This window comes from Salminus brasiliensis, chromosome 7 (genome assembly GCF_030463535.1).
Source record: "Salminus brasiliensis chromosome 7, fSalBra1.hap2, whole genome shotgun sequence".
NCBI lineage: Eukaryota > Metazoa > Chordata > Actinopteri > Characiformes > Bryconidae > Salminus > Salminus brasiliensis.
This window is the reverse complement of record NC_132884.1, coordinates 40,743,087-40,814,902: the sequence shown is the minus strand read 5'-3', so window position 1 is coordinate 40,814,902 and position 71,816 is coordinate 40,743,087. Positions and strand designations below refer to the sequence as shown.

Below are 71,816 nucleotides of genomic sequence, written 5' to 3'. Positions count from 1 at the left end.
TCAAGGACGCCCTCGCTTCATCGCAGCCTTCACTGCCGAAATGTGAAGCTGTGCCTGTAACAACCCCCCCCCCCCCTCCCTTCACTGGTGTGAACACCAACTCAATCCATGTTCTTAATTAATTACACTTAAGCCCTAATCGCACTCCGTCCTCACTCTGGCTCCTCAGCAACATCATCGCTTGACTGACGGCTCGAGAAACGCGGCACATATGCTCGGGTAACCCCCTCAGTCGGACCCTGAATACTGCCGAACGCCATCTCAACACTTGGCTCGGCGGCTCCGTCCTTGGATAAATCCCTCAGAAAGTGTGTCGGGGGAGATAAGATGCTAATACATGAAGGGAATCCGCCTCGGTCGGCCGCCCCGCACCCTTACGTAATCTCTGATAGGGTTGCAGAGTCCAGAGCACTCTCGAGGGAGAGTGTGGCGACTTTTGAACCCGTGCCGATTGCTTAGTGCTGCTAAACTTTAGATAGGCCTCCAACACGGCTTGTTTACTATTGAGTGGGGCCTCTTCCACTCCTCCCCTCTGTGCTTTGTCCGAGCAGATATGCCGGGGGTTGTGCAAGAAGGGGGTAAAACTGTGTTCAATTACTTTAAGGCTGTTTTTAAACCCCTATGCTACCAGTCAAAAGTTTGAGAACATGCCCAGTTTTTCCAGCAGAGTAAATAACCTGGAGTGGTACAAAGTCCAGTGACCTCAAATGGTACAAGGGTAGGCAGTGAACTGTAAGGGCTTTTGAGGGCCAGAATGGAACATGTATACATCTGTAGCAATTGAAGTAGTAAATTAAAGGTTAAATTGCAAAAAATTGACTATTAAAAACACTTTATCTGTATAAAAATACAGTTTCTACCCAACGCTGCACCTTCAGACTGCTCTCTAAATGACTAGAAAAAGACCCTCAACACAGAACCACAGCTCTTTCCTTTAGATAAACCCCAGATAAAGCCAGAGTGAGGTGAGGACCATCTCCTACAACATCAGGAGACTCCTGGAAACTGGAGAAGGAAGCTGAAGAGGTCTGGTGCAGGAAGAGGCCACAACAGTATCAGATGACCAGTTTCTGAGAGTCAACAGCAGCTTGTGTGATCGGTGGCCCACATGAGTCAGGTCAAGTCAAATTTATTTGTGTAGCTTTTTACAACTGTTTTCGTCACAAAGCAGCTTTACATAAATAGTAATTAGTAAAAGACAGAGACAAAAAAGACATAACATAAGACATGAAGGATCCAAGACCTCCAGTGAGCCCCAACGGCGACAGTGGAAGGGAAAACTCCCTCAGAGCTGGAGGAAGAAACCTTGGGAGGAACCAAGACTCATAAGGGGGACCCGACCCATCCTCCCCTGATCAGAACTATTTATTAATTATTGATAAAAATGACCAAACCAGATACAGCAGATAGTTAATAGTGGTGATATTATTAATAGTCAGATGGTTACGAGTCCATTTAGGTTTGAACATGGTCATTAAACAGGTAGCAGTGGTAGGAGGGTGTGCAGCTGGTCTGGTATGTGTGGTGGTGGGTGGAGGGACTGATGGTCGGACTGGTAGGTGGCAGCTGGTCTGACGCAGGTGGAGGGGACCTCAGCGGGCAGTCTTCCAGCAGGTCGGGCTGGGTGACCATTTACTCGGAGAGAGGGTTAGCAGATAATGCTGAGCAGTAGCAGAGTGTGTCTGACGACTCCGGCAGGTCTGACTATAACAGCCTAATTAAAAGGAGAGAGCCAGAAGGTAACACAGACACGGGAGCACCCTGAAACTCTAGCGTCATGAGAGCACCTTGTAGCAGATCTCAGCTTCAGCTGTGAAGAGAAGAAGACCTGGGGCTGCAGGTTTGATTGCAGGTGGAGCGTCAGTAAGAGAGTCAAGGGCCAAGCAGCACTGCCAGTGGACTACTGAACACACTAGGACTTTTGACCAGTAGTGTAGTTTGATTGCTAAAGTCCACAGAATCACATTTGTAGTAAAATGCTGACCCATTACCTTTGTTAACATAATCATGATCTCCATGACCATAACACCAATGTCCAGTACTAAAGTACAGCCACTCAAGTGTAAGGGTAAAGCCCTCAAACACCTGGACACATGAGATCCCCCGAGTTCATATTACAGTAGCCTCCTCAGGCCATATCTGTAGTCATAATCTGTAGTTCCACTAGGTCCTCAAGCCCAAATGTTCCTAATTTACGACACGTGGTGTGGTTTAAATAGAGCTTGGAGAAGCTTTGTGTTGAGCTTGTGGTCCAGTGTACTGTATATTGCCTTAGGTATCTCCTAAGAAGAGTTTCCACCAGCTGGCAGCTTCACGCTGTGCAATCACTGACCTCAGGTCAGCTGAGCTGGAGGCTGGAGGTCCGGCCTTCTGGCATGGCCACGTTTTACAGCCACAGATCTGAGATCAGTCTGCATAAGCTGGGACCCGAGCCAGATCTGAAGGAGGTGTGTTCCACTGTAATCTATCCCATCCCTGAGTGCAAGCAACCTTAACATGCTCTAATCTGCCTGTGACACAAAATCAATGAGCCGGCCACCCACATGCGATTCGCCTCCTGCACTAGGCCGTCCGCTCGCTCTTGGCTTCTGTGCAGACCTCGCCACCGCACATCTGCGTAGCATTAGCATCGCTGCGAGATTTATTAGCTGGAATACCGAGGAGTCATGTACACCTTCTACTTACTTCAGCAGAAATGCAGCAAAGTTATGTACTGCAGTTCCAGAGCTCGGTCTGGATGGCATGCTGTTCAGGGTGTCCCACATGCGCCATAGAAATCGGGACATCTTAATATCAGCATGCTTTGAGAGGGTAATGCTTGAGTGATTCTGAGGGGACCCTCTGCTCTGGACACTGTTCTGTTCACCAGGATGGAGAACCAATGTTCTACCAAATGGGGAGATGTTTAGATCTACCACATGGGCGACGGTTTAAAACGAAAAAGAATGGCTAGAATGGCAAACTGTATTTACAAGATGTTTTCCAAATGTTTGCGGACGCTAGGAGGGTTAGAGGGTTAGAACTCAACACATGTCTCTTCCAATGCATGCCAAGCATTTACATTTACATTTACATTTACGGCATTTAGCAGACGCTCTTATCCAGAGCGACTTACAAAGTGCTTTGCTATTTACCCAAGAAAACCTCAGCTAGTTAGAATAGACTAATACAAAAGATACCTCCAAGCTTAGACATTACTAAACACAATACAATAAGGCGACCATAGAACTATTCGTCCAAGTACTCTCTGAAGAGGTGGGTCTTCAGTCTGCGTTTGAAGACAGCGAGCGACTCGGCCGTTCGGACATCCAGGGGCAGCTCGTTCCACCACTTTGGTGCCAGGACAGAAAAAAGCCTGGACGCTTGTCTTCCGCGGATTTTGAGGGATGGTGGGTCGAGCCGAGCCGTACTTGAAGCTCGAAGGGCTCTTGGTGCGGATCGGCGGATCGGCGGATCGGCCAGCCATCACCTTTTTTTGAAACCAGCAGCCTCCATGTTTGAAGGAAAGCACTGGGTCCCCCCAGAACAGATGCTTATGCCAGACAATATTTCTTAAAGCAATGAGGGAAGAGAAAACGGACAATTTGGTGTCCTCTGACTCTGACGGCCACTGATGGCAAAGTGGCGTGGCTTGGGATTTAAACTCTTTTTAGTTTCCTTGATTTCAGAAGAAACAATGAATGATTAGGTGTCCCAATACTTTTTTTTCTTTATATGTAGTGTGTTTTGTATGTATTTGCTGAGGGGATTCGATACCAGAGGCTCTAAATCGGACCCTTGCTAACCAAACTCTCTTCAATTTGCATTGTGTATTTCACTGCTGTCAAATGAAAACCATGTATCTCCACTTTTGTCCATTTTTGTTTTCTCCATGGTTTGAACTCTGTAGTTGCTTTGAAGTTCTCTCCACGTGCCCATAAGAATATCCCAAATATGCTTTGTGTTGTATCCGTTAAACTGGTGCAGACATTGCGCCTCCCTGCATACTATCCTCATGTGCTCCCACCACGATTCTCAAGCGTTCCCTTCAAATTCCATTCTGAGAAAAAACACAATTAGACGTGAGCCTTCCAACACTTGGGTGGTGGCAGTGGTTGAGTGGAGCTGGGCACGGTCGGCGTTTCTGGGCCAACTTCTCCCAGAAAGAGCACGGCTCCAAAAATGAGATTGTAAACCAGCCCTGGCTCGGAGAGTGTGTCACTCTCTCGCTCTCTCGCTCTCTCTCTCTCTCTGAGATGTGCTTTTGGCAGCTCCCCATAAAGCAAGAAGCCTGAGGAACATTCGCAGTGTGATTAATGCCAAACGTGATGTCTGGATGGATAGAAGGGCCTTGAATCACTATTGAGAAAGACAGCGCGTGGTTCGGAGTGGAGAGATGTGGCAGGAGCAGAGTAATGACATCTGACCATTGAGAAAAAGCTAAATGGAAAGATGTTGAAGCAGAGTCCAGATTTAAAGCCAGTCCCCTAAAAGTAGTGGATAAGAAATATGCATTTCTAGGATTTGCACAGAGCCTCATTAATTCCAGTAAGTCATATCAGAGTGACTCCAGTGGTCTGGCCTGGCCCGGCTACTCTTGCGGTCTTAAATGAACAGGGCTTGGCAGGAACATGGACTCGCCGCATGGGACTTTCCTGCTGCAGTTACATGGATCAATGCATAACACATGACCTGCCCTGGGTGCATGTTTTATAGTGAAATGCTTTGCTCCAGCAAGCCTAGCACAACGCTCTCGCATGCACACACACACACTCACTCTCTTTCTCTCTTCCTTTCACATACACACACTTTTATTCTCCAGACCAAAACTGCAAAACCGCTCTTCATCAGGCTCTGAATCTAATTGGAATATATTTCAATCTGAATTTCAAGCTAAATCAACATAATCGCTCGGAAATTTGTATAATTACACCTCCCGTTGGCTAATTCCCGTGTGATGGCGTAGTTACAATATTGACTGAATCGCTCCAACAGGGAAGAGGTTAATGATGCATGAGATTCTGAAGTGTGGAGGACAGGGGAACTGTAGCAAACTGTTGCATCCCATTGCAGCATGGCTGAATGCAATATTCATTTGGTGGAAATGCTGAACAGCAGCATCAGGTGAAGCCTGAAGCCCCGGAGTCCATTCCCAATGTAGTACATGACACACAGATAACAAACTACTGGGCTGACAGTTCCCTTATTGGCAGGACAGAGCTCAAACCAAGCCCAGGCAAGGGGTAGAGAGGGGAGATTAGCAAGCCTGTCCTAACATGACCTTTTTCTTTTTAATCTGCGGGTGGGGTTTCATTTGAAGCCAGGTAAACTGCCATGCACTCTGTGTAAAAATGGAAACTACATGTCTCTCCCCTGAGTTGGGATTTTGAGTCGCTGAGATAAGGCAATCTGAATTACTTTGCATGAACAAGCAACAACAAGTCGGGCCAACAGATTTCACCCTGATATTGGACCAACAGGATTCTCTGTGTTGCCTGAACAAGCAATTTTGTGGCTGGTTGATTAAGGCACACCGGGCGAACGCTACGAGGCCTTGGCTGCAGCCGAGGTAGGGCGGGTCCTCTGTAAGACTGTCCTATGAAAACTCCTTCTTTGCAGCCTAGTGGTCACATAACAATCGATCAATCTATCCTGGAACGTAAAGGTCCTGCCGCTGACAATTGCGGTGCAAAACCGAGGACCGAGAAGACTGCAATTCTAGGCTGTGTACGAAGGGTCCTTCGGCCGAGAAATGCCACCTACTTAGGTTGCGGCCTGGGCTTTGGGACGCAGCTTTATGGAGTGTCCCAATACTTTTTTTTTCTCTCCATGTAGTGTGTTTTGCATGTATTAGCTGAGGGGATTTGGTACCAGAGGCTCTAAAGTGGACCTTTGTTACAAAACGGACCAAACCTGTAGTTTGTCTGTAGAGAAAAAAGTACTGACAATAGAATTGGACTCTCTGGAACCGTTACACATGAACCTATTGGTTGCCTAACGCCAGGCGTGGGCTAGTAGAGGGGTATAAAGCCCCTTAGCATTGAGCTGTGGAGCAGTGAAAGAACTGTGTCTCTGGAATGATGGATGGTGGAGCTCCATCCAGTACTTATGGGATGAGTTGGGGAGTTGGGGATGATGAGGTTGGGCGGTGATCATCATCATCCGACACTCTGACCATACTAACGCTCTCAACGCTGAACGCAATCAAATCCTTACAGCAATGCTCCATGCTCCACAATCTAGTAGAAAACCTTCTTCTTCTCTGGACAGTAGATACATTTACTCCAACAAAAGCAGGATCATCTCTTTTAATACCCTTGATTATGGAAAAACACAATGAATGAGCAGATGTCCCAATACTTTTGTCCATACAGTGTGTATATTCTTGCTTCCCTGGTGGCCTTTCCTCAATGCTGATGTACAGAAAAATGTCCAGTCCAAGGTACAACAGCAATTGCTGGGAAAGGCATCAGGGTTACTCTTTGTCCCATTAGTTGGTGGCCTTTGTCCAAGACCCCCAGGTATCACTGAGAAACTCTCTCTGTTCCACTATGTTTCCAGTATCACCAGACAAAAGGTTTTCATCTCAACCAGCCGGATGCAGCCGGAGATTCATTCATCACACATTCAAGCACATTTCTCCAGAACTTTCTCTTCAGCTTTTAGACCCCTCTTATTCAATCAGTCCCTGCACACAAGGAGGTTTCAGTGGATTTCTGTTCTGACAAGGTTAGGAGATATTATCTTGTGCACATGTTCACCTAGAGAGGGACCAGTCTTTCTGGACTACCGCAGGCATAAGCTACGACTCCAGTACCTCAGGAACAGGCCAGATTCCAGTCCAGAGGAGAGCTCCTGGTTGCCTTCCAAGGATATCCTGGATCAGGTGCTGAGTTTAGACATCTCATGCCAGCAACTGGACAGGCTGGAACAGATGCTTATGCCAGACAATATTGCTTAAAAGTGATACGGGAAGAGAACACAGCCAATTTGGCGTCCTCGGACTCTGACGGCAGCTAATGGCAAAGTGGCGTGGCTTGGGATTGGAACTCATGACCCCCCGGGTCATAGTGGCAGTGCATTAGAACAGGTTAAACTCTTTTTACTTCCCTTAATTTCAGAAGAAATTATGAATGATTAGGTGTCCCAATACTTTTTTATTCTCTCCATGTAGTGTGTTTTGTATGTTTGCTGAGGGGATTCGGTACCAGAGGCTCTAAATTGGACCTTTGCTACAAAACGGACCTAACCAAACTCTTTTCAGTTTGCATTGTGTATTTCACTGCTGTCCAATGGAAACCATGTATCTCCATTTTTGTCCATTTTTGTTTTGTCCATGGTTTGAACTATTCTATTGAAAAACTCTGAAAGAATGGACCAATAGAAATGCTCTAAATTACAGGCTGGCTATATGCCCCAGCCAAAGGCTGCTATTCCTTCATTTCCAATGCCTCTATTTAATGCAGTCAGGACCAGCGAGATTCCAGCTCTTCTGCTGAGGTCGACCAGCCTGTTTAAGCAAAAAAAAAAAAAAAAAACAGAGCAGTCCGTTCCCTATATTTAAACTACAGCACAATCATCTAAGGAAGATAACTCATGCTTAATTTGCACCTTATTTCAAGGCTGTGGAAGACGACGTTACAGCCGACGTTCATTTTCTCTCGCATGCTCTCTGCAAGCCAAAAAAAAAAGGCCTCCAGAGTCCAGTCATTTTCTCTGAAGAATGTCTTTGATGATATTACGGCGTCTTTGTTTGGCACTTCAGCAGTGATTTTTCGCTGTCACGCAGTGTGTAACTGTATCTGGAGAGCGATTGTCACAAGCACACTTCCTCAGTAAGACTCCAGAGAGCTAAGGAACACTCTGTGATGTCTCAAATATTCAGACGTAGACGTAGAACGAGTCCTCGGGCACGTCTGCGCTTTATTTATTTTTTTTATTTCACAAACGTCAGTAATCTCTTTTTTTTTACTTGCGCCGTGTAATATTTAATGTAATTGAATATATTTGACTTCCTTCCGAGTTTAGATACCTCCACAACATCCATTAAGGGAAGAGCATTCGAGGGCAAGGATTCTCAGGCGTACCGTCGGAGATACGGCTGATTGAAAGCCACTGCTCTTCTCTTGACATTCAGAGCTGACGCCTGAGGTTACCTGCTTGATCACTCTCTTAAAACCAAATTGCTTTAATACCTACATGAAAGGTTCGCGCCTGCCGCGAAAATGCCACCTAGCTTGTTATCAAAGCGGGAAGTGCAGAGCTCGTCTGCTGCCTCGGTAACCTGCTTCTGTCTCACTGTTCTTCCTTCCTCCTGTGCAGGTCTGCCTCTCCTCCGCCTAATGGAGATCTCCTCGTTTTCCCACTCCTCCTTGACCTGCCGCACCCCTGCTCTCTTCGCCTTTCTCAGTCTCAGACTCTCTTCCACCATTTAACATGGTTTCACCACCCACACCATCTCTTTTCTCCCTCTCGTTCGCTTTCCTGGAGCCTTTGTTCGTCCCACACTTAACACATCTAATGATCTGAGAGGGTAATGCGAAGGCTGTGAGCCCTCTCGCGCCGCCGTAGGCTCCTCACAATGGAGCCCAGGGAGCCAGAAGCGCTTCGTCAAGGGCGCCGCTCCTTCCTTGCTGGGTGTGATGGATATGTGATCTGCTGGATCCATGCTGAGAAGGTTGGAGAGGAGGAGAGGGAACGAGATGAATAAGGAGGGGTAGGAGAGAGAGAGAGGGAGAGAGAGAGGTGTCCTCAAGGTAGGACGAGTTAGGATGCTGAGTCACCATAGAGACAGAGGCAGAGAGAAGGGAAGATGGAAATAACTCGGTACTCACTTTCGCTATTTTCAGCAGCGCTCTTAACAGTAAAGGTGCTTTAAATGGTTCGAGGGATTTGAGCGATGCCAGAGAAGAACCTCTTGAAGTTCCATGAAGAACCACGTTTGTAAAAGAGGTGTAAGGAACCTACAAGTCAAGCAATGGTCCTTCAGAGCTTCACACTTTTCGCACATCTCCGTTACAAACACAGTTCTTTATGGAATCAGAAAGGGCATTATTTGTCCAAAGGTTTGTGGACACCCCTTCTAATGAATGCATTCAGCTACTGTAGGTGCACCAAGGTACACACAGCTTGTCTAGTCCCAGTAGAGAAAAAAATATTGCCAATATAATAGGACTCAGGAAAACCATGCCGAGGTTCCCCTGTTGCCCACACCTTGTATAAAGCCCCCCAGCAGCATTGAGCTGTGGAGCAGTGGAAGAAGAACTGTGTTCTCTGGAATGATGATGGTGGAGCTCCATCCAGTACTTTTGGGATGAGTTGCGGAGTTGGGGATGTTGAGGTGGGGTGGTGCTCATCATCCAACATCCTAACTCGCCACTTGCCGCTGAATACAATCAAATCCCCAGATAATGCTCTAGCAACATCTAGTAGAAAGCCATCTTCTTCCCTGAATAGTAGAGACCGTTACTTCAACAAAAGCAGGGTACATTCTTTTTAATACCTTTTGGCATTCTTCAGAAGAAACAATGAATGAGCAGGTGTCCCAATACTTTTGTCCACATGCAGACGTTAACCATGACTTAAAATCGACCATCCGAAGCACCCTTAGCAACCTTAGGCATACTTAGCACCAAGTAGACATTTTGTTTTGCTCCATGCCTAGAAGAAGACGTGAGTTCAGGTGTGCTGGACCAGCCTGTGGATAACAACACTGCCCTTCCTGTGGAAGACTAGGGTTCAATTCCCTGGCTGTGCAAGCCCACCACTCTACACTCATTAGAGTCCATGGGCAAGATTCCTAACTCACATGTAAGAGCTCTGGACAAGAAGGACCGCCAAAGGACAGCCCTAGTCTTTAGTCTACAGGATTTTCCTTGAGAAATTGCTTCTGAGATTCTGCTCTACAGACATAATCCCTGGGGACCAACTTCCCTGCTCCAGTTATTGAACACAGCACACTGGAATTGATCAAGCAGGCGATCGTGATGCATCCGTCAATGCTCTAATCAGCCAAATTGACCAGGTCCCAAAGAACCGGGACAGACTCCAGGTCTCCACGTCCATTCCAGTCCCCATATAACCCATAACGCCCTTCCTGCAGACGTCCTGCACTGGATATGGAACAGCTCTGATCAAGAACACTGTGGAGAACTCAAGAGTTCTCAAGGTTGCCCAAAATTCACTGTGCCAATTTTAGACAGCCAACTTGTCTATGCTCCTGATACTGGGAACGCGCCAGTATCTAGCAGCTATCAGCTGCCCGTGCTGACCAGCATCACACTGGAGTGATGTGGGGAGAGCGGGCATCTACCCACCCGGAGAAAGCAAGGCCAATTGTCCTCTCTCAGGCTCCGGCTGCTGATGGCAGGCAGCATGACCCGGCATTCGAACCAGTAATCCTCCGGTCATTGTGGCAGGGGCATCTTCCCACCCAATAAGAGCAAGGCCAATTGTGCTCTCTCTGGCTCCGGCTGCTGATGGCAGGCAGCATGACCCGGCATTCGAACCGGTAATCCTCGGGTCATTGTGGCTGGACCATGCTGACTTTTCAAACGTTCTTTACACTCACAATGTGTCTAAAAGTTTGTGGACGCCCCCTCTAATGAATGCGTTTAGCTACTTTACACAGATGCAGACACAGATGCAAACATGCATAGCTTGTCTAGTCCGATTGTAGAGAAAGGAGTATTGCCGATAGAATAGGACTCTCTGCAGCACCATGTCTGATACCAGACGTTCTCAGGGTTCCCTATAATTCCCTGCGTCTGGATTTCGGGCACTTAAGAGTCTGCCTGGAGTCTGTTTTGTACATCGTACGTCTTTTCGCCTCTTTTATGCTCTTAGCTCCACTCGTATTGAGTGACGGCCGTTTTGCTGAAGTCTGTAGGAAGCCGCTTGACTGTGAAAGCGGGCCCTGTATCGCTTACTGACGTCGAGGAGAACCAAGCGGCGTCTGAAAGCGAGAGCCGAGGCACTGGCAGCCAAGAGCGCCGCGTCTCATTTTCTTGTTTAAAGTTACAGTGTGCCTTCTTAACAAACCATGGGATTGGGTCGTCCCGTCGTGTAGTCTGCAGACGTATATACTCACCCACTCGCCCTGGCAGGCACACACACACACATACACACACACGTACACACACACGTACACACAAGAGCTTACTCACACACTCAGACATTCAGCTCTCGGGCCTTTGTTGTGCAACCTTTTGTGAAGCCTGCCCTGAATTCAGCAAAGCTCAGTGCTGCCGAGTGAGAGTCTCGTTCTCCCCCCATGTCTCTCGGCCATTCTCTTTCTCTCTCCCTCTCTCTCTCTTTCTGTCTCTGTCTCCGTCATTCTCTCCTTGCCTTTCTCTCTCAGTTCCTTTTTTTTCCCCCCACCTCAGTCTGCCTCTCTCTCTCTCTCTGTTTTCTGGCTTTCCCACCAGCGCAGAGACACAACACACGTAAGCGTGGTTCGGCTCGCGCTCTCTGTGGGGCTGCCAGCGTTTCGGAAAGGGATAATCTACCTTCCTGAAGCTTTGCCTGAGCCTCACCGTGCTCCGCCTTATCGCCGAGCACTCATCTGAGCATGAGCAGCACATGGGCCGCTGCCAACACGAGCGAGCGAGCGAGAGAGAGAGAGAGAGAGCTGTAGAGAGAGCTGTAGAGAGAGTAGGCTGGCTTTCTAAACAGGAACTCTCATGGAGACATTCCTCACGTGGAAGAGGAAGCTGTGTCCTCCATCCCCCCATTCTCCCAGGACACACACACACACACACACACTCAAGCACACAAACGTATATACATGGAAATGCCTCCCTAATTCAGTCCCAGGGGTCTTGACCACAATTCAACCCCTACACACACACACACACTTCTCTTTCTCATAAAGCATCCAGCATCCAGTCGACCACACAGTGCCAATAAACAACCCCCCCACCCCACCCAACACACACACACACACACATACACAAACACTTCCATATCCTAACTCCCTGCACTTTTCCCATCATGTAGAAATCGATGTTCTCGAGCTGTTGCAGCTCCAGTCGCAAACCAGTACTGTTCCACAGCCTTTAGGGGTCTTTTAAAGGTTCTTCATACTCAAACATGGTTCTTTATGGAACCAATACTGGTTCTTCTATGGTATCACTCATAGAACCCTTTGTAGCACCTTTATTTTTAAGTGTGTAGAGGCAGCACAGTGGTCTAATGCGCTACCACTATGCCCCGGGGCTCACAGGTTCAAATCCCCAGCCTTGCCGCTTTGCCATCAGCAGCCTGAGTCTGAGAGAGCACAGTGGGCCGGCACACAGGGGAGCTGAGTGATGGTTGCCCAGCAATGCTGCATCGGTGGCGGTTTGGAAAGAGGCGGCGTCTGGCTTTGCATGTATTGGAGGAGATGCGTTAAGTCCTTACCCTCTGAATGTCGGGAGCGTTGCTAGTGCTAGGTAAAGCTTTGAACAGGTGGGTTAATTGTCAGTAAAAATCTTGAGAGGAACCAAGACCTCTTATCCAGAGCGACTTACAAAAGTGCTTCACTGTTTACTCAAGAAGAACCTCAGCTAGTTTGAATAGACTAACTAACTAATAGAATAAAAAGTCATCACATGGTCAAATAGTAAAAAAAATATGTAAATTAAGTAAAATAATGGAGAACTAAGACTAGTGCTAGAGCAAGCCATCAGTTGAGAGTGGGAGTGAGTGCAGGACACATGCTCAGTACTACTGTACACTGTTAAAAGCATAGGTTCCTTAAGGAACTTCTAGGGATTCTTCAGTTTGAGGAACCTGGGGAGGAACCTCTTAAGGTGCTTTGAGGAACCTTCAAAGAACCCTTTCTTCTAAAAACCTTTTCTTGAAGGTTCCTCAAAGCACCTTTAGAGGTTCCTCCACCACAGTTCGTTCAAACTGAATAACTTCCAAATGTTCCTCAAGGAACGTGGGGTTAAAACTGGACTCTAAAAACGCGACTCTTGCTGGAGTTGCAGCGTCCTCCCCTTATGAACTCCTTATGATAGGCTTTAGTCCTGGCTCTTGTGGACATGGACATCGTCATGCCTTCAGCTTCTCCGGCTGCCTCCAGAGACTTTTTGGACTGCATTTCCCAGAACATCTGACATCACCGCCACATGTTCCCAATCCACCAATCATGAACTGCTCTCTCGCTCCCAGTCTCCGGAGTACTGATCCGTCTCACCTGCATCTCATTACCCCCTGTGTATATTAACCCGTCTGTTTCTCAGTTGCTTTGTGAGGTTTTGCTAATGCGCTCCGTCTTCTTATCTCGTGTATGGTCCTGTTTATCCTTCTAGTGTGTTTTGGATTGGCCTTTGCTTTGGTCTGCCTGGCTGTGTTTGGCCCTCTTGGTTTCCTGCCTAGGTTTGAAGCATCGTTTTGAAGCATCTGCGAATGTCTGGTTAGTTAGTTAGCCCATCGTGAATAACCAATAGGTGAGCTCTCTCTCCAGCCCCAAAGAGGAAGCAGCAAAGCGGCTGCAATGGAAGTCAATGTAAAGAGTTTACTTCAGGTCATTTAGAGCATTTCTATTGGTCCATTCATGCTGAATCATTCAAACCATGGAGATAAATGGAGATGCATGTTTTTCATTATACAGTAGCGATATAGCATTGAAATATTGGGCCGTATCTAGCAGAATTCTTTACATCCTAAGCCCCAGTACGTTGCCCCCCGAACACAACACCCTTAAAGATTCGGCGCAGACCGACACGCCACAGTATTTGTAATAGAGATTGAATGCAATCACCTAACAACATTCATCAGGGGAAGGAAAGGTTGGTTTTCTAAGAGGGATTTTTTTTTTGATTAGGGAGATCACTTGCAACCCTCCCCCCTTAAATCGAGCTGTGCTTATAGTGATTCAAATTTAGGCAAATTAGGCCCACAGCTCTGCGTAACAGCAGGGGAACCCAGGAAAGGTGGATATAGAGTCAATGTAGCTCTTTATCCTGCTTAAAGCAACGCTCAGTCTCAGTGTCACAGCAGTTAACCAGTTAACCAAAGACTATAAATACTGAAGCAACTGCATAATGACTTCTATTATCCAGTGTTTAGAGTCAGCGGGTTATCTGAGCTTTTTATAAGTACGGGTCAACGTGTCGACCATGTACTTTAGCTATAATGGATGAGGTTGAGAAATGCTGGGGTGTTCATTTAATGTCAGTTCAAGGTTAATTGGAACTACATTTATTTTAATACTCATAGATATATGATCCATATTCTGGGGGGAGGGGGGGAGGGGTTGCTCTGTGGGTCCCAGTAGAAAGTACAGTGTGAATGCTATAAATGGCGTCTTCACTGCTGTACAGCGAAGGCCGAGAGAGAGCCCGGGGTCGGGGGTTCACTGGTTAATGGTCGGGGGCTGTGATAGAAATGTCATTAGATATAGATAAGTACTATAAACGACCGACACCATGTTAGATAAAGTGGGGCATCCCCAACAGCTACAGCTGTGCTAAAGATAATATCGTTCTGCTACAGTAAGGTTCTTCATACAGTGTCATTGAGTGTGAAAATGGTTAACACTGCATAACTCACCTAACTGCGAATACACACACACACACACACTCAGCTACAGGCAGCTCACCAGTAGCAACACTCCTATTTATATACCAGGCGTATTGTGCTGCAGTTTTATGGTATATTATATTCATTTATTATATTATATTATTTAATTAAAGTGTCAAAATGACTATTGGGTTCCCAAACCTGGTCCTCAGGTACCCTTTCTGCACACCTGATGAGATTTCAGAGTTCATTAACAAGCCCTTTCCCAGCTGAAGTGCGAGTTGCATGTGTTTGCTACAGAAAGCTCAAGTATGTGCAGGGTAAGGGTTGAGAACCTGTCCTATAGAACCACTAGGAAGGTTCTAGGAGGAAGCCTTAAACAGAAAGGTTCTGTTTGTTAGGGAAGCAAAAGTGGTTCTTCTATGAGTTCATAGCTCATATATACAATGTACAGAATATACATACATGCACACAGATCAGCCATAATATTAGTACAGACAGGTGAAGTACATAGCATCATTTATCTGGTTCCAGTGGCTCCAGTACAGGGTGGATCAATTATTGGATCAATCAGCGAGTAAACAGTCAGGTGCTCAGCAGGAAAAATGGGCAAGCATGAAAATCTAAGTCACTTTGACAAGAACCAAGCTGTGATGTTCTAGACAATGACTGGGTCAGAACATCTCCAGAACATCTGGCAGTATTTTGTGGGGTGTTCCCAGTATGCAGTGATCAGTACCTACCAAAAGTGCTCCAAGGAAGGACAACATGTGCATGTGGACCAGCAACAGGGACATGGCTGCCTGAGGCTCACTGATGCAGTCCACTGAGGCCCTACCCACCTCACAATTTACAGGGCTTAGGGTGTTTTCACACTAGAGCTTTTTTTCCGGGTTTGACGGAGCTTGCTCTGAGAGTTATGTTTGGTCAAATGTGAAAGCTGTTTTCAAGCCCGGGAGCGGCCAAGAGAACCGATCTCTGGTCCTCCTGAAATTGGCGGGCTTGGGTTCGGTTGAAGAGGAATCTGCTACACTGCTTCAGTGTTTCTATCCAAGAAAAATAAGGAAAAGTGATAAACGGATGAGCCTAGGTCCACGACATTACAACTGATCCACGGTTCGAGTGGAATTCTTCTGTGTGAAAGCAAACCAGTGAAAGTGAGCCCCTCCCCCAAATGCCAAAAAAGGGTCTGCTGCTAATGTCTTGGTACCAGATACCACAGGATGCCTTCAGAGGTCAAAGGTATGTGTAAATATATATGTATACATATATACTGTATATAGGGACTGTGGAGAGCATCCTAAGCAGCTGCATCACAGTCTGGTTTGGGAATTGCAACGTCTCTGACCGTAAGACCCTACAGCGAGTAGTGAGGACAGCTGAGAAGATCATGGACGTTTACACCACATGCTGCGTCCGCAAAGCCACAGCATTGTGGCTGACCCCACTCACCCCTCACACAGACTCTCCTCACTGCTGCAGTCGCCGTCATCGCTGCCAGACTCCTGCAACAGCTTCTACCCCCAAGCTATCAGGCTTCTCAACACACAAGGACTGAGCTGAGACCCCCGCTCATCTCACACACACTATTACACACATGTACGTCATACGTACTCACATACACATCTCTACTGATGCTTCCACCATGTGCCTACTTGCACACTGATCAGAATATTTGCTGTAAGTACTGTGTTACATAAGAACTGGTCTCCTCTACCTCAGTAACTGCTGTGTTCCTGTATGCTATAAGCTGACTGTGCACCTTATCCCCACCACACACAGTCAGTACCAAGTCAGCGCCAGGACACACTACACAAGCGTACAGTTTAATGATGTATGCAATTCTGCTAGCATATTAATGCTGCCTTACCCATAAGAACCCATAAGAAATGAATCTGGCAGTTGTTCTTTACATTATGATGAATGGATCAATAGAAATGCTCCAAATGATTGAAAGAATCTGTCCTGTCTGTTTACTGGGTCTAATATCTGTTGTGTTTATGGTATTTATTGTATTTTAGAGCATTTCTATTGGTCCGTTCATTACTGCGTCTCATATCTGTTGTGTTTATGGTATTTATTGTATTTTGGAGCATTTCTATTGGTCCGTTCATCACTGCGTCTCATATCTGTTGTGTTTATGGTATTTATTGTATTTTGGAGCATTTCTATTGGTCCGTTCATTACTGCGTCTAATATCTGTTGTGTTTATGGTATTTATTGTATTTTGGAGCATTTCTATTGGTCCGTTCATTACTGCGTCTAATATCTGTTGTGTTTATGGTATTTATTGTATTTTGGAGCATTTCTATTGGTCCGTTCATCACTGCGTCTCATATCTGTTGTGTTTATGGTATTTATTGCATTTTAGAGCATTTCTATTGGTCCGTTCATCACGAAATTTTCACACGATGTAAAGAACAACGGCCAGATTCACATGACGTTGAAAAGTGTAAAAAGCAAACTGGAGATACAGGATTGTTTTTGGGGGGGTTTGTATGCCAGCATTAATATGCTAGCAGAATTGCGTATTTCATTAGGGCGTACACAGGGCGTATGGTGTGTGTGTGTATATGTGTGTGTGTACTGTAAAAACAAGCCAATTGAATTCAATGGAATTCAATTAAATAGTTTTAATTAGCCTACTTGGAAAACGTCCAGAAACAAATGTTCCAATAATTGTTCAAATAACAGCTTTCGCCCACATCTGCCTCACTGCCTCGACGTGGGGAGAGAGACCGAGGCCGAGAGAGAGAGAGAGAGAGAGAGAGAGAGAGAGAGAGAGAGCGGACTCAAATGCATCACCAAACTATTTGCTGATCAATGAAAACATCTTTCAAGCCACAATTGCACACACACACCCACCCACACACACACACAAACACACATTGAGGGTCCAGCCAACAACAAACAGCCCCTAGGGCAGGCAGCCAGATGTGTTTTATCTGCGAGGTGAAAGGTCAAGTAGAACAAATCACACAAAGTCATTACCAGTAGCACAACAACTCTCTTCAGCCCTGCAGATACACACAGCCGATAGCGTCACAGCTTCCTTTTGTGTGACCCTGACCGGCGAATCAACCTAATCTGATTCTGCCCCCTTATTACACCTCGTTCCCGCAGATTAGCGGCAGCGCGGGGACGGGGATTATTCCGAGGAATGAATATGAAGACGGTTGCGAAGATGGTTGTGAGAGATATATGCTCTGTAATAACTGGGCTGTTATTGCAGGCAAGCCGAAGCTGAGGATAAATTACCAGGCAATAACACACTGACTCTTAACTGGTTTGCCTCTGAGGTGAGCGAGGAGCATCCTGATAGCCTTGGAGGGCTGTTATTATACCACCCTGTTATCCATATCCACACCTACATGGAAAACGGGAGAAAAACCTTCCGATTAAAGCATCCTCGGGTATGAATAAATAATGAAAACGAATCGCTGCAGTCTAAACAGGCCGTATCGGTGACTGAGTGTGGGCAGCAGAAGTAACCCGGCCACATATCATTGAGAAAACCCCAGCCTGCGAGCCTGATCTCCTCCTGTATTAAGGTATTGATTTCAGGCTATTAAGCTACTTCCTTTAGAACTACAATTAATCAGAAGCCTCATACTCCACTCTCAGCTTCTATGGAGAATGTGATTTTACCTGAACCGTGTGCCGTGGCAAAGAGGCATTAGGCTGCTCGCTGTCAGGCATTACGGCACATTTTCGATGACATTTCAGTGGGAAAACGTCATCTGCGAGTTATTTAAGGAAGGTTGCCGAAAGCAGGCCGCCTCCATCTTACTCATACCCCTCTAACTGCTCGTATGAAGCATTTGGAACATATTTCTTAAGTTAAATAAATGCTAAATATGTAAAAAATACATAAGATAACCACTTACTTAAGGTAAAGCTGTCCCTCATGATGTATTTTTTTATAACTGAATTTTCTTCGCTTAAATTAAGGATGTAGTTGACGCACTACTGTGCGTAACATCGCTAAACTAAGCTGCGGAAATGGCTTCGCTTTGCATATTTGCTTAAATAATACAGCCATAACATTAAAACCACCTAAAATGATGCAGGTCCCCCCCAGGTGCCGCCAGTACAGCTCTGACCTGTCAAGCATGGGCTCCACAAGACTTCTGAAGGTGGTCTAATATTAGCAGCACGGCCTCCAAGTGCATCAATAATGAATGGACCAATAGAAATGCTCCAAAATGACTTGGATTAAAACCTGTTTACATTGACTTCCATTAAAAGGTCACGTTTTTAATGCAAATCCAAATGTCCAAATGTTTGTGGACACCCCTTTAAACGAACACATTTAGCTGCTAAGTTGCATCCATTGCTGATTGGCTTGTTTAGTGCCTTTAGAGAAAGAAGTACTGCCAATACAATAGGACTCTCTAGGGCAGATAAACAAACATGCACCTATTGGCACCATGTTGACTAATGCCAGGCGTGGGCTAGCAGAGGGGTATAAAGCCCCCCGGCATTGAGCTGCTGGGTTGAAGAACTGTGTTCTCAGGAATGATGGATGGTGGAACTCCATCTGGTACTTTTGGGGTGAGTTGGGGAGTTTGGGATGAGGTAAGATGGGGTAATGACTTCCCCCATTTGTCGCTGAATGCAATCCAATCTTCACAGCAATTCTCTAGCAAAATCTAGTAGAAAGTCTTCTTCCCTGGACAGTCGAGACCGTTTTTCCAACAAAAGCAGGATCAGCTCTTCTCAATGGTCTTGATTTCAGACGAAACAAGGAATGAGGGGGTGTCCCAATACTTTTGTCCACATATTATAGCTAAACGAAAACAGGCTGTTTCATTCTAAGGGTTGTATAGTAATGAATTCTGACTGTTTTGCGGGGCATAAATACATGTATTTGTTCTAAGTGGATCTCAGGTGAGATCTAGCCTGAGAAACGTTTCATTGTGCAGTTCTGCCATCTGAACTACCTCCAGTGTCTCTGTCTCGTTCCAGTCTCAAGGAGTTTTTCCTGCCGCTGTTGACCTTGGCTTTCTCATTAGAGCCTGTGACCTGGATTTCTGAGTGTAGCTGCTTTGTGGCGATGTCTATTGTAGAAAGTGCTGTACAAATAAAGCCGAACTCAACGACGAAAACCGTGCTTTCTTTTCTCAGAAAGGCAAGAAGCCAAAAGGCTGAATACATACTGAGGCTCTTGACGAAGCGACGGTGAGAAGCGACAGCAGTTACTCTCGCTTTAATGTGGAAAGAAAAATCCTTGATCTCGATTTCTCCTTTGTGCTCGTCTCTTGGTTTTTGATTGCTGGAATCGTTTGAGTCATCGTTTCTAATTCGCCCCACGCCCACGCGTCTCACTTCGTTTGAAAGGCAGTGCGACAAAGAAATTAGTAGCAGGATTCAGGTTGCAGGTACTTTACAGTCATTCAGATCAGCTCGTCGATATTTACCAGAACTTCAAAGGTTCATCTGCTCAGCCATGTTTGCCACCAAGATCGGTTCTTTCTAGGATAAGAGACAACACTCTCGTTGTTGAGAACCTGCTGTAACCTTGATCTGGGAGGGCTGGCATGACAGATGCTACATGCTTTGAGCAGATTCCCATCCTCATGCTCTAAGGGAGGTTCTTCTTTTGAGACTCTCAGTTCTTCTAAATCAGGGGTGGGCAGCAGTTGAATGGGGTGGGCTTGAGCAGGAAAACCTGCACAGACCTCAGCAATCCAGTCCTCCAGGACTGGACCTGCCCACCCCTGGTCTGAGTGGTTCTTCTCTGTGCTCTGTGGGAGTTTTCGTTTCTGAGCCTTGGTTCCAAGTAGTGGTTCTTCCTCATGCTTCTAGGGAGGTTCTCCTTTTACATCCCAGTTCTTCTTAATGGTTCTTCTTCGTGATCTTTAGGAAGTTTTGAGTCTTGGTTCTTTTTATTGGTTCTTCTTTGTGATCTTTGGGAATAACACCTCAAGTTTTAGTGGTTCTCACTTATGCTTCTAGGGAGGTTCTCCTTTTAAAGCTCATCTGTTCTTGGTGGTTGTTCATGATCTTTGGGAGTTACTCTTCTTGAGTCGTGGCTCCTATTAGTGGTTCTAATTTATGTTCTTATAGAAATTACTCCTTTTGAGTTTTGGTTCTTCTTAGTGGTTCTAATTCATGTTCTTAAGGAAGTCACTGTTTTTGAGTCTTGGTTCTTTTTATTGGTTCTTCCTTGTGATCTTTGGGAGTTACTCCTTGAGTTTTCTCTCTTCTCTTTCTTTCCTCAGTTATTTTTTCCTATTGTGTCTTGGTGCTCCTTGGTGGTTCTTCCTCATACTTCTAGGGAGGTTCTCCTTTTACATCTCAGCTCCTCTTAGTGGTTCTTCCTAATGCTTTTGAGTCTTGGTTATTCCTATTGGTTCTTCTTTGTGCTCTGTGGGAGTTACTCCTTCATTCCATATAAAGTTATTCTTTCCTATTGTGTGTTGGTTCCCCTTAGTGGTTCTTCTCTTGTTTCTAGGGAGGTTCTCCTTTTAAGTCTCAGCTTTTTGTGATCTTAGGGTGTTACTCCTTTTGAGTCATGGCTCCTAGTAGTGGTTCCTCCTCATGCCCATAGGGTGCAACACTTTGGTTCTTCCCCCTTTTTTTCTTCTTCTTTCTTTCATAGAAGTTTTTTGGGTCTTAGTTCCTCTTCCGTCATTGGTTCTTCCTCGTGCTCTTAGGGAGGTTCTCCTTTAGAATTTTTTTCCTCTTTTGTTGTTGCTGAGAACCTAGATAACCTTGATCTAGGAGGGGTGGCATGACAAGCTTTGGCAGATTCCCATCCTCATGCTCTAGGGAGGTCCTTCTTTTGAATCTTGGATCTTTTGGGTGGTTCTTCTTCATGCTCTTCATGCTTCTCTTTTTAAGTCTGGGCTCTTCTGAGTGTTCATTCCTCATGATTTAGGAAGTTTCTCCTTCTTCTTAGGAAGAGTCTCACTTCTTCTCAGTGGAGCTCTTCCCTTGGTTCATTTCAGTTCATCTGCTCGACCACATTTCCCACATGAACTAGTTCTTCTTAGGACAAGACAGAACATTTTTGTCATTGAGAACCAGAACCTGCTTTAACCCTGATCTAGGAGGGGTGGAATGACAGACGCTGCGAGCAGATTCTCATCAATGTGTAATACGCTTACAGGGCCTGACAGAGACGGAGAGAGCTGCATGACAATGGCCCAGCAGAGCATCCTCTTGTCGGGGAGAAAAGGTGGGCACAATGGGGCTGGAGTCCTGGAGAGTGGCTAATGAGGCTGATGATTCACGCATCATATCCCCCGCAGAGTAGCCCTTGTCTCTTGCTTTCAGGAGGCCTCTGATAGACTCTGGTGCTTGCCCCACGCAGCACTGCCTCGAGCCAGCGAGTGGGAGGTGGGCTGCGGTAAAAATGATGCCATTCAACATGAGGGTGCTCAGCTTCAGTCCTGAGCGCCCACCGCCCTGTACACTCCACAGCACCTGCTTCGATTCAGCAGCTAATTGCTAATCTCTCCAAACGTTGAGTCAGGTGTGGTAGACCCATCCAAAGAACCACATGCATTTCAACAGCTTTTGCTGTGAGTGCTCTGAACTCATCATTTCACAAGTGAGGGCTCAGTGTGCCGGCTGCCGCCTGCTGATTCACCATGTATTCCTGCCGGCCTACCAGTCAAACAAGTGAGCTGAAGACGGAAATGGACTTTGCGGTTATCTCCAGCTTCTACTCTTCCACAGAGTTGAGGGAGTGTTAAAGACACGCCTTAAACTAGTATTCAGGCCCTGATAAGCTGGATCAAGTCCATCTGTTAGGGTTGGAGCCGAGCTCTGCAGGTAGATTGCAAGATTGCACAGTTGATGGAATCCTCTCCTGAAGAACAGAGTTTCTGAGACGTTAGTCAGTCACTTATCTCAATAGCTTTCTCTGTATGGTCCAAGCACTTCTGTTTAATCACACCTGTAAAACATGTTCTACCTGTTCTACCTGCTTCGTAGAGGAAGATGGGTTCCTTTTTGAGTCTTGGTTCCTCTAAGTGGTTCCCTTTTTCCGTTTTGAGACTTAGCTTTTTTCTGTGTATCTGAGAGTCTTGGGTCTTCTTAGTGGTTGTTCTTTGTGATCTTAAGGAATTTCTCCTTTTAAGTCTTGGTTCTTCTGAGTGGTTCTTCTTTATGCTTTAGGGAGGTTCTCCTCTTGAGTCTTGATTCTTCTTCACTAGTCTTCTATTTAGTCTTGGTTCCTCCAGGTGGTTCTTCTTTGTAGTATTCTGAAGTTTTCCCATTTGAGTACTGGTTCTTCTAATGGAAGCAGTGGTTCCACTAAGTGAGTCTTGGCTCTTATCTGCATTTTTTCTTAGGAAAGTTTATTCGGATTGATTCTTGGTTCCTCCAGGTGGTTCTTCTTTGTGGTCCTCTGGAGTTTTTCCTTTTCTTCTTAGTGGTTCTTCCACGTGCTCTTATGGAATCTCTCCTCTTAAGTCTCTTTTTGTCATTATTCTTCATAAACCTGGACAGTTTCTCTTTTGAGTCTTGATTCTTGTCTTCATTTTTCATTGGAGAGTTGTTTCCTTTTTGACCTTGGTTCTTCTTTGTGCCATTGGGGAGCTTCTCCTTGTGAGCCTTGGTTCTTCTTATGGAGTTTTCCCATTTGAGTCTTTCCTCTTTTCTTCTTCCGTTTTGGTTCTTCTTGGTGGTTCTACCTCATGTTTTTATGGAGTTTTTCTTCTTTCATTTTGGTTCTTCTGGGTGGTTCTTCCTCATGCTTTTATGGAGTTTTTCTTCTTTCATTTTGGTTCTTCTTGGTGGTTCTTCCTCATGCTCTTATGGAGTTTTTCTTCTTCCGTTTTGGTTCTTCTTGGTGGTTCTACCTCATGTTTTTATGGAGTTTTTCTTCTTTCATTTTGGTTCTTCTTGGTGGTTCTTCCTCATGCTCTTATGGAGTTTTTCTTCTTTCATTTTGGTTCTTCTTGGTGGTTCTTCCTCATGCTCTTATGGAGTTTTTCTTCTTCCGTTTTGGTTCTTCTGGGTGTTTCTTCCTCATGCTCTTATGGAGTTTTTCTTCTTTCGTTTTGGCTCTTCTTGGTGGTTCCTTTTCTTGCTTTTCAGTTATACCATTTAGCTCTTCTCTGTGTTTCTTCATTTTGATATTTTTTTTCCTTTTGAGTCTTGGTTCCTCTTAGTAGTTTTTCCTCTCCCCCTTTAAGCAGTGTTTCCTCTCCCTGAGCCTCTTAGCATGATCTTCAGGAACCTGGAGCTTTTATGCCTTTAGGGAGTCTCTCTTTTGAGTCCTGGCTCTTCTCTCTGTTTCTTCTTCAAGCTTTCACATGGTTTCTCTTTTTTTTTTTTTTTTTTTTAAGGTATTAGTTACTCTTAGTGGTTCTTCTTCATTCCTTTAGGTAGTTTTCCCCTCCCTGACCATCCTGGCTTCATCCTTAGGAACCTTCTATATATATTCTGAAAAAATATCCTACAAATAAAACCTGATCTGAATTTGATTGAAAGCAGCAGAGAATACTGTTCATTTTCAACGCATGATAAAACCCAGTGACTAATTTTAGTGCAGCCAGCCTGAACCTGCATTTGCATATGACCACAGCAGCGGCTTAGCTAGCCTCTACTTGGTCACAGAAGGATATACAGTACACTATATGGCCAAATGTTTGTGGACAGCCCTACAAATAAATGCATTCACCTGCTTTAAGTTGCACCCATCGCTGACACACACACACTTGACACACAGCTTGTCTAGTCCCTGTAGAGAAGTACTGCCAATAGAATAGGACTCTCAGAAGCTGATAAATGCTTAATGCCTGGCGTGGGCTAGAGGGGTATAAAGCCCCCCAGCATTGAGCTGTGGAGCAGTGGAAGAACTGTGCTCTCTGGAATGATGGATAATGAAGCTCCATCTAATAGATTTTGGGATGAATTGGGGATGATGAACTGGGTGGTGATCATCATCCATCATCCGGACCTCACTAATGTTTTTGTCGCTGAATGCAGTCAAATCCTCACAGCAATGCTCCTCCAAAATTTAGTAGAAATCCTTATTCCTTGGACAGTAGAGTTTACAGTTACTCCAACAAAAGCAGGAACATTTCAGAAGAAATGAATGAATGAGCAGGTGTCCCAATACTTTTGTCATTTGTATATCTTGTGTATATCTTTAAGCGCTGCCACCACACTTCCCTGTTTTGCTTAATTGCAGACTCACTGTTGACACCGACATTGGGTGTATGCCCAAAAATGTCTTACACTTTAATTTCATTTCATTTGCTGGTCATGGCACTTCCTGGAGACAAGCGAAGCAAACAGCTAGCAATCCAATTACCAGCTCCTGAGCGGGAGTGCCTTACTGAATAGGGGGTCTTTAAATATTGAGTGCAATCAAAATCCACTGCCAGATTTATGGACAGTGCTGCATGCAAATTCAAATGTTCTGTCTTAGCCAGTCATACATTTCTCAGCTCTCAGGCCTCCGGTACAAACACCAGCCTTGGCTTCACGAGGGACTAGTTTCACTATGCGTCAACACGCAGACAGGTGGCCACGAGCTGCTAGGGTTTCTTCGGTGAGCATCTGCACGGATGGGCTGGTCCTGCTGATTCAACCTGATCACATCCTGCATTGACCTTCTTAGTCACCTGAGAAACAGCTGCCGAGCTGTTCTTCACCCCTTCACCCAGCTCTGCTAGTTGACGTCTTTCCCACAGGTCTAAATCCAGAGGTCCCTGTGGCCACTGTTCCTATTGAAACCCACTAATCAGCTGAGGAGTCTCAGTGACTGAAGGTTCTGCTATCAATGCCCCAATCTCAAGGTCTAAGCTGGACCTGCTTAGCCTTTCTTGTACATTAATGGACAAAAGTATTGGGACACCTGCTCGTTTAAGGGTATTATCTATCTGAAAATAGTCGATCCTGCTTTTGGTGGAGCACCTGGCTCTACTGTCCAGGGAAGAAGGCTTTCTACTAGATTTTGGAGGAAATTTGCTGTGAGGATCTGATTGCATTAGTGAGGTCCGGATGTTTGGTGACGATCACCACCCCACCTCATCATCCCCAACTCAGCTCCTCCCAAAAGTAATGAAGCACCATTCTCAACCCCCTGACTCTGGCCTACAAAGCCAAGACTGGACCAGCCAGCCCCTCTGTACTTGATGGCGATGGTCAAAAGCTAATCTGCACCAGGAGCCCTTCCAGCTTCAAGCACGGCTCGTCTCGACCCGCCATCCTTTAAGATCCACTGAAGACGAGCGTCCAGACTTTTATTTTTCTGTCCTGCACCGAAGTGGTGGAGCGAACTTCCCCTGCGGGCCCAACACTCGCTGTCTCCAAACCCAGACTGAAGACCCTCCTCCTCTTCTGAGAGTACTTGGGCGAATAGCAGAGTGTAGCGCATTTCCTGCGACCTTGATGCACTGATGCATTTTGAGACACGGTGCTGGATTTCCTGAAAAGAACACCTTCCAACTGGTGGAGGGGGTGGGCTGAGCATGCTTAGGGCTTGTGTGGCAGCCAGTGACACAGGCAGTGTCACAGGCAGTTTTTTCAGTGGTGGAAATGTTAATATAAAATAAAGGAAATCGAAATAAATCATACAATAAAAATACAGTCGTGCTACCATGCATTTCATCATTGCAACACGTGTGTGAAGGTGAGTGTGTATGCATGCATGCATGCATACTTGCATGCATGCATTCATTTCATGTATGCATGCATGCATGTGTGTGTGTCCATGAGGGTACAGGGCTGTTAAAAGTTTGGGCTGCTGCTGCTGCTGCTGCTGATATGGGCGAATAAAGAGAGGGGCATTTTCATAAAGAGCGCTGTCTGCTCGCTGCTCTGCCGAGACTTTTAAAGCCCGGGCTGCGGTGATTGGGTGCTGGGGAGTCACGCGGTGTGCAGTCGCTCTGCTCTGCCCTGCTCGGCTCGGCTCAGTGCGTGAACGCGAGGCGAGCTCTGCCTGCCTGCCTTGCTGCCTGCCTTGCTGCCCTCCTGCGCTACAGCAGTGGTTCTAGCTATCCGGATCCTTCCTCACAATTACTGTTCTTGCTGAAACCTTCTCGTTTCCCTCGTATCTCCGAGACACGTTTGTTCCCCTCTCTCTTCACCATGGGCGACAAAAAGAGCCCGACCAGGTAGGGAAGCTCTGTCGGTGTCGGTGGTGTTTTTTTTTTTTTTGTTATTTTTTTTGTGGTCGGTAGATTTGCGGTTGTTTCGGCTGGGTTGCTGGATGCTTGCGTTTTCTTAAGCAATGTTTCTCCCCTGTTTGCAGTTGCTGTGTTGGAGCGAGAATAGTGCAGCTATGGCGGCTTCTCTCTCCTACCGACGTCTCTCTCTCTCTCTCTCTCTCGCTCTCTCGCTCTCTGCCTATGTCGCTCTCTCGCTCTCGCTCTCGCTCTCTCGCTCGCGCTGCTGCCGCTGCTGCTACTGACTTGTAGACAAAGGGAGATTTGCGGAGGATACGCCTGGCCTCGTCGGAATTTTCTGCTGTTCGCCGTCTTTTCCACTTGTGTGGAAGTTGTCTGTGTGTTTTAGGAGGGTTCCGGTGATCGTTATAACGCCGTAGCGCGGTAGTTAGTTCGCTAGCGTTAGCTCGCTCGGCTAGCGCTACTAGCTCCCCGGGTCTCCGTGCAGTCGGACGGCTGGAGCGTTATGTCCGCGCGCTAGAGCCACAGCAGCGCTAGCAGGCTAGCTCGCGCGGGCAGGATCCGAAAAACCATGGAAACTGTTTACCTGCTGCATCACTTTTAATGCACTGCATCGGTGCACGCGAGCTAAGCCTGCTGCCCCCCCCCCCCCCGGGCCAGGCTGGAGGGGGACAGACCTACAGATGATGGCAGGTGTTTGGTGACAGGCGTGAAGTTGACCTTATTTTGTTTAATATCTGCACATGTTTCTGTTCTCTCCCCAAAAAAAGGCCAAAAAGACAAGCCAAGCCGACGGCGGATGATGGATTTTGGGATTGTAGCGTTTGCACCTTCAGGAACAGCGCGGAAGCTTTCAAATGCAGCATCTGCGACGTACGGAAGGGCACATCCACAAGGTATGGCAGTCTTCAGTCTTCACTCCTCCTCCTCCTCCTCCTTCTCCTTCTTCTCCTTCTTCTTCTCCACCACCTCTGAGGTTCTCACCAGTGCCCTGTCTTCTGTTTGGCATGGTGTGGAAGCTGTGGAGATCTTCTGAAGTTCTGCATTTCCAGCTGTCAGAGTGTAAGAGCAGGTCTGCTGCTGCATTGCCTTCTTTGGAGCAGTTGTGGGAGCTGTGGCCTGGATGCAATCAAATGTGCATGCTTTGTAGGGTCTGTGCCAGGTAGGTCTGATTGCCTATAGTGTGGAGGTGGTGTTTGAGTATGTGTATGAGGTTCTCCACCACCTCTGAGGTTCTCACCAGTGCCCTGTCTTCTGTTTGGCATGGTGTGGAAGCTGTGGAGATCTTCTGGGCTGCTGCATTGCCTTCTTTGGAGCAGTTGTGGGAGCTGTGGCCTGGATGCAATCAAATGTGCATGCTTTGTAGGGTCTGTGCCAGGTAGGTCTGATTGCCTATAGTGTGGAGGTGGTGTTTGAGTATGTGTATGAGGTTCTCCACCACCTCTGAGGTTCTCACCAGTGCCCTGTCTTCTGTTTGGCATGGTGTGGAAGCTGTGGAGATCTTCTGGGCTGCTGCATTGCCTTCTTTGGAGCAGTTGTGGGAGCTGTGGCCTGGATGCAATCAAATGTGCATGCTTTGTAGGGTCTGTGCCAGGTAGGTCTGATTGCCTATAGTGTGGAGGTGGTGTTTGAATATGTGTATGAGGTTCTCCACCACCTCTGAGGTTCTCACCAGTGCCCTGTCTTCTGTTTGGCATGGTGTGGAAGCTGTGGAGATCTTCTGAAGTTCTGCATTTCCAGCTGTCAGAGCGTAAGAGCAGGTCTGCTGCTGCATTGCCTTCTTTGGAGCAGTTGTGGGAGTTGTGGCCTCAGACGTATGCAGCCTGGATGCAATCAAATGTGCATGCTGTTTTAGGGTCTGTGTCTGGTAGGTGTGAGAAGGTGGGCATTATCTATAGTGTGGAGGTGGTGTTGTATATGTGGATGAGGTTCTCCAACAGTGCCCTGTCTTCTGTGCTGGGCGATTTGCTGGGTTTTGGCATGGTGTGGAAACTGTGGAGATCTTCTGAAGTTCAGTATTTCCAGCTGTCAGAGCATAAGAGCAGGTCTGCTGCTGCATTGCCTTCTTTGGAGCAGTTGTGGGAGCTGTGGCCTCAGACATATGCAGCCTGGATGCAATCAAATGTGCATGCTTTGTAGGGTCTGTGCCAGGTAGGTCTGATTGCCTATAGTGTGAAGGTGGTGTTTGAATATGTGTATGAGGTTGTCCACTTACCTCTGAGGTTCTCACCAGTGCTCTTTCTTCTGTGCTGGGCGTTTTGCTGGGTTATGGCATGGTGTGGAAACTGGAGATCTGAACTTCAGCATTTCCAACTGTTAGACCCGTTGCACTGCTGCTGCATTGCCTTCTCTGGAGCAGTTGTGAGAGTTTAGAGTTGGGCGTTTTTACTTGTTGGTTTGGTCGTGGTGTGGAAGCTGTGGAGATCTGAACTTCAGCATTTCCAACTGTCAGACCATAAGAGCATGTCTGCTGCTGCATTGCCTTCTTTGGAGCAGTTGTGGGAGTTTAGAGATTGGGCTTAATCACTGCAGATCTTTGGGCAGAAATTGTGAGCATTGCCTGCAATGAGTGTAATCAGATGTGCATGCTCTTTAGGCTCTGTGTTGGGTCTGATCTTGAGGCTTAAATAGTGGGCATTGCCTATAGTGTGAAGTTGGTGTTTGAATATGTGTATGAGGTTCTCCACTTACCTCTGAGGTTCTCACCAGTGCTCTTTCTTCTGTGCTGGGTGTTTTTTACTTGATTTTGGCATGGTGTGGAAGCTGTGGAGATCTGAACTTCAGCATTTCCAACTGTCAGCCCTTGTAGCAGCATGTCTTCACCCGTTGCCCTGCTGCTGCATTGCCTTCTCTGGTAGCAGTTGTGAGAGTTTAGAGTTGGGCTTGCTCACTATTTTGGCCTGAAGATCTGCAGTGAGAATTGCCTAAAATGAGTGTAATCAGATGTGCATGCTTTTTAGGCCTTGTGCTGGGTCTGATCCTGAAGTCTAAATGGTGGGCATTGCCTATAGTGGTGTTATTCATATATGCATGGCAATCCTCACTCTTCTCCACCACCTATAAGATGATGAGATGCAAGTTCTCACCAATGTCCTTGCTTCTGAGCTTATGTAGCTATCCCACAGTTACTGTGTGGAAGCTGTGGCAGCTATGGAGATCTGAACCATCAATCCTTAGCAGCAGGTCTTCACCCGTCACACTGCTGCTGCATTGCCTTCTTTGGAGCAGTTGTGAGAGTTTAGAGTCGGGCCCCAGTCACACACAGTCTGGATGCAATCAAATGTGCATGCTGTTTAGGCTCTGGGTTGGGTCTGGTCATGTGGGCATTGCTTGGAGATGTGATATATCTTAAATATGTGTACGATTATGTTCGCTCCGTTCCACCTCCGCCACCACTGAGGTGAGCAAAGTTCTCAACGTTGATGTTTCTTCTGTGCTTATGTAGCTTTGTTTTATTTGTGGTGTGGAAGCTGTAAAGATCTGAACTTCTCCATTTCCCACGGCCAGACTGTAGCAGCCTGTCTTCACCCATGCTGGGGGAATTTAAAGCCTCTCCAGCTCTTTGTGTTGCTCTGCTGTGTTAAAGTGAACTGATCATCTTGAATGCTGGCTTGAATTACCTCCTTTGGAGCAGTTGTGAGAGCTCGGAGTTGGGCCTCATCACTGCAGATCGGTGGGCGAAAATAGTGAGCATTGCCTGCAGTGTGATGTCGTCATTTGAATATGTGCATTGGGTCTGATCAGGTGGGCATTGTCCAGAACACGGTGTTATTTGGAGATGGAGTGCATATATGTGTGAAAGATGGCTACAGAGCTAGAGCTAGACTGGATGGTTTTGAACTTCTCCAGCTTTTTTTTTTTTTCCAGCTGGAACCTCCTTCCTGACTGTAGTAGCTCCTCTTCACTCATGCTGGTGGAATTTAAAGCCCCTCCAGCTCTTTGTGTTGCACTGCTGTGTTAAAGTGAGCTGAACATCTTGAATGCTGAGTTATGTTGCCTGCGTTGGAGCGGTTCTGAAAGCGATAGTTTGGAGGTCCCTCCACTGCATGGACAAAAATCCATAACATAAATAGCTGGCTTTGTCTAGAGTGCAGTGTCATCGAATATGTGTCCTCACAAATGCTTATTCATCTGTGCTTATGTAGCATTTTACTTGCGAAAGTTAGTGATAAGAACTTCCAACCATGTCCAACTGGAACCCCCTAGCCAGACTGCAGAAGCTCATCTTCACCCAGGCTGAGGAGATGTACAGCTTCTACAGGTCTTGCAGTGTTGGTTTTAAAGTGAGCTCAACCTCTCAAATGAGCCCAGTCAGGGCAGATCTATGGTCAAAACGTAGTTGCAAACAAGGAGTGGGCGGTGAGATCTTTACTGTGTTGACTGTACACTCAGATTTGTACACTTTGTAGGCTGTCTATTGGGCCAGATCATCAGATCTTGACCTGTTGCCCATTCAGTTGGTGGAGTGTTGGTCATTTGGCTGTTTAAAGTGAGCAGAATGCCATGCAGTTCTGATGGTCTGCAGCTTATCAGATATGCAAGTCTATGCAAAATCCATGAGTTAACCAATAGGCATGGCCTCCAGTGGGATATTACTGAATTACTCCTACATTATTCATTCAAATGTGTGACCTGCCTTTCTCTTTAAGGTCTTTTTGGATGTAATCAGCAGACTTTGACTTGAAGCATATTCAGCTTGTCAGGTGTGTGCTGTTAGGTGCCTATTCCCGCTGCCAAAAATGTGAAAAGGGATCGAGGAGCTGATCCATATTCATGGCTGGTTGAGAGCAGCTCTGTTAGGCCTGTAAGGTTTATTAGCCATTAGAAATCCGGTTACAAGGTGGGTTATCCATTCAAATCTTTTGTGGTTTCCAGTCAAACGTATTTGGGCCACGCAGAAATACAAGTCTGGTAGAGCTCCTGTGTGACACGCAAGTGTGAAACCTGCCTGTTTTTGTTGTAAACACTAGGTGCTAACCGCAAGTGACATTTCTTTTCCACTTGTGGGAGTTTTTTGTATGAAAAGCTTAGAGACCCAGATTTACTGTAAAGTTAGTCTGTTGACTTGTCAGTTAAAGTGTTTACCCAAGAAACCAAATATATGGACACCTGAGGTTCGTATTCTCATAAGCTGTGTTTTAGGGTGCTTTCACACCTGCCAGTGTGAAACCGAAGTGTGAAACCGAAGGACCAAAATTTGGTCCGACCAAAACAGGTTATCCTGAGCCAGATTAAACGGAGTTGGTAAGGTCGGTTTCGGATGGTTGAGACTGGTTCAGGACCAATTGCAGGAAGTTGAGGCAGGTTCTCGTCCCCCATGAGACAACGGAAGAAGAAAACGAAGCGGAAAAGAAGTAAACATTAGCATCAGGAGAGCGTCGGGATGATTGTATCTGTTGGTGGTGATATAACATAACATCAGGTTGCAGGACGAGCTGGTTCATGTGGTGCGTTTTTAAACTCTTCTCATAGTCTGAGCTTTTATGTTGGTGCTGCTGGTAGTAAGGCTATAAAATTGGCACTTTATTGGAACCAAATGAATTGGTTCACGCATCTCCCGTTCACGTGACCAGGCGATGGCAGTCACGCGTCCCTCTACAAACCAATCATGTGTCAAGTATAGTGAGACTCCATGTCCATGTGAGGAGGTGATGATGATGACGTGACGTAGGTGTATCATGCAGAGTTCTTTAGTGTGCTCACTAAGCTGCAATGTGAAACCAAAACTAACCGGATCAAATGTAAACAATGTAAGAAAAACATCAACCTGGGTCCGGACTTTCAGGTTAGTTGTTATAGAGTAATAAGTTATTATTCTGTTTTTTATTCCTCATACTTAACTTTTTTTTATTATATTCTAAAAACAAGAGGAAGTCTAGAGTTTGATAAACTGAATGGAAGCACTTATTCCTTTTTGTCTTATATTCTGTTATCAAGGCTGAATTGATTACAGGCCATGTGTTTGTTTTTAGCCTGGATCACAGTCATCACACTGTTCTTATAAACCAAACAAACTGCGTATGTGTACTGTCTGTCAGCGAGCCACTGTGTTTACGAAGTGTGTGAACCCGCCAACACTTCTCATCAGCTGACTGATGTGGTGTCTACAGCTTTGAGTAATGTATAGCCAAGCACAGGAATCCCCGCGCGCTAACCTTTTCGGCTGTGGTTTACGCTCAGCACAGTCCTGACATTTGAGGGGAAAGTGCATGAGTCTTCAAGGGGGAAGGAGGCAGGGAGAGGGGGGGTACAGATGTCGTCCAGCCACGTAACTCATAACGCAACGCAACGCTAATTTATTTCTTCCTGAGCTGAACGAAAGGAAGCAGAAGACGTAGAGTGGTTTGCAGTAAGCAGATGAGTAGGATTTATGGTAATGGCAGGAAATGATGCCACGCGTGTCAGAACGCCCCACCGCCGACACCACGCCAACCTCCCACCTCCTTCGGTCTCGCACGGGCAGCTGCCAAGCCGCGATCAGTCTGGGAAACAGGAACGTGGGACATCGGCGAAGAAAGCTGCCGCAGCTCTGTTTGATCTACGCCGTTAACCTTTGATGGACGTGATTGTTTGCTGATGTAGAAGCCTGGCTCTCGTTTTAATGAGCACTAATTAGCCACCTTGTCCCTGTTTTGATGTCTTCCAGCGGCGCATCGGGTAGATCGCCTTGCGCACAGTGAAACGGCACGCGCCTACAAGTGTCGGTGGTTTATCCTCTTCTTCTCCTCGCCTTTTATCTCAGTTTCCCTCTCTGAATGGGCCTTTGTGCTGCGATGACACATTTCATTTGCCAATTATTTCACCTTTGTTGGCGTCGGGGGTTCAAAGAGCGCAGCCTGCCCTCGCTGAAAGGACGTGCATTTACTGTCTCTTAATACATCTCTTGGTGCTGGTAGGTCTGCGTGTTCAGTCGTGCCAAACGTTTGTTTAATGCGACCGCAAATCCAGGGTCTGTCTGAACTATTGCCACCCGATGTCCCGTGCTGTTGTCTTGAAATGATAACTGCGATTAACGGCAGCTATGGAAGTTAATTGGGCTCGGCGAGAGCTTGCCGAAACACCCTGCAACTCACTTTAGCCTAATTGAGGATGAGCAGTTCAAACTGAAATACAACACACATGTGTAATGGATACGCTCATTTTTATTTTAGCTAATGCTAAAAATATGTGGGCCTTTCAAATGGTAATGATGTATCTATGCAGGGGATTGTGGTGGTTATTGAGAAACGAGCTTTCCGTGGCAGCTGGATAAAGACTTTGCTGGAGGTGATGTCCTCAGTGCTGTCTTCCCTTCAGGAAGGCTGTCACCTTGTGTTAGTGTTAATCGAGGTTATCCAGGGTTATACGGTTTGATGGAACAAGTCAGAAAACTTGCTGTATCACTCTGAGGCCAAAGGCATGACCGACTACAGCCCACACCTCATCAGAATGAGGCGATAGATGCCTGATGTTTGCTTCGGTTGGTATTGGACTTCTCAAAAGCCTCTCGGAACATGCTAGTATTACCCTGAACAGGCTCAGGACTGGTTAAGATGGTAAGATGTTCTTGATACTTGGAGGTTTTTAGGAAGCTGGGAATTATTTCTAATCATAAGACGCAGCCCAGTAGAAGAGAGAATTCGAGCAACCCTTGAAGACCAAAACAAGATCAAACATGATTTAATTAATTAATTTTTTTATTATTACTATTATTTTTTTCCCCCCAAGCAAAACCTGCTGTTGTGCTGGGCAATTTAGCATCTATACTGGTTCACATACCATGAAATTGACCTACTGTAAGTTTGCTCAGTTTTAGTGGCCATATTTGGATATGGAACGTTTTCTATGATTGATTGTTGATTGAACCACCCATTGGTAATTTTCTCTTTTGTGTGCAATACTCATGGCCTGACAGTTAACTCATGTTAATGCATGTAGGTCATTTACTGAGTTCTTTGGCTTGCTTTGGAATTATTTATAATCTATATGAATGACATTAATAGCAAGTTAGATTTTTGAAATGGTAAAACAGTCCAGTTTAAGCCAAGTTATGCAGGATTTGTAAGATGCTTAGACCCTGTTTACAAGGGGTTTACACTTTTCACTAAATGTGACCAGTATCTGGACTGAATCCTGATTACGGTTGGCAGTCAAATGTGTCTCCGGTTAGTGAAATCTGATGGAATGTGCAAATTCACTCATCAGGCAGCAATGGTTACTGGTGTATTGGTTGTACTGGGAAGGAGTTTGGTAGTCGGATGTGTTTACACTGCTATAATGTGGCTATAATGAGTCCTGGCTTTGTTTACACTTGCATTTTAATGAGGCTCGGCCTTAACCAGATATAATGCTGGGACTCAAGGCGCATGAGCACAAGTGGCCAGGTGTAAACTGGGTCGAAGAACAGCGCTCAGAGTAAGCTTAGGCTTATTAACTTTATCAGTAGCTACAAACTCCTGAGCTGTTTTACGTATTTCTTGGAAATTCTTTTATACCATGTTTGCGGTCAGTCTAACAACCAGTATTTGAGGCCAAATCTTCTTTTAAAGGTTTACTTATAAAACACAAAAATAGACCTTACACTAGACTCGATATAGCTTGGTCAAAAGACTGTGTTGCTTCCAACGTCTCTAGCTGCCCTCTGCCTATAACCTGCAAGCAGCGTAAAAAACGTAAGCCGGAAATACAGAAAAGGTCTTTAGAATTTCTACATTTACTAAATTTTGCATTTTGGAAAATGCACTCATTGTATGTTCTTATTAAATGATCTTCACCATATTTGAACCTTTTAAACTAAATTAATACTACAAATGAATTAACCCTTAAACTGGCTCTTACATTAATATTACCATCAATTTCATCTGAAATTACCAAAAAATGGTATTGCACATGTTCAGAGGTGTCAAGAAAGAAGTACAAATACTTTGTTACATTACTTAAGTAAAAAATTAGGTAGTCTAAACTTTACTGGTGTAATTATTTATTTTTCAGCCAACTTTTTACTTCTACTCCTCACATTTTCACCCAATTATCTCAACTTTCTACTTAGGAAAGTGTGAGTTTGATGGTGGTTGGATAAGAATAAATATTAAAGTTTATTCTAAATATAAAGCTTATTGATCACATGCCTCTGAAGTCTGACTTTCTGCAGCTTTACAGAACTTCTAGACGACTCCTCATATTGTCCTCCATGAAGCTCATGTTGATGCTCAGTAGAGCACAGAGACGCTCCTTTAATAGAGCTGATATTACTGAAATGCTTCATTTTCGATGGGCAGATCTGCAGCTGAAACAGGAGCCTAGTGCAGCCCAACATTTTTAACATCAACATTTTAATAGATCATTCTCCTCATTATGACTTTTAGAGAAATGGGTTTTTGGGGAGGGGGGGGGGGGGGGTAGTGCACTATAGACCCCTGTGGCGCGGCCTAAGCTTTCAGCCTTTGTTTTTCTTCCATTACTTTTACTTTTCTACTTGAAGTGGTTCTGAAACCAGTACTTTTACACTTTTACTGGAGTAAAAAGCTTCAGTTGATACTTCAGCTTCTATAGAAGTCTTTTAAACCCTCGTATCTCCACTCACTTCCACCTGAATAATGAATGCAAGTACTTTTGACACATTTGCACACGTTTCACCACTACTGCAGAGTCCTATTGCTTTCACAAGTTCCTGCGCAAAAACCTCAGAAGACCCCAAACCGCCATGTTCTAATATTGCAGCGAAATGCTGAGAGTAGAGCTGAAGAACGCGACACCTTGTTTCTGGATCAGCTTTCATGCTGGCTGCTTCTCAGTATGCGTATCAGTCACTCGCAGTTTTCAGGAAGCGTCCATTAGGACTTTCTTAAGTTGATTGATGTTCAGGATCGGAGGGGGGCCGGGGGGGCGGGGAAGTGGCGGGCGGGCTTTGTGTTACCTTGATCTTCAGCGAGGGTGTACATTACTTTTCCTTCCCTTGCAGATCCCTGCTGGTTGGCCGGCTCTGGACTGCACATTTGTATGTTTTATGTTTGTTTCGTGCTCTAGGGGAGTTTTTGAAGTATCAAAGTAGGCTTTCTAAGGTTACACTGAAGTCCTACCAAAGCCCAGCCTGACTTTTTGACTTTTGGTTTGCTTTCTTTTCATATTTATGTCTAACCTTCTTATATTCTAGATTTATTATTATGATGTTTTATTTATTCAATAATTTTTCTTTGGGTGTAACTGGGACCTTGAGATTGAAATTTCGTTCCACCTCATGTACCACATGTGAAGCCGAATGATGAGGACGTCGTTTAAACAAGCCCACGACGATAACGTCTCCTTAAATCCTTTTGTGACTTAAATGATTTTTGTGTAATCCGAAAGTCAAATCATGTAAGTAGGGCTGGGCGATATGGTAAAAATACTATATATAAAGGCTATATATATATATATATATATATATATATATATATACACACACACAATCACACTTATATATATATATATATATATATATATATATATATATATATATATATATATATATATATATATAATGTATGTATAAATGTATGTATGTGCATGTATATATGTAATGTAAAAATATTTGTCTATATGTACATATATATATATATATATATATATATATATATATATATATATATATATATATAAAGTATATATGTACAAAAAACAATATGTAATGTTTATTATATATATATATATATAATATGATACAGTGAATCAGTAGCTACAGATTCTTATAAACTACTATTCAGATTCTCTCCTGTACTGAATACAGTGATTTATACTCCATAACATCTGCTGCTCTTCATCTAATGACCCCAGTCTAATGACACTGTTAGTAATGTTAGAAACCTGCAGCTGATCAGTAGATGTTTATTAAGCACTAACAGTCTCCTCCTTATGCTTAGAAAAGCTTACTGTCTATCACCATAACTAGATTTATCATGATACCCAGCTCTACATGTACATATAACTAACTGTTGTTACTATAGTAAGTTGTGAAGACTTGGTGTGGGTTTGGATTTCTACATCTCAGTTCCTCAAAACGCTTGGGCTTGTTTAAACAATACCATAAAAGACCATTTTTGGAGAGAGAAACGTGTGAAGAACCTTTTTAAAGATTTAGAGAAGTCAGTGTCCGAGTCCCTCACCGGTTTAGAAGTGTATCTCTTTAGCAAAAGTGGTTCTTCATGGAACCGAACCTGGTTCGTCTATGGAACCACAGCCTTTATTTTTAAAAGTGTGAAAAAACAAAACCACAAACAACGGTCGAAAACCTGTTGACTCAGCCACCCACCCCCCCACCCCCTCCACCCACCTCAGTCGCTCGAGCTGCCATGCACGCCCTCCAAGCCTGGCCATTTGAATGCTATCAGTCTTTGAAGGGTGTGACGTGTTAATCTACGCTGTGCAGTCAAACATAAGGCTGAAATCGTAATTTGCAGGGACAGATCTGCTGAGAGGCGAGCCAAGCTGATGGAATATTAAGTGTATAATAGAGTAAGAATTTGATGCCGTCTGCTCGGTTGAAGTGAAGTATTCGTTCATAATTTGATGGGAAATTGAGGCTTTAAGCGCTTCGTTCCGGATGGAATAGGCTAATACCGTGTTTAAAAACTACCTGCTCAGGCGTGCGGCGAGGCGGCGAGGCGGCGGGCACAGATGGGATGGCGTGTTTGTGCGCGAGAGCACGTGTTTGTTTTAAAATGATTGAGGAGAGGTTCATAATCCTGGGATTTTCTTCACTGGCGCTTGAACGCAAATTGTGGAGGATAATGGAATTACATAGGCAGTGTGTGCTGGTGCTAAGGGTGCAGGGTGTGGACGGAACACTGTGGTTATTGGATTGCGGTATGTTATTGAATGCGGTATGTTATTAACTTTTTAATATTTTATTAATGAGTGAACATATCAATCACAAGAACTATGTTCACAAAGCCCAAGTTATGCCCATAGGGTTCCTCACTGAGTTAATTGTCATTGTTAGACGTTCAGTTCAGTTGAATTCAGTTGCATTTGATTTTTATAGCCCTTTTACAACAAATGGTGTCAAAAAGCAGCTTTACAGAGATCCGGGTCCGAGCCTCTTTGAGCAAGCTAGTGGCAACAGTGGCAAGGAAAAACCTCCCTCGGGTCGAGAGGAAGAAACCTTGAGAGGAACCAAGACCCAAGAGGGGAACCCATCCTCCTCAGGTTGACACCAGATCATAATAAAAATCAAAACGGGCATAAAAACAACAATAAAACTAAACTGAATTAAGAATAAAATGGTAAATGTAGCCATGGAAGTTCTGCAGATACAGATATATATGTATATAGTACATGTATAGTATATGTATACTATATATAAATAAGTAAAATAAAATACAGCTCAGGCTGTATTTTTCAATATTGCCTTTTTGGCTGGGGTGACGCTGGCCCAATTTATTGGTGAACTCTTGACCTGACGTGGGTATAGACATAGTGAAAGACTGGCCTACAGTACATTGAGGTGCATGTTTATTTGAGCTTTTGAATACTTCCATTGATTCATTACAATCCTGTGAGACTTTCCCTTTAAAAAGTCTCACAACTTGTATTGTGCAACGCTAGCTGGAACTCTTCACTTATGGTGTGTGTGATATATATATATATACACACACTAGTCAGAAGCGTATGTGTGTGTGTATATATGTATATTCCATATATTAGAAAAGTGGCCCCTGTATATTGTCACGGTCACTAAACCTTGTATTTCCAAAATGGCGACGTTACAGAACAGAGAACTCCCGCAAATCTTTCTTAATTTTTTAGTGGAAAAAGGGAGCATTTCTATTGGCCATTATTAAGTTTTTGTTTGTTTGTTTGTTTTTTGTTTTTTTTTTGGCACTGTGTAAAGAGCAACTACCAGATTCACATTCTTGTGTCCAAAAAAACCAAAAGCCCAAAAATGAATAAAGTTTTTTTTTCAGTGTCCAGAAAAGAGACATTTGCTCATCCAGCGTTATCTGCGTTAAAACCCCTCCTAGCGTAATCCTCTAATCTGCGCCCACGTTTTAATTGATGTAAAAGATCCGAGCTATGGCATGCACAAGTCCGTCGCAGGGAAGCTGAAGTGCCTGCTGTTGACAGCTTTATTGGTTTATGTGGGACTTCAGATTTCAAGTGCTGTGAGATAGAGCAATGCTTTGCAGTTATGTAAAGTAGAGCTGGACGATATGGGAAAATGTTATATCACGATATATAAAGACATTTCTAATGATATATGATTATCACAATTTCGTCATGTAGGTAAAACGCACGAACAGTGTAAAATTTTTTACACCTGCTATACGGATACTCTCGCATACTGAGTACTGCGATTTTTACTGATTTTTTTTAATTGAATTATATAGACTGATTACACTTTTTAATGAAATGTGCAGAGAATCCATGCTCTTTAAGCACTGGTGATATTTACGATTCAATAAAGTATTATCATATTGCCAAGCTGTACTGTACACTGTGACTGCATCGCTGGCATCATCAGTAGACACGTGGAAAGCATGCATACGGGAGTCAAGGTAACTCTACATGGGATCGTTGTCAAAGAATGACGAATAACAGATGAGCTGCAGCTCTAATACAAGAAAAGGCATCCAGGATGATGTTGGTGGAAAGAAAATGCACAAACCAGTAGACAGACTGGCCTCCAGTGAGAACGAGAACCTCTTCAGGCCACTGCAGTGGTGGTCCAGGTGGGCAGAGCGTGGAGAGGTTCTCTGCTTCATTCAAAAAGCTTCAATTTTATACGAGTCTTAAAAATGAAGGTGGTTCTTCATCCAGTGATGTTCCTTACAGCTGTAAGAAGGTTCTCCACACTATATCTCAGTTACAAACATGGAACCAAAAGTGGTTCTTCTCTGGTGTTGCTCAAGGAACCCTTTGAAGCATTAGTTGGATACCTAGATAGCTTCACACCTGATGAAGCAGAGGGCCAGAGGTCAGTGTTGTCAGCAGGTATGGGTTCCTGGGACACCACGGGCCCATCGTCTAGGTTGTTGTCATGCAGCGACGGGGTAAATGAGTTCATGGGGCTGAAATCCGAGAGCAGTAGGTCTAGTGAAGGGCTGAGGGGGAAAAGCGTTCCCTTTGCCAGGCCGTACAGGTGAGAGTCTGAGTCCGAGTGGAACCAAGCGATTGTGTAAGCGAGGGAGGAGGAGGAGGGGTAAGCTGGTGGTGGTGGTGGGGGGGGGTTACTACAAGACCCCAGCAAACGAGTTAGAGCCACAACGCTCGCTCTCGCCAGCCTGTCCCGTGAATCGGAGCATTGAGAGCGAAGCCGATGACGAGGCACCAGGGACAGGAGAGGGACAAGGAGAAAGAAGAGGGAGTGGAGCGAGCGAGTCGGACCATGCTGTGCGAGTGGGGGGAGCAGCGGCACGCTGGGTTTGATGGACGGCGGTGTGGGGATGTGCTCACTCAGCCGAGAGGCTCCCAGAGGGAAGGCAGAATGGAGCACATCATTACCCGGCGTAGGGAAGCGCTGGGCTTGCCCTCTCTCTCTCTCTCTCTCTCTCTCTCTCTCGCTCTCTCTCTCTCTCTCTCGCTCTCTCTCTTGCTCTCTCTCTCTCTCTCTCTCTTTTGCGCGCTCTCTCTCTCTCTCTCTCTCTCTCTCTCTCTTTCTTTTGCTCTCTCTCTCTCTCTCTCTCTCTCTCTCTCTCTCTCTCTCTCTCTTTCTTTTGCTCTCTCTCTCTCTCTCTCTCTCTCTTTCTTTTGCTCTCTCTCTCTCTCTCTCTCTCTCTCGCTCACTCAGGTTTTTTATTATTATTTTTTTTTAAAAACTCCCCCTCACTCCACCGTGCTTCTCCACGACGCTTCACTCATTCAGTGGGACGGAAGGGATGGGTCTTTATCCGAGCCGTGCGCAGACGAAACCACAACAGTGGGCGACGCGCAGGGATGGTGGTTAAATGGCGTAAGCGAAACTCTGTGCTTTTACGCTTAGCGAGTCTGTCTGCACGGCACCTCGAAGCTCGGTGCCACTCACTTGTGGTGTTCAATGTTCTGCGTTGCTACACCGGTTACTTTCCGGCAGTTTATCCGGCCCTTATGCAAGAAAGTGGTCTTTGAGAGAGCTTTAATAATAATAATGACGCTTACTGATGAAGATGGACTGAATGTGGACAGTAGCAGTCAAAAGTTTGGGCACACCTGGTTAAAAGTGTGCTGATTGTGATCTTAAAAATGTCTGATTCAAATGCTGCCCATATTTTGGAGGGGGGGGGGGGTGGGACACTGGGGTCACACAGGTATCCACTGTAGTTAGGATGTTGTGGCTGTGGTGTTTAAGTAGGTATGAGTAAGTGGTAGGCCGAACTGAGAGGAGGTGATTTGGTCCCATGGGCTATTAAGCTATTTACTGGTCCTGCTAAATGAGTGACCATTTATGTTCATTAACATGCTGTAGCTGCAGGGTTCGAGAGGTGTTTCCACCCCCTCACGTTCACACACTGCCACAGTCCTAAAACTTGGGCCTACTTGAAATCCCCCAGCCACGGCATCCTAACTCCAGTGGATACCAGGGTGTCTTCAGTGTCCTTTTAACTGGGACTGTAACTGGGACTGTAAGAGGAGGAAATGACCTTTATTATCTTCCCCTGCTCTGAATCTATTAGAAGTGTTTTAAGGTTGGGTTTGATCAGAGGCCGAGAGTTGGGTTTGCCTGTTGGATTTGTTGTGGGAGAGTCTTCTAGAGGTGTGGAGCAAGTCTGGAGAAGGCACGGCCACCAAAGCTACAGAGGCTGGATAAGGGAATGTAAGCAGTTCAGTTGAAGAAGATCTCGGCGAATGTTTAGGTCCGTAAGGTCGATGAAGGTCAGACGGGTAGGAAGAAGCCAGACTGCTGAGCTTTGCAGTGGAGAAGAAGGATTTTTAGCTGATTGCGGTACTGTGTAGGGAGCTGGTGGAGGTTTCGGAGGACTGCTGTAATGTAATGAGCTGTTGTGACCTGTGGCTGCTTTCTGGTTTTCTGGTGGCGTTGTTTGATAGATTATCACAGTTTAGGATGTTGGGGGCAGCTGTGGCCGAAAGGTTTGAGATGCAGGCTTGGGACCTAATGGTTTGCTGGTTCGATTCCCAGGGCTGTGCTGGACAACATCGCTTTAAGAGTGATGATGAGGAGAAAGGGCGCTGTTTACTCACCCGGAGAGAGCACAGCCAATTGTGTTCGTCCTGACGCCGTCTGCTAAATGAATTAATATGTGTAAGCGTTAGTGTTGCACCGATACTGTATCGTTATCGTCGCCCATACCGGTATCAGCAATAGAGAGCTCCGATACCATAAAGCTTACGGACGCTGTACTTTTGTTATTATTATTATTATTATTATTATGATTATTATTATTTTATTTTTTAACATAGATAATTGCATACTTTATGAAGTATGCCGTGGCCGAGATGCCAACCTCATTGTATCATCCCGTCCCCTTCATCCCGAGTTCTCACAGTTCTAATCACTAGCATGTGTTTGTTCATTGCAACATATGGGTTAAACCTGGAGGTTGAATTGGGCTGCACTGCTGTGCAATAATAGCAATACATTTTGCTTAATTCAAATATGAATGTTAATTTTGCTGACTTAAGTATCAAATCATGCTTCTGCAGTTGGTGGAAATTGGTGGAGGGGGATTAAGTCTCTTTCTTTATTGCACTAATTTTGCCTCCACATTCTTCTACCAGCCAGATCATCCTCAGTTTATAAACGTAGTCTTGCTGAGTATTTGCCTTTGAGTGTACATGTGTTTATAGTCTCTCTGTCCTTGCCTTTCATGAGGTTAAACTTAATTACCCAAGGAATTCTCCTGCTCCATACCAACCCTTTTACACGTGCATGACCTGTTAGTGTTTGAGCTTCGTTTGGATAATTCTAGGAATGAATGTCTTACTAGGGCTCGACCCAGGAAATTGCTGGGTAGGTTTGCAGTGAAATCATATCTGGCTGTCAGTTACACTCTTAATCGGGCGTTTTCCCCGATGCTGTCCTGGGATTTGCTACATATGTTGTGGAGGTTTATTCCTTTCTGCTCTAGACTCGAGCGAACGCAGTCCTTCACTCTTCACGTTTGCGTGCCGTCACCAGTAAGAGGATTAGCGCTTTTGTCTTATTACACGCCGACATCTTTTTGTATTTTCATGCTAATACTCTAAGTAGTGATCACACACTGTGCTTCTTAGCACATAGAGTGGGGGAAATATTACAGCAGATTGTACCAATAATAAAGCCCCCCCATTTCACTCTCTCTACGTTTTGCGAAGCTGTTGTTGTGCTTTCAGACTGAAAGCTGTGATTTATCTGGTGGGGTTTCAGAACAGGAGTGCACCAGCTCACAGAAATGCCTTCGCTTGTGTAAAAGGGAGTCGCGAGCGGCCCTGTCGAGAAGCTCTTTGCGGTTTTCTGTTTGAGCACTGAACGAGAAGAGCTGCTTTGTTGCGTTTCTCCTCATTAGTTTTGCAGACCGGCCTGGTCTAGACATAAAATGTCCCGTGAAATGTGAAATGTCTCCGCTAAGCAGCATGTTGTGTTGCCCCGAGCCTGCTCGAACTAATTCGAAACAGGTCCTGTTTACACAGGCTGGAAACGGGGGAAGCAAGGGCGCGAGGGCGCAAGGCCGACTCGGTCGGCTGCAGACGCTGCAAGGGAGAAGTGAGTGAGCGAGCGAGCGAGTGAGCGAGTGAGCAGTGACGAAGACGGTGACAAGCTTCTGCTGATGGACAAAGCTCCGGCGAGCTAAGCACTACCGCAGCACCTGGCTGTCACTCCCAAGCATGGCAGGCAGCTTGTGGCAGGAAAGGTCAGACGGCAGGGGGAAACCCTCGCTTGTGGACAGATGATGGAGTCAGCTTTCTGCCTTACTGTCAGCGGAAGAAAAAACGAAGGGCTGACTTATTTGGCACAGTCGTCTTCCAGGTATTTTCCTCCGAACGGTCCTGTCTTCAGGACGGAGTCCTTATCTATGCAAAGAATTCCCTTTCCTTGGGGGATGTGTTGGGAGAGTAGGGGTGCAGGGGGGATTTGCCGAGCCTGCCATCAACCATCCCGTAGTCACGATCTCTGAGGAATTCCCACCGGGAGGAACGTAGCGCAAGATCCCCGCAGAAGAAGGAGGAGGAGGAGGAGGGAATGAATGTTTAATGTTCCCGGCCCAGTCGGGAGAGGCAGCGCTCTGGAACCCAAGGCTGTTCCAGCTCCAGGTGCTCTCAACGGGCTCTCGCTCTCCATCTCTGCTCTGGCGAACAGGCGCCGTGCCACTAATCGTTTAGCAGAATGGCTTATGGGAGCTGAGTCCCAGAGCTTGTTTAACACGCGCCGGAAACCAGCGGCTCCATCATCCCCCTCCGCTGAGGGCTTAATGCGCCCGTGCTGGAGGATCAGGCCTCTCCGCTAACTGTGACATCGATGGCTGCTCGCGAATGTTGTGTTTGCCACGGCAATGATGTAAGAAGGAGCTCTTTCGGAGGAGAGGATTTAGCCCGAGTGGCGCCCTCTGAAGCAGGATGATATTGAATCTGGAATTCTGGAATGAGTCAAATAATGTAGCAAAACATCTTGGGCTGCAGCTGCTGTGGAGGGAATGGAATTCACAGTTGAGAAAGCAGTCGAGAAATATATATATATATATATGGAGTAATGGAGTCCTTATGGTGCACAAAGTATAGGAGACACAACGGTGGACACTGCTCGGATTCAGCAGGGTATCCATCGCCGCTGTTCTTAACAGTCGCCGTTATTTACCTCCTGACATGGCTTTGCTGTCAGTGCACCGCAGTCTAAGAGGCTATGGCCAGCGGTCACGTCCTCCTACGCCGCACTTGAGTTGGAGAGCGGTGTTAATTGAGGGCTTTTCTATAGCCTCTCTTCACTCAAGTACTCTCTCGATATGCCAACCATAGGCGACTTTTCATTTATCACTGTCTAGAACCTCGCACTTCACCGTCCCCTTCACCTTCACCTACACCGTCGCCAGGTGCTCACTTCAGACGGCCTCTTTTTGCAGGGTGACCGTTACCGAAAAAGGAGCGTGACCACTGACGTCGGGAGCACTAAATGATGATTATGATGATGAAGGTGATGATTTGAAGGCGGGAATGGTCATTCAGCATGGTTCACCGCTGCTGATTTTAGGCCGTGAGGCTGTGAAACTCCTCGAGCTTCGTGTAGCCACTTCGCTGCTGCTGCTGCCGCCTGTCTGTCCTGGCTTTGAGTATGACGTCCTGATGACAGTCATTTTATTGCATCCAGCAGTGCCCCTTTTCACCCGCTGCCCCTCTAGCGAAGATTGAAGGGGAGGTGGCGAGAGGAGGAGCTGTCAGTCACTGTCTGATATGTGACGGTGCAGAGGAGACGTCTAGCCGCCAGCCCACCAGAGTGTCTGGAGAGGTTGGAGCGTTCATCGATGACATACTTGTACGCCGGTAGCTTGGCTTGCTCCGTCACCCCTCTTGATGGACTGATTGACTGTGTGTTAGCTTGATGCAGAACTGCTGATCTTTGTGCAGCCGCAAATTCGTATCCCACGGCAGTAATATTCAGCAATTGCTGACATTCCTAAGAAACTTGAAGCTTCTCTGGCAGGGGGGGGGGTGGATTTGTTTCCAAGCGTTGTTAGCATGTCCTAATCTGAGGAGCCCCATGGAGTGCTGCTGTCTTGGTTAATACATCATCCAGCGAACAGAGCGCAGTTGTGTGGAGTCGGTCATGTGTTGGTCAGTAAATAATGCATTGTGTGGTTTTTTTTTTTTTTTTTTGCCTTGCTGAGGGAGCTTTGACAGCGGTCCTGACATGCCAGCGAGCTTTCGTGGCTGAATTACAACTGGCACTGAATCATGGCTTAAACCGCCTGGCCTATTTCTGCCTTTCTGATCTACGCCCGATACAAATCTCCCCGCTTGGCAGGAGGACCAGCGGCGAGGGGGTGGGGGAGAGAGAGGGGGTTTGATCAAATCAATCACAGCCCTGTCCACCTCCAGCATTGCGCTCCCAGGCGAACCTCAGGTTGGAAGTGATTCCGGATCCCCCGCTGGAGGTAGGCTCAGGCGAGTAGCTGTTTAGCAAAGGCTCAGTGCACACTTCTGACAAATCCCTCAGCTGGATCAGAGCAAATACCCCAAGGCTCTGCCTGACTGTGGTTCGACTGAGTGATTCCACTGACCCAGTCACCTCCACGTGGTACAAGCTTGACCACAGAACCTTGTTTTTGCCTTGTTTTTGCTGGATGCAACTAAATGATGAGCGTTTTTATAGACATGTTGGTAGATAATGAAAACCCGGTCTGGCCAAATCCCGTAGTAGACGATGTTGGGCTTCTTTTAGGGAATTATCCATTTTAGGAAATGCCAGCGTTGCTCCTTTTCAAGAATGCGGCCCACTCTCACTTTTACTGGTCGGCATTTCTCCCTGCAGCTCCAAGCTAATTGCAACAGTGCCTTTAGCCTGAGGGCTTAGGCTCATCTGGATTCCTCACAGAGGTTGTATTGATTGTGGCGTTGTGCTGGCCCCTTCGACATGATTCCCTATTATGAGGCAATTGATTGCCTTCTGATTGGCCGGCCCCTGCGGGAGAGGCGCCTGTAGTTCATCAGTCAGTCATACAGGAGGGGAGAGCTATCTCTGGAATTCTCGGCCACCGAAGCCTAAGCTGGGGTTTACTCCAGGAAAGATGCAGCGGTTTATAAAATCTAGCAATTGAGAAAGATGATGATGATGATGAAGATGGGGGTGCCGATATGGGGATTTTGGGCGGATACTGATGTCTTGGGTTTTCTTATGAATATCAGTATCTTCTATTAGCGTTCTAGATCATCTAGTTTAATTGTGGAGGGTTCTAAACGTGGACGCTTATTTCAGTGCAGTAGCCCAACATCGCCTAAATGTTCTGCTCTCCTGGACATCTAAGCATCTGTCCAATCTCGAGAAGCTTCTCGGATCATTGCACAGCCCGTTTTCCACGCTAGAGATCCGAACTGTTGAAGACTGGTCTCAGTTCTGGTCTTTGTTAGGGAAGGCTCGTCTTCGCCTCTGACAGAAGGAATCATGGGTTGATTTAAGGGGCCTTAAGAGTTCAGGTGTTTCTTTTTTAAGTGCTCACTTCGCTACTTAGATAACCAGGATATGCTCTCATTCCTCGCCGGCTCTCGGAAACGAGCACGAGCCGTTTAAAGCGTAGCTCTTAACAAGTCAGGAGATGGGAGATAACGAAGCGAGGCGGGCTCCCATGTCAAAATGTTTAGACAATGTTAATGATGCTAGTAGGCTCTCTGGCGCTCTCGCCCTTATCCCCCTTACCCCCCCCCCCCACACACACACACACACTCCCATCTTCAGCTGAGATCCTGTGTTACCCCCAGCTGCTGCCAGATGTCAGCCATTATGCCGGAGGAACAAGAGCTGGCTCGGGCTGCACACAGTTCTGCCTCAGATCTCAGCCACAGCCCCTCAGCTTTTAATTAACTCAGCACAGCGCCAAGGAGAGGGAAGCAGCACACGGTCGCTGTCTGCGTTCCCTCGACTGTTTGAGGGAAGGGAGGAGAAGGTGTCTGAATGTGTAGTGGGGAGTGGGGGACGAGGATTTATTTTATTTGATTTTATATTTTTTATTTTTTTTCGGGAATCGTCCAGTACGCTCAGCTGAAGCGAACTGTTGGAACCAGATCTGTGGTGTTATGGTGTTCCTCCATGTTTGGTATGCACCTCTGGTCATGCAGGGCTTCGTAACGTTCCCTGCGTTGTCTCTGAAGGTGAAATTTACATGCTTGTACGTCCTTTGCTTTTGGGACTTTTTTTGCACTACCTCCGAGAACCTGTGGATTTCCGTACGTACAGAATTGTGTCGCCCCTAAATACAACGTCGAGTTTGCTTGCATGGCGACTAAGTGAACACTGCACAGTTCAAAATCAATCATTCAATCAATATTAAACCGTTAATTTGACCATAACTACCGTTAAACTGCTCAACCCCAAACTGCTAACCCCACTCATAAACGTCTAGACGAGAAAGACTCCGATTGAGCGACTGCTGTTGAAAGTTTCTCCCCCTCATGGGTTTGGATCTGTAGCCACTCACTAAGCTGGCCTTTGCTTAGGTAGCTCAGCTACAGCTCCACGGAGCATCGGACAGCCCAGAGCAGTTACTGCTGAGCTCCAACGCAAGTGCTGACCATAACACCTGGTGTCTGAGAGAGCATCGACTGAGTCCAGCGACTGGTGTTGGGTGCTTTTTGACCATTGCAGGTTCGGTTCTGGTCAGTGTGGTCTCCGCTTCCCTTATGAGGTACACTAGTTTTACACATGGCTTCAGGGGGCTCAGATAGGGGTTTAACAAAGCCCACCAGACTGACGGCGTACTGCAAGGTCCGGTGACCGAAGGGGCTCGCTCAGAGCTGCTGTTATCCCCAAAATACAGCTCATATTCCCTAATTTAGCCGATCCTGAGGAGATTATCAGCCAATGGCATATTTGGGCTGAACAGATTGGCCAGTACTGATACACAGCCCAGCAGACCGATCCTCTCTAATCTCTAGCTTGTCGTACCCCCAGCACTTGGTCTTGCATGCAGGCAGGACAGATTGCGCATGACTCCTCTCAATCCTCCTCCTGCTGAACGAGGCCAACCCCCTGGTCATAATTAGATTAGTGCCTGTCACTGCCTCGCTGCAAATGACCCACACCTGTGATCCTCACACTCGTTCGTTAAGGGAGCAGAGTAATGAGATTAGCCTTCCGACGAGCCCACACAGCTGGAACGCTGCACTACCAGCAGGGAGCCGGAGTGCTCTACAGACCTGCTGGACAGCTCACCCCCCCCCCCCCTCTTGGATTATAAGAGAAGGTCGGGATGGATGCGCTCAGTACGAGACACTGTTCTGTAGGTACTGTGAAGTGGAGGTTGGCATCACCTGCAAACATTGTGATCTGTGCACCTGGTGTCTCCACACTCGTCCTTGTGATCTCGACACTTTTTCGTTATTAATATTCTAATATTAGACCTATTGAACACTTTACACATCAAAAACACCAGCGTTGAATTTCCAGTTTTGGTTACTCGAGAGTTGCGTAGCGTTGATTTGAACTTTCTCCACACTGATGATGATGATGATGATGATGATGTTATAGGATGGTCGAAGAAGATTAGAATTAGTTTAGGCTCCTTCCTCACTCCTCTCACCTTTCCCATTAGTTTCTAGCACCACCTATTTGGATGCTGGGTATGTCTTAGTGTGTAGTCATTCCCCCTAGGCTACACCCCCCCAAGGCTGTTCATATGTATTCCATATATTTTAGAGTAGCTGCTTGCCCTCAGTGTTGATGTTGGTTGTAAGAGCAAGTCGCCACTTTCCCTGCAGGCTGCTTGCAAGTGTCCACTCATGCACAATTGTAGGCTTTAAGCATCACGTTTTGTGAAGATGGTGAATGTAAATATGGCAATTAGTAAAAATGTGTAGTATTAACTGTCTGGAGTCGGTTTAGGTAATTAAATGAACTGTCCTAAGTGGAAGCAAGTACTCTTGGGTTGTAAAGTATTAGTGATGATTATGTAAACACTGTGTATGTATATATGAGAGAGAATAAACACTGGGTGAGTGGTAAAATGACAGTTTAAGAATGAATGAAATAAAAATAAGATTATTTGATTTATTTATTTATTTATTTATTTTAACAGTTGCATTACTGACACTAACTCTAGCCAGTAAGAATCGAATAGACACTTTGTAAGTGTTAAAATGAACACTTGCAGAGTTGATTTAGCACTGGTGATTTTGCTGTGTAATGACCAAGTGGGGAGATTGGTGTTAAACAGCATAGCAAACAGGAAGTCAGCATTTTTAGCTTTAGAGATCTGTAAGTAGGTTTAATGTATGATGTACAGGAGGAAAACAGACATACAATAGAAATGTTGCTGTCACAAGAAAATGATATCTCCAGAATGGCAATTTTACAAGAAAGGTTTATTCCAGAAGTTCTAGTGGTCCATTCACCAGGAGATTGGGACACAATGTAAAGATAAAACCAAATATAGATGTATTCAAATGACCTGGACGAGCATGCCAAAATATTAATACCCTGGTGTGTAGATGAGCGTGCAGATTTGTACGTACGCCACTGTATTGTTGGAGTAATCTTGGTGTAAATCTTGCAGTAAAGGCCTGTGTATGTGCAAAGGGAAATGCTCTCGGGGTGTATTGTTGAAAGCCTCTGTTCAAATACTGAAATCAGATTTTGGGTGTTGGTTAGAGATTTTGTAGTATTTGGTAGTATAATATTTCATCAGGTTAAAACCACATACAATGACCAAATTCTTGTGGTAATTTCACCTTCACCTTCACTTTAGCCTAGTCAAGTTGTCAAGGCAGGTAGTGGTGTTATCTGTTGCGCCACACGGACATATGGCAGTACGAGCATTAACGGGACCTTGAATATGCCTGAATAAGTTGTCTGATGATACTTTGGATGTTTTGAGAGATTGTCTTAGCGATCACTTTTGAAAGATATTGACTTTCCTCAGTGTCTTTTTTTTTTTTTATTTGTGAGTTGTTCAGTGTAGGAGGACCGTGGGATCCATCGTTATAAGAACAGAGCTGTGAACAATTCTACTCTTTAAAACGCATCCCAAGTCTGATCCAGACTTTCTGTTAGGCCTTTCCTCAAGAAAAGCCATATGAAGGTCTTGCTTTGAGGTCCAGTAATGCTCTGATGCGTTGGAGAACAGTAGATTGTGTAGGGAAGCTGCTAATTTCCATACTCTCGTGGTGAGGTGAGTGGTGAGGCAAGCGTTTCACAGTCTCAGTCTAGTGAAGGGTACAGTGCCTCTAAAGCAGATAGGTCAGGGTTAGATTTGATGCGTTTAGCACATTCCTCTTTAACGTGAACTCTTGGCTGGCCCCCACAGGAAGCCCAGGATAAACTCCCAGCTGGTGGCTCAGCAGGTGGCCCAGCAGTATGCCACCCCTCCTCCCCCGAAGAAAGAGAAGAAGGAGAAGCCGGAGAGGCCTGAGAAGGAGAGGGCGGACAGCGAGCGCCCAGAGCGAAACGCACCGGACAGCGAGCGCCCAGAGCGAAATGCACCTGACAGCGAACCCCCCAGCAAGGAGAAGATTGAGAAGGACCAGCCTGAGAAGGAGAAGAAGGACCGAGAGAAAGAGATCACTCCTACAATCACCAAGAAACTCAACAGCAAAAAGACCAGGTATTGCTCTCTAGCTGAGTATGAAAGCTCATTATTATTATTATTATTATTATTATTATTATTTTACATTATTTATGTCATTATAATGAGAAGATCTCCTAATAACACAATCATCTCAGTATAATTATCTAGCATCTCAGAATAAAGACTTTTTTTCACTCATTAGTTTGAGATCCTTTTATTTTAAGAGATTCAAGATCATTTGAGTCTCTTAAAATAACTCCAGACAATGTCCAGAGAATCAGATCCAGACATTGTTTTCCCACAGTTGCCATTTCACTCATCTAGATTTTCCAGGTTTCTCACTCCGTGAAATATTCGGCGTATTTCAGGCAAGGGGTGGCACCCATGTAGCGCCCACATGAGGTACAGCATTACCCACTGTGAATTCTCCAGAAAATAACCCGCTCTATTCACACTTGGGCTCAATTGGACATTACCTGGGCTTTATACTAGGGGGCAGGGGCACTGCCAGGGATTTTGGACCCCATGAAAAGATATTACACTGGGCCCCTCAACTTCTGTCAATTCTGTCCAAATACTTAATTAATGCTTTTATTTACACTTTTTTTTTTGGAGGGCCCCTGTCAGTCACAGGGCCTTAGAACTGTCCTAACTTTCCCCACCCTTACGGTGGCCCTGCTATCAGGGTAGCAGGATAAAGTCCAGGTATAAGTGAGCTCCTCCAGAAGTTCTGGACTGTCGTACGTGTCCGGAATGGGCTTAGGTATCTCAAAATAATGACCGCAGTTCACTTACAGTGTGCTTCAGCATTTAATCTGCAGTAACTGATCTCCGCGTGGTCTTTTGTCCTTGTGATCTCTTTACAGACCCAAGACAGACATCCATCAAAGCCCACCCAGTGAAAGAAACAGCATACAGTCTGGGAAATCGACCACCAAGACTAAGAACTCTCACATCTCAAGGTGCCTCGTTATTCCTTCTGTGGTGTACCGTGCCCTTTTCCTTCCCTTCCCTCATGTTATAAGCCTGCTCTACTGCTCAAATGACCCAGCGTGGAGGTTAAAGTGCCAGAGGAGGAACAGTTTCTCACTCCCCGTCTCATTAGGATGCTTAATGCCAGCCCGTAAAAAACGAAGATGGTAGTATATTAATAACTGCGGTTGGAGACGCCTCGCGTCAGCCTGAATAGCTACTGTAAGTCATTCTGTCAGTGAACAAAGCTGGCAGACAGCTGCAGTGCAACTCAATGTAAGAGCTGCTCTTATTCACAAATGCAGCCCCCCCACACTCCCCTCTCTCTCTCTCTCTCTCTCTCTGAATGAGTGTGTGAGTGCGTTAGTCGTGGGCTGAGCTCAAATGAGCAGCGCAGTGTTTCACTCCCACACACACTCTACTGGCTGCCTTCCCACTGCTCTGTCTCTGCCTCACAATGCCAGCAAGGCTCAATGTGTCACATTGTCTGGGAGAGATTTGAACAACTAATACCGGTCATTGATATTCTGTGTTATCTTAATGCAGACCACTTGAGAAATGGCTCAGAGAGATCTTTTTGAAATACCTGCTTTGATATATGTTTACACATTATTTTGCTTTGAGAAAAAAATCTTCTTTTCTCTTCTATTAAATGGGTTAGAATTGCAGTAGAAGCAGCTCATTGGCATGCATTTGGGCCACTGGGTTCGTAACTACGTCCATGGTGGGTCAAATCAAAATCTTCTAATACCACCCCCCCCATTCTAAATTCTAAAAATGAATATTTGATTTATTTATTATTTAAAATAATTAATATACATTATTTTTTTATTAATTAATTAATTTTTTTATTTTATCTGAACTTTTTTTAACCTGGTTAATCCCATTGAGATCACAGATCTCTTTTACAAGGGTTACAACAAAAGAATACTCCAGATCATACTAAACAATTACATAAATGCTGTCAATCAAATCAATAAATTAACCTAATTAATTACATGATCTGTGATTAATTAACCACTTTTTGCTATGAGAGTATTTTGAAATGATCAGTTATTACCTGACAGAGACTCTAAGATCCACATTTCCTTATTTATTTCTGTCTGTAAAACCTCGGCTAGTCCGCAGTCCACTACCAACTCTTCTATTAAATGGGTTAGAATTGGCATGCATTTGGGCCACAGGGTTCGTAACCACGTCCATGGTGGGTCATATCAAAACCTTCTAATACCATTTGTTTTCCCCCATTGGAAACACACTTGCAAATATTTTATTTATTTTATTTTATTTTATCTGAACTTTTTTTTTTTTAAACCTGGTTAATCCCATTGAGATCACGGATCTCTTTTACAAGGGAGACCTGGTCAAGAAGGGCAGAGTTACAACAAAAGAATTTACTCCAGATCATACTAAACAATTACATACAACTAATGCTGTCAATTGAATCAATAAATTAACCTAATTAATTACATGCTCTGTGATTAATTAACCACTTTTTGCTATTCGCGTATTTTAAAAAGTATAATTCTAGAAAAAATAAAAAGAAAAGTAAATCAATCAATTAATCAATCAATCATTAACTGACATAGACTCTAAGATCCACTTTTCCTTTATTTATTTCTGTCTGTAAAACCTCGGCTAGTCCGCAGTCCACTACCACCGAAAGCGGCCTGCAGTCCTTGGTTCTCCATCTTGCAACTGAGTTTGTAAGTCGACCACTGGTAGACCTGCTTACCCTGCGTTAGGCCTGATCCAGTGTGGCTCGACTGGGTTAGTGCTAGCTATAGCATCAGGCGCTGTGCTGGCCTGGACCTCCGGGTTCACGGATAAACGCTCCACTCGAGGTGGTATTTCGGGCTTGAAGGACTCCGGGGGTATGAGAACTCTGTTGCAGAACCTGCAGAGCACAGTGCTTCTATTCCACAGCTTCCTCTGGCTATTTTTAAAAGGTAAATTCATCAAGGAGGCAGAGTAGTGCCGTTTCGGTTGTTTCCCAATCATGTTATAGTGATTTAAAACTGTTAATTATGCACCGGGTCAATGGAATTACCAAGGAAGGTGATTAATAATAAATAAAGTTCATTTGAGAGCCCTACAAAAACAAGAGCCATACACAAAGACCATCTAGACTCTTTCCCATAGCCTTCTGTGGTGTTCAGTGGCCCAATATTTCGAATCTTAAGTTCATTTAGGGTTGTTCCAGGCCAAAGGTGCAGAAAATCTTGAAGCTGTCTTTCCCAATTCAGCCAAACTTTGGGAGCAACCAGTCGCAACACATTAAAAGAATGAAGACTGTGTGAGTTCTATGCTTCACATTTAGATAGAAAACCTTTCCTGGTAAAGAGACACTTGCAGTGTCTGAGACGGCGTGAGTAAGAGGACCACAATTCCTAATTAACCTCAGAGGCCCATGATGCTCACTATCCACATATCGTCCGATAGCACGGTCACCCTTAAACCTTATCGTATCTCCAAAAGGTCAACTTTACAGGAGGAGGAAAAACCTCCTCAGCTTTCAACGGAAGTCGATGTTCGATGGTTTTATTCTGATACAATATAAAGAAATGTCAGAGCCACATTGTGTGGAAAACTGGAAAATATATATATATATATATATATATATATATATATATATATAAATGTATTGTGAATGAAACAACAAAAGGCTTTAAAAAATGACTTAATCAGAATGTCAAATTCCTTGTCCAAAAAAGTTTGTAGACACCTACTGAACATTCAACATCCAACATTTCCTCTTCCCAAATCAAGGGTTTTAATAGGGGGTCTGGTTCCCCCTCTTTGTGCAGCAACAGCCTCCTCTCTTCTGGGACGGCTTTTCTCTAGATTTTCAAACATGGCTGTGAGATTCTGACTGTGTTCAGTCAAATCAGGTTTCTAGTGTTGGATGATTAGTTCTGCCACCCCGGCTCCAGAAAACCCAGTCCCACTTCTCCACAGCTCAGTGCTGGGGGGGTTTAGACCCCTCTAGCCCATGCCTGGTGTCGAGCATGGTAATCTTGGGTTTGCATGATCATGGATGCTTCAGAGCGCCCCATGCTCCTCATCGTAGCCAAATTTATTCATTAGAGTGGACCTTTAGGTTGTTTAAGACATGTGACAGCAGAGGAGCTTCACAGAGATCCAGGTCCGAGCCTCCTTTGAGCAAGACCATAGCAAAATAAAACTTTGAGAGGAACCGAGACTCAAAAGGGGAACCAAATTTCGATTCTGTGGTCGACTCTGGATTAGCAAACCGCTGTAGAAAAGCTCAGGTCAGGTAGAAATAACGAAGAGCTGTGGTTAAGGGTTCTCCTTCAGTCGACCTTCCTGTCCTGTCTCGTACATTGATGCACTGGCACAGGTAGACTTACCGTTCTCTTTGTGATCAACAGACCCAAACTGAAGAACGTGGACCGGAGCACCGCCCAGCAGCTGGCCATCACAGTGGGGAACGTGACGGTGATCATAACGGACTTTAAGGAGAAGACCCGCTCCTCTTCCACCTCCTCCTCCACAGTCACCTCCAGCGCAGGCTCCGAGCAGCAGCACCAGAGCTCCGGCTCCGAGAGCATGGACAAGGGCTCGTCCCGCGCCTCCACCCCCAAAGGAGACCTCTCGGTGGGGCATGACGAGTCATTCTGAGCTTCCAACTTCCCCTTTCCCCTCTGGACACTGTGGAGATGCTGGGAGCCCCAAGGGCTGGCTGTTTCACCATTCTCCCATGCCCTGCCCTGCCCTGATTCCACTCTGTTTGTTTCCCATTACCGAAAGAGGAATGAATGCTCCTCATACACACATACACACAACAAACACACACACATGCATACACACACACACACACATATATATATTTGTACATGATTTCCTTCTCAACCGATTGATGGAAGTAACGTCTTGGTGGACCTCACTCATGGATTGTCACCATCACACCTCAGCAGCACTGGATCTGACCACAGGAGCAGGGCCTCTGGGATTACGCCCCCTCCTTGACGGCATCCCACTCTTGTATGTATTGTTTTATATTTGTAAGTGAGTATCAGGCTGAATCAACTTTTTTTTTTTTTTTTTTTTTTTCTTTTTTTTGTAAAAAAAAAAAAAAAAAAAAAAAAAAGAAAGAAAGAAAAGTCTGCTGTGCACAGTAACCACCTACGTTTTAACGATTCTTGAACCACCTACAACACTTATTTATTATCTGTTGCATCTTAATACTTTTAGAGATTTGTTCTGTCAAAGCTTTGCTAAATAGTTGGGCTGACGGCTCCTTTTTACACTTTAGAGTTTTTAAGAGTCGACTGGTTTTGCTGGAGCCTCCTGAGAAAACTCTCCCACATTGGTGCTAGCTACACTGTGAATCAGTTGTCCCATCTCGGACTGTCCTTTACACGTCAAGGTCCTTGAGCTTAACCCACACCACCCCCCCTCCCTCCCTCCCTCCCGCCCTCTCTCCTCCCCCCAAACCAGCCTTGCAACCGTCTGTCTGCTTTTCATGGTGGTTCTTATGACCGGGCCGATTTTTCTGTCAGACACCGACTCCACCGGTATGGACCATGGTCTTGAGACCGAGTACACTGCATCAACGTCTGCGATCTAGGCCCGGTCTTTTGCGCTGGCTTTCGGTGTGGTTTGTGGTGCTTCCGAAGGCTGGAGGTCAGCTGGCGTTGATCGTGATCAATGAAAAGGGGCATGTGGAGCGGGGTTCGTAATGCAGAGGGTTTGGGTCGGAAACCCGAAAGGAGGTCGCAGTTTCTTCTTCTTCTTCTACTTCTTCTTCTTTATCAAGCAGTTCATCGGAAATGTGCCCCCTTGTTAACTCAGCTTGATGTTACTGTTTGGTTTTTATTAATGGCTTTAAAGGGATTCGTTTGACTGAGCGTTTTTTGGTCCTTCGTTTATTTATTGCACATAGAGGATAAAAAAAAAAGAAACACTAAAATGATCCATTCCATTCTTTCAGATTCTTCAGATTTCTTTAGTTCCAGAACTAGCCTGTGGTTCAAAACTAGGCCTTACCCACCTTCTCAGAGTATTTTTCCAGTGTACTCAAAGCCTGCACAGCTTCTAACGTTGGATTTAGTGAAGGGAAGAGACTAAACCCAGATAACCGAGCATGTAGAACGTGTAGAACTTCCTTCAAGATGAACCTGAAGGAGAACACTTTGATTTTTTTTTTTAGTTTTTTTCTCCTTTCTTTTCATTTTCTTCTTTTTTTGTTTTAGTTTTTTTGCCTCATCGCTGGTCCAAAGCAGTAAAAACTATCTTTTGGACGAAAATCGGTCTCGACCTGGCCACAATTGAGTAGCAAATCTTAACAGCTCCTTTAAACCCCAGTATTCCCGCTTGAACTGTATTAAACCTGTACAAAGTATGTGTATATGATATGAGTTTTATTTATTGAAGGACCAAAGGAATTTGATATTGATGACATGCGAGACAAATAATTCAAAATGTAATTATCATATGTGTGATATATAATACATTTTAAATAAAGTCTAATATAATCCATATCAGCTGTCTAATTCTTGTCCACTGTTTGTATACTGAGAAATTCACCAGGTCGAACCTGTAAAGACCACACCCCGCCTTCAGTGTACATTGCTGTGTGGATTTTTGCAAGACGGTCTGATCTCGAGACCACAGTACGGTATTGCAGTATTTAAACCCTTCCAGTTCATTCAGTTGCTTAACGCTGATGCCGAGTTACGATGATGATGATGATGATGATGATGATGATGTTGTTCTTCTAGTAAACGATTAACATTTAGGATCAGAAGTGTGAAAAGCTGTGAAAGTATCGGTGTATCACTTGTAACAGAAATGAAGACCAGGGTTTTGGTCCTCCAACCACGCAATGAAGTCGAGTTTTACGCCTTTTTTCTTTCTTTTCTTCCTTTTTTCTTTTCGTTTCTTCCAGAAGTGATGGATTCTCTTGAGATATGTCCTGTTGAGTCCGCAGTAGTGCGTAGTCCTCTAGTGTTCTGTACAAATGAAGGCTTTACCGATTCAGTTATTGAGACTGTAACCATGTTTGTCGGCTTCAGAAAGCATAAGTTATAACCACCCTCGACTGCCCACGCTTCACCTACGCAGAATTGGAAATACTGACTCTGTTCGTGGGTTTGAGTTTGTACTGCGTTTGTATGACCTTTTTCTTTTGTTTCAAAAATATGCAAATATGTGAACGTAATGAACGTGAAGAATGAAGGCCGCAAATCGAAGTTCGGGGGGGGGGGGGGTACTATCAAAGCAAATACTTACGATTTAGCCACTTTCAACCCCAGAGTCATCAGATCTTGCTAAGCAATGTATAGCTACTTTACAGTTTCTTATGAATATAGCCATCTGTTCACTTGCCTTACCCGCTATCATAACAGCTTTTTGTAAAATTGTAAAGAGAAAAGAAAAAAACAAAACAACAAATTGTATCTTAATTTATTGAAATTTGAAAAAAGAAAAAAACAAAAAAAATCTGAATTTAAACAATGCTTGTATGTATAACTCAAAAATGGTGCAAACGTCAACATGATAGGCTACAAATGGCAACGGAGCTGAACGTTTCTCTTAAATTTTTTTTTCTCCTTTTGAATTTTATTTCATTTTTTACGCGCAAGCAGTTCTGTTCTTGTGTACGACCAGTAACCTTAATTTACTGTGTAAAGATGGTTACATTTTTTTTTTTTTTTAGCTTCCTTTGTCACAAAACCCAACGAATTTCAGAATGCTTGTTTACTTGTGATATACAGTAGCATTAACCATGTGACATTTCAGTAGACCTGTACAGTATACCCGATTGTTTCGTTTGATCCTGATACGACGTTGTTGTGAAAGCGCTTTTACAGTTTCGTAATGACATGTAGGGTCCGTTAGTGTATTAATCAAACCTTTTTCATTTGAACCTTGTCATGCTTTTCGTTTCTTGCTAGTTGCTGAGTGTTATTGGTAATGTGTGATGGTTGCATTAATTTTCCTTGTGTATCTGTATTGGCAGAATTTCTTCTTATTTTTAATTATTTTTTGTTTTGTTTTTTTGATTATTTTATTATTATTATTATTATTATTATTATTATTATTGATCATTGCTCCTTGTCTATAGCTACTACAATGTTCAGATACTACACAGTTTCCGGCATGTGCACGACTTTGCTCTTAGAGGCTACATTATCATTTTCTCTGCTTCAAATAGAAATGTCTATTTATGCATTTTGCTTGTAGTTTTTCACAAATAAAATGTTCAATTTATCTAAAAGTTCTGTTTCCAGATTTTTGTTCTTGTTTATTGTATTATGCAAATATATGCAAATAGGCTCCAAGACCTAATACACTGCATTCTGCATCGTCCATTCATTAAAAGTGCAGAAAGACAGGGTACACGAGTCGTTCCTCTCAGGCTCGCCCCCTGGCCTCCTTCATCTCTCCTTGTCTGTATCTGTTAGGTTGTGTGATGCTGAAGCACAGTGCTCGGCCCTCCCCCAGGCCTGCTGGGAGCTGCCTCAGCTGGGATTGAGATGTCAGAGGCAGGACGGCCACCTCCAGAGTAGATCACTGACATTACACTCGGGGGAGCCTCCCTCTGAGCTGCCCTCTCTTTCCTCCCTACTGAGAATGAATGCATCTCTCGCTCTCTCTCGCCTCGCACCCCCAACCCCCACCATCCTGGTTTGCTCCTTGTATCTCCAGACCTGTATTTAGATCCCTGCTCATTCAAGCAGTGTGATATTCAGCCAAAACAGCAGAACACATGTTGGTAATATACATCATGCTAAGAAATGTCTCATGTCTCAATGAGTTGGTTGAATTCATGCTGAGGCAGTGGTCAGAATTTCTAATCTGGTCACTAGGGTCTCGTGCGACAAGACACCAAAAGCAATGAGCATGAAAATGACCAAACTTGATACTTCTTGTTTATCTCAGCGTATTTCGTCAGTTTGTGTCTGCTTCTTTCCAAAATGTAGCAACTTTAGCAAAGTTTTGGAGGAAGAACGTGCCTGAGGTCCCTCCCCCTCCCTATAGAAAGTACATTTCCATTTAGGACTGGGAAGAACCATGGTAGAACATGGTCTCCACACTGGGAGAGTATCAGGAGAGCCTTGGATGCTCCGTCTCTGAGCCAATTTCATGGTCTGGGTGTTAGAACTTGGAATCTGTCGTCTCCACGCTGGGAGAACATCAGGGGAGATTTATGTGCTCTGTCTCTGAGCTGCTTTCATGGTCTGGGTGTTAGAACTTGTTCTCCTTGGTCTCTACATTGGGAGGGCACCATTTAGCATTCTAGGATCTTATAACAGTCTAGATTCATAGAAGGCTCCTGCTGTCATTGCACTGCTGTCCAGATACACACGTGGACAAAATTGTTGGTCCCCTCGGTAATAAAAAAAAACCTACAATGGTCACAGAAATAACTTGAATCTGACAAAAATAATAATAAATAAAAATGCTATGAAAATTAACCAATGAAAGCCAGACATTGCTTTTCAACCATGCTTCAACAGAATTATTTTAAAAAATAAACTCATGAAACAGGCCTGGACAGAAGTAATGGTACCCTTAACTTAATATTTTGTTGCACAACCTTTTGAGGCAATCACTGCAATTAAATGATTCCTGTAACTGTCAATGAGGCTTCTGCACCTCTCAGCAGGTATTTTGTTCCACTCCTTATGAGCAAACTGCTCCAGTTGTCTCAGGTTTGAAGGGTGCCTTTTCCAGACTGCATGATTCAGCTCCTTCCAAAGATGCTCAATAGGATTTAGGTCAGGGCTCATCGAAGGCCACTTCAGAATAGTCCAATGTTTTCCTCTTACCCATTCTTGGGTGTTTTTAGCTGTGTTTTGGGTCATTATTCTGTTGCAAGACCCATGACCTGCGACTGAGACCAAGCTTTTTGACACCCTTGATAGTCTTGAAATGAATCCCTTGATATTCTTGAGATTTCATTGTACCCAGCACAGTTTCAAGACACCCTGTGCCAAATGCAGCAAAGCAGCCCCAGAACATCACAGAGCCTCCTCCATGTTTCACAGTAGGGAGAGTGTTCTTTTCTTGATATTTTTCCGTCTGGGAACATAGAACTGACGTGCCTTTTTTGTCTCATCTGTCCATAGGACATTCTCCCAGAAGCTTTGGGGCTTGTTAACGTGTAGTTTGGCAAATTTCAGTCTGGCTTTTTTATGATTTGTTTTCAACAATGGTGTCCTCCTTGGTCATCTCCCATTAAGTCCACTTTGTCTCAAACAACGACAGATAGTGCGATTTCACACTGATGTTCCTTGAGCTTGAAGTTCATCTTTAATCTCTTTAGAAGTTTTTCTGGGCTCTTTTGTTACCATTCGCATTTTCCTTCTCTTTGATTTGTCATCAATTTTCCTTCTGCGGCCACGTCCAGGGAGGTTGCCTACAGTCCCATGGATCTTAAATTTCTGAATAATATGTGCAACTGTAGTCACAGGAACATCAAGCTGCTTGGAGATGGTCTTATAACCTTTACCTTTAACATGCTTGTCTATAATTTTCTTTCTAATCTCCTGAGACGACTCTTTCCTTCGCTTCCTCTGGTCCATGTTGAGTGTGGTACACACCATGTCACCAAACAGCACAGTGACTACCTGTAGCCCTATATATAGACTCTTAGGCAATGGAAGCCCAGGCCTTTAGGAGGACTGCTTACCATTAGTACGGGGGACAGGAAAAATGTGGACCACCTAGGGATCCCGAAGGACTGGTTTTGGGAAACACTGCCAAGACAGGCAGGCTCTCCACTGTCTGGAGACTTGGCTAAGAACCCTTCAGGCCATTCTGTCCAGACGGACTCCTATCCGAGCGAGCCCTGTGGCTTTCCAGAGGTCGTCAACTTGCTCCCTCTCCAGATTTGGGCCTGGCCGTAAGAACATGCTGCTGTACAGCAGGGTTAACCCAAGTCTCCGAACCGGATTTCCCCGAGAGATCTCCGGAAACATGCACCACTTGTAGGAATGTTGTTGCTCTTACAAAGGAGACTGAGACCTGGAATTTTCCCATATTTAACCCATCCCTCCCGCTGTCCTTTCCACTCTCTGGAGACTTGGCTAAGAACCCTCCAGGCCGTTCTGTCCAGACTGACTGACTGATTGACTCCGTTCCAAGCAAGCCCTGTGGCTGTCCAGAGAGACCCCCGCTCAGTTGGTCCTCGACTTGCTCCCTCTCCAGATGGGGGTCTTTTCCGCAAATCCTCTCCCATTCCAGGCTGTGGAGTGAGGAATTCCATATGGCGAGGAAAAGGGGGATGGGGGGTGTACGGACATCTGCAGATAAGAGGCGGCTCTTTTATTGCGAGCAAGAAATCAGGAGGCCCTCTGGCGTAAGGGGGGTCGGGTGATGTGTTTAACAGTAGTAGAGGAGGGAGTCAGAGGATGAGATTGGGACGGCGTTGTGGAGAAGTGGGAACGTCTAGGAAGACTCTCCGTTTGTGTTTGAAGTTCAGGTGCAGTCGTAGAGCACTGCCAGCAGGGGGTCTGCGTCTAGCAGGGGTGTATGAGTGACAGTTCCCTGTATTAACAAAGACCATCCGAGTCCTCAACTGTCAACATCACCCCGGATAAACTTCACACAGAAGCGGAAGCCTGACACCGGGAGCCCTTGACAAACGCTCCAACCTCATGAACTTCAAAGCCGTGGAACATATTTCGTGTCTGGCTTCCTCACACATCCCCGAGTCAGCAGATATTGTGTGATATTGCTCGTACCGACGGCAGCAATAAAGAAAACACAGCAATAAAACCTTGTACGACTTCCCTCCGCAACTGCGGCCGAGCAGTTTGTGCAGTGCGAAGCTCGTACCGCCGGACGTCCTACCGTGATAAATAAGATCTAGCAGGAGCAGAAATTACACTGTTGAGTTAAGAAGCCCGTGGAGCATTTATTACAACACAGGCCTCGGGCGCAATCAATAAGCGAAAACATTTAGTTTGATTTGTATAAGTCGATGAAAAATTGATCGCCAGTGTGCGAGGAGCCCCCCACTACCCATTTGATATTCTAGCCTGGTGGTGTTGGTGGGGTGGTGGAGGTGTTGGTGGGGGTGGTGTTGGTGGGGGGTTATGTATTGATTGCTTTTCTGGCAGTGACTTTACCCGCGGCTAAATGATGGATAAAGAGCAGCAGATATTAGAATAAGTGGTTTTACAGCTTAAGTAGGTAAGACGCTTCACACAGCGTCTCTCTGTCTACCTGTCTCTCTCTCTCTCTCTCTCTCTCTCGACCTTAATCTCTGTATTACTCTCCTAACATCTCTCTCTATCACTTTCTCTCTTACTCAGCCACCGTCTCGCTCTTCCACTCTTTTCTCTCTCTCATTTGTCTCTCTCTCCCCCTTTGTCTTCCTCTGATTACATCTCTCTCTTTCACCCTTTCTCTTTTGCTCCTTGCTCGTCCCCTCCAATCTCTCTTCCCATCTTTTCCTCGCTCTCTTTTTCTTTCTCTCTCCCTACCTCTCTCTCTCTCTGTCCCTACCTCTTTATCTTTCTCTCTCTCTCTCTCTCTCCCTACCGCTTTATCTATCTATCTCTCTCTCTCCCTCTCCCTCTCTCTCTCTCTCCCCCTCTCTCTCTCTCTCCCTCTCCCCCCCCTCTCTCTCTCTCTCTCTCTCCCTCTCCCCCCCCCCCCCCTCTCTCTCTCCCCCCCCCTCTCTCTCTCTCTCTGTGTTCAGTAAGGTAGCTGTACTCTAACTGTATCCAGTACATCACCTCTCTTTCTCTCTCTCTCTCTCTCTCTCTCTGTGTTCAGTAAGGTAGCTGTACTCTAACTGTATCCAGTACATCACCTCTCTTTCTCTCTCTCTCTCTCTCTCTCTCTCTCTCTCTCTCTCTCTCTCTCTCTCTCTCTCTCTGTGTGTTCAGTAAGGTAGCTGTACTCTAACTGTATCCAGTACATCACCTCTCTTTCTCTCTCTCTCTCTCTCTCTCTCCCCCCCCCTCTCTCTCTCTGTGTTCAGTAAGGTAGCTGTACTCTAACTGTATCCAGTACATCACCTCTCTCTCTCTCTCTCTCTCTCTCTCTCTCTCTCTCTCTGTTCAGTAAGGTAGCTGTACTCTGACTGTATCCAGTACATCACCTCTGAGGTGAGGATGGTCAGTAAATCAGTGAGATGTAAAATACTGTATAGATGGAGAGTACAGGCGCAGGGGTCAGTGGGGTTTCTGCAGAGAGAGGACTCTCCTCCCCCCTCTGAAAGCCTGAGAGAGTGTTTTTCCCCTCACTGTAAAACACTCCTGTAACAAACCCACCGGTGCTCCCCCGCTCCTCAGCGCTCATTACCGATCGCCTCTGGAAGTTAGAGGAACTCAGCCTCTTTCCCCGCCTGACGCCAGGAGGAGGCCATATTTGCTTTTCAACAGCTGCATATTTTTCTCCGACAGGCCGTAGAAATTGGAGGGATTTGAAATTGGACACTCATCACACAATCTGAGCCATCTTTGTCATGCTGAGCACTCCAGCCTGCTCTGTGAATAGACTTCACTGCTCCGTCTGGTTTTGGCTCAGTAAGTGGATGCTTCACTTCATAATTTGAGTGTGTGTATGTGTGTATGTGTGTGTGCGCGCCTGGTGTGTGGTTTTATGAGTGAGTGTGTGTGTGTAGTCGTATGTCTATATGCATTTCTGTCTATTACTCTCTCTCTCTCTCTGCTCAATTGAAGACAGACGACTGTATTGAGCAAAAACATTATATTGCCAAAACATTATAACATAATAAAATAATGAACCATGTGTAAATAAATACAAATAGAATAATAATAATAATAATAATAATAATAATAATAATAATAAAAATAATGTTTCACAGTAATAGCAAAGTGGTGTAACAGTGTAGAGTGTGTTAGGGGTCAGTGGTGTAACAGTATGGAGTGTGTTACAGCTCAGTGGTGTAACAGTGTGGAGTGTGTTAAGGGTCAGTAGTGTAACAGTGTAGAATGTATTATGGGTCAGTGATGTAACAGTGTGAAGTGTTATAGGTCAGTGGTGTAACAGTGTGGAGTGTGGTTCATGTCAGTGATGTAACAGTGTAGAGTGTGTTATGGGTCAGTGATGTAACAGTGTAGAGTGTTTAACAGGTCAGTGGTGTAACAGTGTAGAATGTATTATGGGTCAGTGATGTAACAGTGTAGAGTGTGTTACGGGTCAGTGATGTAACAGTGTAGAGTGTTTAACAGGTCAGTAGTGTAACAGTGTAGAATGTATTATGGGTCAGTGATGTAACAGTGTGAAGTGTTATAGGTCAGTGGTGTAACAGTGTGGAGTGTGGTTCATGTCAGTGATGTAACAGTGTAGAGTGTGTTACGGGTCAGTGATGTAACAGTGTAGAGTGTTTAACAGGTCAGTGGTGTAACAGTGTGGAGTGTGTTATAGGTCAGTGGTGTAACAGTGTAGAGTGTTTAACAGGTCAGTGGAGTAACAGTGTGGATTGTGTTACAGCTCAGTAGTGTAACTGTTTAGTGTGTGTAACAGTGTAGTGTGTGTTACAGCTCAGTAGTGTACCTGTATAGTGTGTGTTACAGCTCAGTAGTGTAACTGTATAGTGTGTGTTACAGGTCAGTAGTGTAACAGTGTGGTGTGTGTTACAGGTCAGTGGTGTAACAGTGTGGAGTGTTTAACAAGTCAGTGGTGTAACAGTGTGGAGTGTGTTACAGCTCAGTAGTGTAACTGTATAGTGTGTGTTACAGGTCAGTAGTGTAACAGTGTGGTGTGTGTTACAGGTCAGTAGTGTAACAGTGTGGTGTGTGTTATAGGTCAGTGGTGTAACAGTGTGGTGTGTTTAACAGGTCAGTGGTGTAACAGTGTGGTGTGTGTTACAGGTCAGTGGTGTAACAGTGTGGTGTGTTTAACAGGTCAGTGGTGTCACAGTGTGGAGTGTGTTACAGGTCAGTGGTGTAACAGTGTGGTGTGTTTAACAGGTCAGTGGTGTAACAGTGTGGAGTGTGTTACAGGTCAGTGCTGTAACAGTGTGGTGTGTTTAACAGGTCAGTGGTGTAACAGTGTGGTGTGTTTAACAGGTCAGTGGTGTAACAGTGTGGTGTGTGTTACAGGTCAGTGGTGTAACAGTGTGGAGTGTTTAACAGGTCAGTGGTGTAACAGTGTGGTGTGTGTTACAGGTCAGTGGTGTAACAGTGTGGAGTGTTTAACAGGTCAGTGGTGTAACAGTGTGGAGTGTGTTACAGGTCAGTGGTGTAATCTCTCCATTTGGTAGGTTTCCATTTAGCCTATTTTTCTATAATGTGTGTGTAGTCTTGTAGTCTATAAACCTCTCTCTCTGTCTCTCGGTGTGTTATGTATGTGTGTGTGAGTGTGAGTGTGTGTGTGTGTGTGTGTGTGTGTGTGTGAGTGTGTGTGTGTGGAGGCTGATGGAGAAAGAACAGGATCTGTGAGCGCTTGATGTTGTGCATGAACGAGTTTCGGGGGAAAAAAATGAACCCACAGCGGAGCGACTCGACAGAAAAAAAGAGTGAGATAGCATCGCTCAGATTTCAGCGAAACGAGCATAATTTAACACTCATTAAAGTGTGTGTGAGATCACTGAGGCGGCCAGCTGAGCCGTATGTAACATGAATAATTAATGACCCCGGTGCCCTCAGCGGCCTGTTAGACAGACACACCTGCGGGTCAGCGCTGCTATCTCGCTCTATCTGTCATATCTTTATTTGTCTCGACCTGCTACAGCACCTGTGGGCACGTCTCTGTATTCACATCAAACGGAACCGTCTCTCTTTAAGCCCCTCTGCCAGCCAGAACCCAGAGAACAGCCAATTAGAGGTAGGCTGTGCGTCCAAAAGTATGTAGACACCTGCTCATCCAACGTTTCTTCTGGAATCAAGGGTATTACTAGGGAGCTTGTCCACATTTACTGCAGTAACTGCCTCTGTAACTCTTCTGGGAAGGCTTTAAATTAGATGTTGGAACATGGTGTGCTGTGAGGATGTGATTGCATTCAGCCATGAGAGAATCGTGAGAGTACACACTTCTTTGACATATAAGAGTTTGGTGTTGTGTGTAAACACTGTATACAGTTCACCTCCATACAGCCCATATATGTAAAGTACAAATACAGTCTATTTTGTAGTCAATGTTGTGGGCACCAACACAAAAGCCAAGATTCTCACACACAGATAAATGCAAAAGTTTGAGCACCCTTGGTGTAAACTTCTGTGGCTGTGAATGGCTAAGCCAGCAGAAGATGAGCTGATCTCCAGAAGGCTTAATATTGAAAAATAAACATTTATTTAATACTTTTAAGCAAGATTATTAAAAATGAATAATAACAAAAAAAGAAAAATACCTGTTTGGCTTCGTTCAGTTCTTAGTAAGTGTCAGGCCCGCGTCATCATGCTCACCTGAGGCTGGGGGTACTTAAGGAGCTTGGCTACAGAGCTCCTCGCTGAGAATTGTAGGTTCTGAGCCTCGAGGTAGTCCGAGAGGCTCGTGACTCAGATCACAGTTTGTTTAGGCCAGTTTGGTTCTGAGTTCTGGTTCTCTAGCGGACCTTGCTTCGATCTTCGGGTTTTGCGAGGCTATATATCCGCGACTCTCACTCCAGCTAGGCGACCCTCTTCTACTACGCGTCATCAGGTTTGGTCGGCCTAGCCATTTATGGTTCAGCGGCTCTCCCCCCAGTTTTGTGTAGTCTCTGCACGGTTCACACAGTTTTCCCCTTAGTCTCCCCAGGCACTGCCTGAAAGATTGTTTTTATGTATTTTCCCCATCTTCCCTATCCCACTCACCCAGCTCAGCTCCCAGAGCCCCCCGGTCTCAGGTGTGCTTTTGTGTTCGCCCGTTTGGTTGTCAAGTTTACGTTGCTTTCCGGTTTAAACCCTTTAGTTGCTGCATTACTTGCTTTCGTTTACTCTTTGTATTGTACCCCTTCTTGTTATTAAAAGTACTTGCATTGGATCCATCTCTGCGAGTGTTCATCCCTCGGTGTCTGGCCTAACCTGCCATGACAGAAAGAGCCTATGAAGAGTCTTTCGGTTCTTGTTGGAGGGATTCATGACGATTCTTCCTACACAAGGCTTGTAGTTTTGTGAGATTCTTGGGTCGTCTTGCTGCACTGCTCTTTTTATGAACTCTGTACAAATTGTCTTTGTAATTTAGATCCGGGGACTGCGAGGGCCTGAATTCTGAAAGCTTCAGATTGTGTCCCTTCCGGCAGTCCATGATGGATCTGAGGGATATTTCGGGGTCGGGTTAATACTTGTAGTTCGGTTCTCTTGGTCCAGCCCGAGCCAGAAAATTACACACTGATAAATTTTAGTCCTGATCTGCTTTGAGTTCACTCTGACATGTTTAAAGCGAAAAAGGTGACGTATGACGCACATCCAACAGAAGGCAAAATGACTAAATGTCTTTTCTAGGCAAACGAGGCAGTTCTTGCACATGTGCGCTTCAACAAGGTTCGTCAGCCAGTCAGAAAGCGGAATTGCCTTCTCTAGGCCAGCCCACCTGGTGGTCCAGCAAACAATGCTAGCACAGCGGAACAGGTTTTCGACTTATGCAGGTCCTTGTGGCATTGGCAGTCATACGGGGGAGGAGGGGTGGATTTCTTGACCTCCACAGTTCCCCTGAATTGCTATTTCTTAATAACACAATAATGTATAACTGTAAAAACACACTGCGCTAAAATCCTGTACATAAATCAAACAGAAGTTTAATGGTTTAATTTCAGGGAAGCGAATAACGTTCAGAAAATGAAAGAGCTGAATTCGCTCATTAAAAGGCATGTAAGGGAATGTCTTGCTGCATTTGGACACACAATGCTGATAACTGTTACTCATCCATTTTACATTTAAAAACCATGCTCAGTTAAGTAGGCAGCTTCTTGCAACACCAGAAGATGATTAATGAGGGAAGGTGCCAGCAGTTTTCTTTTCAACCCTCCGAACGCATCATCGCTGTAACATAGTGGGCCTGTTTGGCTAAACGGAGCTGATTTGTCATCGTAGGTGTTTAAAATGGAGATTAACAGAAGGCCCATGTCAGCAGAAAGGCCCAGCTGTCGTTTGGACAGCCGCAGAAATGGCCCGTTCCGAGGCTGTTGACGAATTGGCATGATTACACTGGCGTGTATCTTAGTCGAGCGGAGTCGCGGTAATGTGGATACATAGCTTGACTGGCAGGCCAAATTGTTTCTAATTTTCTTAATTTTACAATGGGCAAGTTCTGCTCGTGAGCCCTCCCTCCCCCTCCTCGTGCCTAATGCGAGTGCTCTATCATTTTGAGTAATTACCGAGCAATAAACGCTTTCTCATAGCCGGGCCAACGCAATGTGTAATCATTCTTGACCCACTCGGCGATCTGCACTTATTAAGTGTGCGAACTGCATAATGTTCAGCCACGGCGGCTAAATAATTAATGGCAATAAATTGCACGGGATGCAGAAACCATTTATCTGCGCCCTAATCACTCGCTTTTTCGCCCAGCTTGCTGTTGTCAGAGGAGTCTGTGTGTGTCTACTTCATTGTCATTCTGCAGTGTGTGTGTGTGTGTGTGTGTGTGTGTGTGTGTATGCTGGACATACTCACAACATAATTACAATGATATAGGGCCTCGCACTCGTCATCGTGGGCCAAGAGCTTGGGAAAATACTGCACGCGCTTGTTCACAAATACGACAGAATTTAGCCGTGTTCTAACTTCATGTATAACCTCCAGTCATTACAGACCACTAAGCAGCTGCTGATTAATGCGTGGAGCAGTTTTATAGCCTGTGCTGTGCATATTTTAATTCCTTCTAAAGCAACTGTGTAAAACTGGTGTCCTTTGTATTGGCTACTCCGCGAGTTTACTGTAAACACATGCGATAAGGCCCATTCCAGAACTGCGGGACATTACGGAGAGCTGGGACTGTCTGTGTTATCTCTGACCCGTTTAAACCTGCTGACTTGGATCTGGACGGTATCCTGAGGAGGACTTCAGACACATGCGTTTAATCCTGGTGGTCAAACGTGTCTCCTGTTGGTGGGACTGAAATCTGATTACTGTGTGGGACAGAATATGCAGATTCACTCAGTGTGGCAATTATTACTGGTGTTTTGGTTGTACTGGCAGAGGGTGTGGCTGTACTGGGGGTGGTTTTAATTGTACTGGTAGGGTGTTGAGTTGTACTGGGGGTGGTTTTAATTGTACTGGTAGGGTGTAGTTGTACTGGGAGGGTGTTGAGTTGTACTGGGAGTTGGTTTGGTTGTATTGGGAGGGTGTGGTTGTACTGGGAGGGTGTGGTTGTACTGGGAGGAGGTTTGGTTGTACTGGGAGTGGGTTTGGTTGTACCGGGAGGGGGTTTAGTTGTACTGGGAGTGGTTTTGGTTGTATTGGGAGGGTGTTGAATTGTACTGGGAGTTGGTTTGGTTGTACTGGGAGGGTGTGGTTGTACTGGGAGGGTGTGGTTGTACTGGGAGTGGTTTTGGTTGTACTGGGAGTGGTTTTGGTTGTACTGGGAGTGGGTTTGGTTGTACTGGGAGGGGGTTTAGTTGTACTGTGAGTGGTTTTGGTTGTATTGGGAGAGGTTTTGGTCATACTGGGAGGGGGTTTGGTTGTACTAGAGGTGGTTTTGGTTGTAATGGGAGTGGTTTTGGTTGTACTGGGAGTGGTTTTGGTTGTACTGGGAGTGGTTTTGGTTGTACCGGGAGTGGTTTTGGTTGTACCTGGAGGGGGTTTGGTTGTATTGGGAGGAGATTTGGTTGTACTCTGAGTGGTTTTGGGTCTACTGGAAAGGGGTTGAGTTGTACTGGAAGGGGTTTGGTTATACTGGGAGGGGGTTTGGTTATACTGGGAGGGGGTCTGGTTGTACTGGGAGGAGATTTGGATTGTATTGGGAGAAGTGTTGGTTTTATTAGGAGGAGTGTTGGTTGTACTAGGAGGGGTTTAGTTGTACTGGGAGTGGTTTTGGTTGTACTCAGAGGAGATTTGGTTGTAATGGGAGAAGATTTGTTTTTATTGGGGGAGGTTTTGGTTGTAATGGGAGGAGATTAGGTTGTTTTATGAGGGATTTTGGTTTGACTCAATAACTGTAGAGCTCCAAACCTGCTGCTGTTAGATCTGCAAAGGGAGACCAGCTTCATATTAATGCCTATGGGTTTTTGAATGGGATGGCATAAAAGCTCTTGTAGGGGTAAAGAATT

General features: G+C 45.2%; 1 protein-coding gene across 2 annotated transcripts; it reads left to right on the top strand.

The window, feature by feature from the left end:
* Positions 1–26,349: 26,349 nt before the first annotated feature.
* On the top strand, positions 26,350–59,927 carry rybpb (RING1 and YY1 binding protein b). Of its 2 annotated transcripts, XR_011979960.1 has the most exons (6): positions 26,350–26,567; positions 27,350–27,475; positions 51,452–51,748; positions 52,579–52,674; positions 56,077–56,689; positions 57,208–59,927. XR_011979960.1 is itself a non-coding variant. In XM_072684911.1 (5 exons), the coding sequence occupies exons 1-5, from the start codon at positions 26,542–26,544 to the stop codon at positions 56,324–56,326; spliced, it is 795 nt and encodes a 264-aa protein (XP_072541012.1). In that variant the 5' UTR covers positions 26,350–26,541; the 3' UTR covers positions 56,327–59,927. The 2 variants fall into 2 exon arrangements, 1 of the variants encoding a protein (XP_072541012.1); XM_072684911.1 differs by having other exon boundaries at positions 56,077–59,927.
* The last annotated feature ends 11,889 nt before the right edge of the window (positions 59,928–71,816 follow it).

Excerpts from the sequence above, each read along its gene's own strand:
- rybpb (XM_072684911.1), top strand. The coding sequence starts at position 26,542 with ATGGGCGACAAAAAGAGCCCGACCAG. Across the intron at positions 26,568-27,349 it reads GACAAAAAGAGCCCGACCAG|GCCAAAAAGACAAGCCAAGC; the intron begins GTAGGGAAGCTC and ends CCCCAAAAAAAG. Across the intron at positions 52,675-56,076 it reads AAGAACTCTCACATCTCAAG|ACCCAAACTGAAGAACGTGG; the intron begins GTGCCTCGTTAT and ends TGTGATCAACAG.